Source organism: Mobula birostris, chromosome 23, assembly GCF_030028105.1.
Source record: "Mobula birostris isolate sMobBir1 chromosome 23, sMobBir1.hap1, whole genome shotgun sequence".
NCBI classification, from domain to species: Eukaryota; Metazoa; Chordata; class Chondrichthyes; order Myliobatiformes; family Myliobatidae; genus Mobula; species Mobula birostris.
In genome coordinates, this window is record NC_092392.1 from 11,101,589 (window position 1) to 11,173,677 (window position 72,089).

Below are 72,089 nucleotides of genomic sequence, written 5' to 3' on the forward strand. Positions count from 1 at the left end.
ATAATTTTGCAGACACAACCAAACACTGACGTTCATTTTGTACAGCTGTTGAAATCTTTTGTTGACAGAATGTAACAGGTATTCTAACAAATCAATGTCATTGCTGGCAACCCTCATGGATTGTTATCCTTGTATGACGTGCCCTCCAATCACTCCAGTAAAGGTGTTCCAAAAGTTGAAGAACTCTTTTCGATTATTTATTAGCAACTAGCAAACATACAATCTTGAAGTGATGAAAATTAAGCATAACTTTGCATACTAAGTGTAAATTCAGTGGTCAATGACAGATACATTCATTGCCCCCCAGCTCCCAACTCCCCGGAACAAAGCATGAATAAATAGCTTATTCCCTTCAATTTTACCACAGCCTCACTCATGATGACTAGTTACCATAACATTCATAACAAATGTGAAACACAGAATACAGTGGAGATAGAAAACAGATGCATGAATTGAATTGAATTTATTACTTACATCCTTCAAATGCATGAGGAGTAAAAATCTGTATGTTACATCTCTGTTCAAATGTGCAATGTGCAATAATAGTAATTTGTAATAAATATTATGTACAACAGGACAGTCAATATCACATAGAAATACAGTTGTGTCAGCATGAATTAAGCAGCCTGATGGCCTGGTGGAAGAAGCTGTCCTGGAGCCTGTTGGTCCTGGCTTTTATGCTGCGGTACCGTTTCCCGGATGGGGAACAGTTTGTGGTTGGGGTGACTCGGGTCCCCAATAATCCTTCGGGCCCTCTTTACACACCTGTCTTTGTAAATGTGAGATAGTGGGAAGTTCACAACTACAGATGCGCTGGGCTGTCTGCACCACTCTCTGCAGAGTTCTGCAATTGAGGGAAGTACAGTTCCCATTCCAGGCAGTGATGCAGCCAGTCAGGATGCTCTCAATTGTGCCCCTGTTGAAAGTTCTTAGAATTTGTGGGGGGGTGGGGGGACATATCAAACCTATTCAACCGTCTGAAGTGAAAGAGGTGCTGTTGTGCTTTTATCACCACACAGCTGGCGCGTACAGACCACGTGAGATCCTCAGTGATGTTTATGCTGACAATTTAAAGCTGTTTACCCTCTCAACCCCAGATCCATTTATGTCTATAGGGGTTAGCCTGTCTTCATTCCTCCTGTAGACCACAACCAGCTCCTTTGTTTTTGCGACATTGAGGGAGAGGTTGTTTTCTTGACACCACTGTGTCAGGGTGATGGCTTCCTCTTTGAGATTAGGCCAATCAATGTAGTGTCGTCAGCAAATTTAATTAGCAGATTAGAGCTGTGGGTGGTGACACAGTCACGGGTATAAAGAGAGTAAAGGAGGGGGCTTAGTACACAGCCCTGAGGGGCACCTGTATTGAGGGGCAGAGGTGAGGGAGTCCACTCTTACCACCTGCCAGCGATCTGACAGAAAATTCCAGGATCCAGCTACGGAAGGCAGGGTGAAGGCTGAGGTTTCTGAGCTTCTTGTCGAGCTTGGAGGGAATTATGGTATTGAATGCTGAACTGTTATCCAAGAACAATATTCTCAGATAAGCTTCCTTCTTCTCCAGATGTGTAAGGACGGTGTGTAGAGCTGTGGCTACTGTGTCATCTATTGATCAGTTGTGTCAGTACGCGAATTGTAGGGGGTGCAGTGTGGGTGGTAGCAGGCTGCAGATGTAGCCCTTGACCAGCCTCTCAAAGCATTTGCTTATTATTGACGTGAGTGTGATAGGACACCAGTCATTCAGACATGGTACCTTGGTCTTTTTAGGTACACGAACAATGGTGGATATTTTGAAGGAAGCGGGCACTCTACACTGGGAGAGGGAGAAATTAAAAATGTCTGTAAACACACCTGCCAGTTGTGCTGTGCACATCCTGGGCACGCGCCCTGGGATGCCGTCCAGTTCCGCAGCCTTGCGACTGTCCACTCGTTGGAAACACCTGCATACTTCAGCCTCAGAGATGACCAAGCTGCCAGTCGCATCATCTGCAGGTCTCCTCAGGATTTAGCTTGTCTGGGAGAAAGGAATCGTTTAGCTTTGCATTCTGCGATGGTGTGCAGACCTTGCCATAAGCTGCATGTGTTGTTGGTGGAAAGTTGAGTCTGAATCTTGTCTCTGTATTGTTGTTTCGCTGCCTTGATGACTTTGCGCAGATCGTAGCTGCATTTCTTGAGTTTATGTTGGTTACCGGCAAGGTAAGCTCTGTGTCACACGGTAAGTGCTGCTCAGATGGAACTATTGATCCAGGATTTCTGATTCAGGAAGACCCTGACCAAATTTCTGGGGGACAACATCCTATATGCACTTCCGGATGAAACTCGTGACCCTTTCCATGAACTCGGAGACATCCTCTTTATAGAAGATATTCTAGTCAACATCACCAAAGAAGTCCTGCAGCAAGGGGGCCGATTGGTCGGACCGACAGTGGGTGGTTTTAACTATAGCCACTTCTTGTTCCAGCTTCTGCTTGTACTTTAGCACCAAACAGAGGGCACAGGAGCACTTCATAAGCTCCGACATTCAGTTTCCGAGACTTGAATGAATCCAATAAAAGAAATCCATCACTTCAAGTTCAAAGTAAATTTATTATCAAAGTATATATATGTCACCATATACAACCCTGGGGTTCATTTTCTTGTGGACATATTCAAAAAAACACAATAACAATAAGAATCAATGAAAGTCCGCATCAACAGAGCGGATAACCAGTATGCAATAGACACCAGACTGTGCAAATAGATAGATGTATTTTCAGCTGTTTCTTTATGAAAATGATCAGCCAAATTATTTACAGTATGTCTTCAGACTCATCAGCTACAGTACTGTGCAAAAGTCTTAAGCAAATATAGATAGTGCCTAAGGCTTTTGCACTAAACTGTACTTGTCAACACGGAGCAGGAGCAAAGGATGTTGGGAATGGTGAATATGACACACTGCTGGAGGAGTGTGGGACACGTGGCAGAGAAGGAGTGCCAGGGGTGGGGCTGGCAGGTGGCGCGGATGCAGACATGCCCAGCCCTGAGTCCCCAGGCAAGGTCATTTGATTCCAAACAATTGGTTTATTGATCATTACAGAACGTCTCTCTGCTGCTTCCTGCTCCCTCCCCCTTCCCTTCCCCTTTTCCCAACCATGATTCCCCTCTCCCTGTCCCCTTCCTACTTTCAATGCACAATAGAGACCCGTATCAGAACCAGGTTTATCATCACTCACATATATCATGAAGTCTTTTTTTTATTGCAGCAGCAGTACAGTGCAATACATAAAATTACTACAGTACTGTGCTAAAATCTTAAGCACTCTAGCTATTCACAGTATATTAAGACCTTTGGACAGTGCTGTATGCAAGTACAACACTTCCCGTCTATAAATGCACATGTTCCCCCCTTATCTGCTAAGGTCTAATACAATACAATTTTGAAGAACCACCTTAAGCATGGCAACCATTTCTGTTGTCGAAAGGTGCAACAACATTTTTAATCTCTATTATACTTCTTGCAACACCATAAAATGGGAGTAAAATTGATGCAAAATTATCTCCTTTTGAAATGTCTCATTTACTTCTATACTCAGGATGTAAAGGTAAGGTGTGTGTACGTCTCGTGGCAGGAAAAGACACCCTAAATAATGAGATCCTAACCAATTATATGTAAAAGAGGTGTAGGCTCCATTTCTGCACAGAAAGTACGTATTGTTCCATGAACTTAGAACATTTCATATTACTTGACAGGAGCTTTGTTGAATTGCAATATTTTTCTGAGCACCAATAACATTTTCAGAATATTACCATTTAGGATAACATAGAGTGTAATTGCACAAATGGCAACAAAAAAATAATGAGCAAAATACACAAAAGATAAAACACAAAATCAAAAGAGTCGAGGCATATTCAGTTCAGCTCAGTGTTCATTATCTGCAGGCCACCACAAATCAAAATCACCCAAAATAGCAAGAAAAAAAAGGAGAGAAAACAAGAAAACACATCATAACATGAAATACAGTCCAGTTCACCAACCACAGAACTTCTGGCCCATCCTCAGTCAGGAGAGGGGGAGAGAGGGAGGGGGGGAGGGAGAGAGAATGAGAGAATTCAGACCAGACACCATCCTCCAGGAGCTGCGAGCGAGAAACTGGTAGATGGCACTGAACATCCGCATTCGCCTCAATATTTTCAATCTTCCTTGATGCTTTAATGGCACAATTGGCGAGAAATGGAGTCAATCATGAGCTCATGCCCCATCTCCAAGTTTTGAGGCCTCGAGGCTCACCTCTCAGAACCCTCTTGTTGATAGCGAAGTGCCAGATCCCTCAACTGGCTCAAAAAACACACCATCATACTGTAGATCACAGGCTCCAACTGTAGCAAAGCCACATTTGAAAGAAAAATATGTGAAAGTAGTTATTTTATGGATCATGTCAAGGATGTTGCCCATGTAGCATTGTTCTCTGGTGCCATCTGATTATATTTACATAAAAGATCCGGTTTAATACTATATGAGGGGGGCAGGGTCATTGTATATTTATAAATACAAGAAATTCTGCCGATGCTGGAAATCCAAAGCAACACACTGGAGAAACTCGGTAGATCAGACAGCATCAATGGAAATTAATAAACAATGAATCACAGATATAATGTCAACATCACCTTTGCTAGAATGTTTAATGAAGAGGGTATATGTTTGATCTTGATCTGCAGATATGTCTAGCATTGGTGAATATGTTGAAGTGTGTGGTTTATTATTTCATTGCTGTCATCCTCTCTTGAGTCACTAGAGGCCACTGTAGAGTCCATGTCATGTCCATCCTGGAATTCTCCGGAGTCTGGATGGTGTCGCTAACTCAGACAGTCCAATGTAGGCTGTAATTCTCCGCAGCTCAGATAGTGTCACTGACTCGGACAGTCCAATATAGGCTGTAATTCTCTGGAGTTCATATGTGGCACAGTATAGGGAGACTGTTCGATGTGAGCTGTAATCCCTTGGGTGAGGCTTCAGAAGCAGGTGTTTTCCTGGGTAGAGGACCAGTAGAGTGTCACTACCAGGACTGCCCAAGTGAATTCACAGCTACATTTTTTTGGTTTGTTTTTGAGCACCGAACAATGCACATCCATTGAATTAAAAACACAAGAAAAACATGCATATGACGGAATTCCTGAGCAACGTATGCAAGCACAAGTTCCTCCAGTATTTTGTGCATATGACTTTGATTGAATTACCTTCTTGTTCTTTCACTCATTTACTTAATGCAAAGATTTGCTCTTTAGACTTTTTACTATCTCTATCATGCTGCTTTTGCAGTTAATCGCAAGTTTCAGGTTTCTTTCCATTAGTAAAACTTTACTCATCCTGTTAACTGTCAATCACTCCCACATTATATCAAACTGACCATGCGGTCTTATCTCTAATCAGCAGCAGCCATTTTCCTGACGAAGACTTTTGGCCCAAAACATCGACTATACCTCTTCCTATAGATGCTGCCTGGCCTGCTGCGTTCACCAGCAATTTTTTGTGTGTGTTGCTTGAAATTCCAGCATCTGCAGATTTCCTCGTGTTTCTGTTTCTTAACAGGTCTTCTTTTTCTTAAAAAAACCTAACTTTTTTTGGTATTTTTCATCTGGACTTTTACATTAACTTTATCAAACTTAAATGTTTTCTTCAGGTAAGAGTTCTTAGCAGGTTTCACAACTTTAGCTATTGTTTGATTCTATCTTAATTTGTACCTACTTTTTATTACTTTGACTGCAATCTCAAAATTTTAACAGTTTGAAACAAATTTTAACAGGAACTCAATTTATGTTTTTTTCCATCCTCTGCTATCATGTACAGTATTTGTCATGGTCCGGTCCGTGAAGTCCACATTCTGGTTCACGGTCCGGTCTGTGGACACAGGACTCCGGGTCTTCCAGCTGCCCTTTGTTTTGGTTGGGTTAATCATAGGCACCTGACTCCCATCTTGGGGCTTGGAGTATAAGTAGCCTTGGGGTCGAGTGTGGGCTGCTGGTTTTTCTTGACAAGATCCCCTGGGAGCAACTTGCTGGTGGAAGACTAGAGCGGCCATGTGCCATCTTTAGGCCGTGTTGGAGAACCATCGCTTCATGGATCCTTGCTGTTGGTAGTCGGAGCTGTCTTTGCAGTATGGATTCGGCCATTTCCCGGGCCAGCTGAGTGGCCTTCAGCCACTCTGAGCTAGGTAGGGATCCGGCTGTTTCCGTAGCCAGCCAAGGTTGCTGGCCATAACTGTGACTCAGAGCAACCCCGATGCAGAGGTGGAACTGTCTGTCGTTCTTTGGTGTTTGTCTCTTCTAGTCCTCGCCTCCGTAGGGTAAGTCAGGCCATTCTGCTGTTGCCCTGCAGGAAGATCTGTCTTGTCTTGTCCTTGCCTCCGTGGGGTAAGTCAGGCTGTTCTGCCATTGCCCTGAGGGGGGACCGGGGACCTGTCTTGTCTTGTCTTTGCCTCCATTGGGTAAGTCTGACCGTTTTGCTGTTACCTGACGGATGGTCCTGTCCCACTTTGGTGTGGAGATAAAGTTGAGTCCCGGCTTGTCTAAGGATAAGTCCTGGCTCTGTGCCTATGTACTGTCCAGTCTCATGTTAGTGTTGTGTTAAAGATGAGTCCTGGCTTTTCGAAGGATAAGTACCAGCTCTATGTTGATGTACAGTTCCCAGTCTGTCTCCGAGCTCCAGCCTCAGGACCCCAGCTTCGTCCTGTCCTGTGGCCATGTCATGTCCTTGCCTTGCCTAGTTCTGGGGTCTGAGCCTGAGGCAAGACCCAGGTCCTGGGTCCCTGTCCAGTCTCTGGCTCGGAGTCCAAGCCCAGCATAGTTCCTTGTCCGGGTTCCCTGTTTCTTGTCTATGTCCTAGCCCAGGTTCTGCATTCTAGTCCTGTCCCTAGTAACACACATCAAAGTTGCTGGTGAACGCAGCAGGCCAGGCAGCATCTCTAGGAAGAGGTGCAGTCGACGTTTCAGGCCGAGACCCTTCGTCAGGACTAACTGAAGGAAGAGTGAGTAAGGGATTTGAAAGTTGGAGGGGGAGGGGGAGATCCAAAATGATAGGAGAAGACAGGAGGGGGAGGGATGGAGCCAAGAGCTGGACAGGTGATTGGCAAAAGGGGATACGAGAGGATCATGGGACAGGAGGTCCGGGAAGAAAGACGGGGGGGGGGGACCCAGAGGATGGGCAAGAGGTATATTCAGAGGGACAGAGGGAGAAAAAGAAGAGTGAGAGAAAGAATGTGTGCATAAAAATAAGTAACAGATGGGGTACGAGGGGGAGGTGGGGCCTAGCGGAAGTTAGAGAAGTCGATGTTCATGCCATCAGGTTGGAGGCTACCCAGACGGAATATAAGGTGTTGTTCCTCCAACCTGAGTGTGGCTTCATCTTTACAGTAGAGGAGGCTGTGGATAGACATGTCAGAATGGGAATGGGATGTGGAATTAAAACGTGTGGCCACTGGGAGATCCTGCTTTCTCTGGCTGACAGAGCGTAGATGTTCAGCAAAGCGGTCTCCCAGTCTGTGTCGGGTCTCGCCAATATATAAAAGGCCACATCGGGAGCACCGGACGCAGTATATCACCCCAGTCGACTCACAGGTGAAGTGTTGCCTCACCTGGAAGGACTGTTTGGGGCCCTGAATGGTGGTAAGGGAGGAAGTGTAAGGGCATGTGTAGCACTTGTTCCGCTTACACTGATAAGTGCCAGGAGGGAGAACAGTGGGGAGGGATGGGGGGGACGAATGGACAAGGGAGTTGTGTAGGGAGCGATCCCTGCGGAATGCAGAGAGAGGGGGGGAGGGAAAGATGTGCTTAGTGGTGGGATCCCGTTGGAGGTGGCGGAAGTTACGGAGAATAATATGCTGGACCCGGAGGCTGGTGGGGTGGTAGGTGAGGACCAGAAGAACCCTATTCCTAGTGGGGTGGCGGGAGGATGGAGTGAGAGCAGATGTACGTGAAATGGGGGAGATGCGTTTAAGAGCAGAGTTGATAGTGGAGGAAGGGAAGCCCCTTTCTTTAAAAAATGAAGACATCTCCCTCGTCCTAGAATGAAAAGCCTCATCCTGAGAGCAGATGTGGCGGAGATGGAGGAATTGCGAGAAGGGGATGGCGTTTTTGCAAGAGACAGGGTGAGAAGAGGAATAGTCCGGATAGCTGTGAGTGTCAGTAGGCTTATAGTAGACATCAGTGGATAAGCTGTCTCCAGAGACAGAGACAGAAAGATCCAGAAAGGGGAGAGAGGTGTCGGAAATGGACCAGGTAAACTTGAGGGCAGGGTGAAAGTTGGAGGCAAAGTTAATAAAGTCAACGAGTTCCTAGTACTTCAGTGTCTGTGTTACGCATTTGGGTCTGTTCCCAGCGCCCCTCTTGTGACAGTATTTAGTTTTCCCATGAACCCCACCGGCTCACACAAATTTATCCATGCTATACCACTTGTACAAATGTATTTTTTGATGTTCTACCAGCTTGCGTATTTTGTTAGTGCTCTATTGACTTGCACACGGCACTACTGGCTTGCATTTATTTTTTTTTAGAAATCTGTTTTTAAAAATAGCAACGCAGCAGTACTCAATCCTGATTTACATCCAATGATGAAACAGCCAATACCATTTATTCTCAGATAAGTTGGCACACAAAAGGAAGTTCTTATACCTTTTGTTGTGCATTAATAGTTCTCTCATCTTGGGGTGTTCTGAGCTCCAAATCCTGCTGACTATATCACCTGATTGATTTTCGTGTTTAAACCCAAAGTTCTTTGACTTCTAAAAGTCAGGAATGAAGCATAAAACTTGTTGCTTCATGATCGCTTTATTCAAAGTTGATAGGACCGGAATGGAATAATGACAGGGGTCTAATACTTGAAGAAGAAAAAGAAACTAAAAGATGGCACTTAACATGAAAAAGCTACTTTTATACTTTTATAAGAAAAATTCTATTCAAATCTAAAGATAATAATAATCCAATTAGAAAGTCCTTAGCCAATACTGCAGTAAAAATCAGCCAATGGGAAAACACTTTTTCACTTAATAAAATACAAAGAAAATTCCAGAATTATACTTTGTACAACCACTCGAGGCATATTAAGCTGTTATGCATACAAAGGCTACTTAAATACAAGCAGATAACTAATTGTTAAACTGCAAAGAAAATGACAACTAAAATTAAATAGTTGAATCTGACGGACTTTTGGGCCCTGCGCACTCGAATCAAAGATAGTACATTCTGAAGCTCACAGATTTCTGGGTAAGAAGAGTGCCATTGAAAGTGTTAAAAGCGTTACCTCTCCTCTGCCAAATGCCGCCAATCCAGTCAATATTTTCCATGAGAACTCAGTAGCCAGGTTAACACAGCAAGCTCCCACAACCAATATACTTAATATCAACAGGCACTGTGTGTGTCAACTGTCAAAGTCAACCTTTTTCTCTCTGTCAATCAGCTTCCAAATGTTGCCACTGTGTCATTCAATGCCACGCAGCCCGCTCTGCTTCCCTGCTCCTCATATGTTCTCATCCCTATCACTGTCCAGAGCCCCAAACTCTGCCCTGTGCTGACCCCACTCCGTTTCTGACTCTGCTCAATCGAACATCCAATTGCACCAGAATGGTTCTCCATTCTGCTTTCAGGACAGTGGTGTATTGTAACAACCCAGCTTTGTGAAACACAGACTTTTAGAAGCGGTGAAAATGACCTTTAATGTTGAAGTGAACATGGGATAAGGAGATTAACTACCAATGTCATTCTTCATTCTTCCTGTGTCCAGTTCTGGTCATCTCACTATAGGAAGGATGTGGAAGCATTGGAAAGGGTACAGAGGAGATTTACCAGGATGCTGCCTGGTTTAGAGAGTATGCATTATGATCAGAGATTAAGGGAGCTAGGGCTTTACTCTTTGGAGAGATGGAGGATGAAAGGAGACATGATAGAGGTATACAAGATAATAAGAGGAATAGATAGAGTGGATAGCCAGTGCCTCTTCCCCAGGGCACCACTTCTCAATACAAGAGGACATGGCTTTAAGGTAAGGGGTGGGAATTTCAAGGGGGATATTAGAGGAAGGTTTTTTACTCAGAGAGCGGTTCGTGCATGGAATGCACTGCCTGAGTCAGTGGTGGAGGCAGGTACACTAGTGAAGTTTAAGAGACTACTAGACAGGTATATGGAGGAATTTAAGGTGGGGGGGTTATATGGGAGGCAGTGTTTGAGGGTCGGCACAACATTGTGGGCCGAAGGGCCTGTAATGTGCTGTACTATTCTATGTTCCTCAGCCCAGAGATTTGAGGGACAAAATACATGTCAGATATAAGTGCAGTCAGCGTGTCGTCTTCTTCACTCTGCAGAAAGTCATGCAGCAAATTCAAGAGAAACAACTTCTCTCACAGAGTGGTTACTGTTTGAAACTCATCACCACAAGGAAAGTGAGAGAGGAGCAGCAGGGATGGATTTAAAATGACTGTTGTGGAACAGAAATACTGGCAGGGGCCAGCTGGGCTGTGTTGACTTGCTAATGTACACTGGGTGTGTTGTACACTAGGTACCTGAGACAGAATTTAACATAGAACTGATTTAATTGTCATAGATCCAGAATACTAAACTCCTGTCCCCATAAAGGTGGACATTATCGGAAGAAAATCCTCCCATGCCCAGTGACCAGGGTGCAGAAACGAACAGCAGAGTTCAACAACAAGTCACTTTTGAACTAGCCTCTGTTGAGCAACTGTGATGGATAAATATCCAGCAGGCAGCTAATTTAAACTACTTCCCCAGTGTGAACTCGGTAGTGTGCCACAAGGGTGGATGACTGAGTGAATCTCTTCCCACATTCAGAGCAGGTGAATGGTCTCTCCCCAGTGTGAACTCGGTAGTGCACCACTAGAGTGGATGACTGAGTAAATCTCTTCCCACATTCAGAGCAGGTAAATGGTTTCTCCCCAGTGTGAATTCGCTTATGTACCTTCAGTTGAAATGACCGAGTGAATCCCTTCCCGCAATCTGAACAGGTGAACGGCCTCTCCCCAGTGTGAACTGACTGGTGTGCATGCAGGGTGCATAACTGGGTGAATCCCTTCCCACACATGGAACAGGTGAACGGCCTCTCCCCGGTGTGAACTCGCTGGTGTCTCTGTAGGTTAGACAACACAGTGAACCCCTTCCCGCATTCTGAGCAGGTGAACGGCCTTTCCCCAGTGTGAACTCGCTGATGTTCCTTCAGCTGAGACGCCCGAGTGAATCCTTTCTCACACACAGAACAGGAGAACGGCCTCTCCCCGGTATGAACTCGTCGGTGTGCCAGGAGGCCAGATGACCGAGCGAATTCTTTTCCACAATCCGAGCAGGTGAATGGCCTCTCCCCAGTGTGAACTTGCTGATGTACCTTCAGATGAGATGACCGAGTGAATCCCTTCCCACAGTCTGAGCAGGTGAACGGCCTCTCCCCAGTGTGAATTCGTTGGTGTACCAATAGTGCAGATGACCGAGTGAATCCCTTCCCACAATCTAAGCAGGTGAACGGCCTCTCCCCAGTGTGAATTCGTTGGTGTACCAATAGTGCAGATGACCGAGTGAATCCCTTCCCACAATCTAAGCAGGTGAATGGCCTCTCCCCAGTGTGAACTGGCTGGTGTGATAGCAGGTCAGAAGACCAAGTAAATCCTCTCCCACAGTCTGAGCAGGTGAATGGCCCCTCCCCGGTGTGAACTGACTGGTACACATGTAGGGCACATAACTGAGTGAACCCCTTCCCACACATGCAACAGATGAATGGCCTCTCCCCGGTGTGAACTTGCAGGTGTGTCTGTAGGTTAGATAACACAGTGAATCCCTTCCCACATTCTGAGCAGGTGAATGGCCTCTCATCACTGTGAACTTGCCGATGTTCCTTCAGTTCAGGTGACTGAGGAAATCTCTTCCCACAATCTGAGCAGGTGAATGGCATCTCCTCCATTTGAACTCGAGGGTGTTCCTGCAGGTGAGATGAGCGACTGAATCCTTTCCCACAGTTCTCTATCTGGCAATTCATCAAATCAGATGTAGAACATAGTGAATCCCTTGCACAATCAATGCAGTTGAAGAACTGATCTCCAGTGCATAAATCTGGTGTGTTTCAGCACTACGATTCCAGTGGATTTCACTGAGTTACAACAGAAATCTTCATTTCAGACACAAAGCACGTTTCTAGCTGGGATGAGATACTACTTCATCTCCAAATATCAACAATAGATTAGTGTCACAAAGGAACTACCTGGTCAATCTTTAAATATCTGGGTGGAGCCATCACAACTGATGTGTTGTTGTGTCTGAGACTCCTGTTCACAAATTCTTTGCCATTTCTAATCCCTAAAAAAAATTACAAAAGACATCAATGGGTGAAGGACGGCACTCTGTGCTGAGCTCTGACATCACACTGCTACAGTGAGGTTCACCACAAGTTGGAGGGACAACTTCTCATCTTCTAACTGGGCATGGTTCAGGCATCTGGAATGACCATTAAATTCTCTGACAATCTTCCTGTCGGTATAAGATTTGGCAATTTCTGCCTGTCTTCAGTCTATGACAGCTCAGTTTGACTCTCTCCATTAGTATTATTCAATGTTCCCTCTAAGCTGCACTGGTGCACAGCCACGCAGAAACCAAAATGCTTTCACATAGATAGCCTTCGTTGCCGCACAGCTGGAATTTTCTTTTATACAATATTAATTTAAAGTGCCGCACAGTTTTCATGCCGTAAATATGTCCTGCTCAGACCAATGGTCTGCACAGCTGTAAAAAAAAAAAGAGGGAACACTGATATCATTTCAAGCTCTGGTCACGTCCCATAGTGCTACAAAGAGCATATATTACAAAGCTGTTCCCTGAAGACTTTCCAATTATTCTGACCCCTTCCCTTCTCAGTTCACCCCTCCCCCCCCAGATATTGAAGGTGGTGAACTGATCGATGGTAATGAAGGGGAGGGTAGTAGTTTTTCTCATTGGAATGTGGCATTTTCTTGTTGTGAAAGCTACAGGTCATTTGTTACCCAGAACTAAGGTATCGATATCATTATGTACCAGGAGAGAATGGTACAAAACATGTTATCACAAGCAGAAAGATCCAAAACAAGAGGAGGTAGAACAAAGGTGATTTTCTCAAGAACTAAAGCTGATTGAAGGATTTTGTTCTTTTTTCTCTCAAAGTTACTAATCCTTGGATTTAGATCCCGCCGGATCTCGGCAATATTTGAGAGATCCATCAGCTCCCATTCCATCCGCCTTTTCTCATCAGCAGAAAGCTCGCCGAAAGGGGAAAAGGCCGGGACTATGCAAGACCACGGTCCCGCAGACCCGGAGAGCTCCCATGCCGATGAAACCCCGGCTCCTACCTGCAGCCGATCTGCCGGAGCCTTTTGTCCACTGAGCGCATGTGCAGTATTCGGGAAGATCGGCGACCCTGACGCCTGCGCATTTCAACGATAGGTCAGCGACAGCGACTTCTGCAGCACGGAGGTTTCTGGGTATGTAAGATACCATTATAGGAGGCTGCAAGCATCCTTTCCATGCCATATGCCTCGAAAACATCAATGTTTTATATAGAAACTCAGCGGCTACTTCAACGCAGCAAGCTTCCACAAACAAAACAATATCAACAAGCATTCTGAAGTGTCAAATGTCAAAAGTCCAGTCTACTTACAAATGCAGATATAAAACACGACAGATTCTGTAGATCCTGCAAATACAGAGAAACACACACAAATTGCTGGGGGAACTCAGCAGGTCTGGTTGCATTTAAGCAGAGATAAACAGTCTCTCCAAAGATGCTGCCTGACCCGCTGAGTTCCCCCAGCAATTTGCAGAATAAATGTTTTCCAGTCAGTTTCCAGTTGTTGCTGATTATTTATTTGTAGCACATCCTCCTGGTCTGATTCCCCCCTTCTCCTTCCCGTAAACTCTACCTTCCAACTCTTTCTAGAGTCCCAAAGCCCTGATTGATGCTGGCCCTGCTTTGGTTTCTGACCCTGCTCCACTGAAGATTTATCCACCATTCTGTTTTCATACTTTAAAGGAGAGTGCAGCAGCTGAGCTGTGTGAGGCACAGCCATTCAAGATCAATGAAAATGACCCAAAACGTTCTAAAGAGAAGGGAAGGAGGAATTCAACCACCCATGAAATTCTGTCTTAGCTCAGAGTTCTGAGGAGTAAGGAATGTATGGGAGAAAACCACAGTGATCTCATTGTCTTATTCAATCTGCAGAAAGTCATGCAGAAAATTCAAGTGAAAGCTCTTCACCCACAGTGGTCACCTGTAGTCACTTGTTATCATAGGGAGAGCAAGAAATCAGCAGGGTTAGATTTAAAAATACTGATCGGGAACAAAATCACAAGCAGAGAGCAGTTGTACTGACCAAATTCTTTACTGTACTGTACATGCGACAGAGACTGTAAGCACCTGGGACACAGGATTTGAAATGGAACTGATTTATTTGTCACTGATCCACAAAATTAAACACCAGTCTAATTTAAGGCTAACATCAGCAGATCAAACCCCTCCAAAGCTTAGTGACCAGGGTTCAGTCCTAAGTGCGAGGAGCAGCCATAATAAGACCGTAAGACACAGGAGCAGCTTATGCCATGCAGCCCATTGAGTCAGGCTGATTCTGGATCCCACTCAACCCCATACACCTGCCTTGTCGCCATATCCTTTGATGCCCTGACCAATCATGAAGCATCAACTTCCCCCTTAAATATACCCACAAACTTGGACTCCACCTCAGTCCAAGTCCATGGCAGAGCATTCCACAGATTCACTACTCTCTGGCTAAAAAAAATTCCCCCTTACCTCCGTTCTAAAAGGCTGTCCTTCAATTTTGAGGCTGTGCCCTCTAGTTCTGGATACCCCTACCATAGGAAACATCCACTCTATATCTATCTTATTCAGTCCTTTCAACATTTAGTATCCTCTGTATTCTTCAAAATTCCAGTGAGTACAGGCCCAAAGCTGCCAAACGCTCCTCATATGTTAACCCCTTCATTCTCGGAATCATCCCTGTGAACCTCCTCTGGACTCTCTCCAATGATAACATCTTTTCTGAGATATGGAGCCCAAAACTGTTGACAATACTGCAAGTGCAGCTTGACTAGAGTCTTATAAAGGCTCAGTATTATCTCCTTGGTTTTATATTCTATTTCCCTTGAAATAAATGCCAACATTGCTTTGCCTTCTTTATCACAGACTCAACCTGTAAATTAACCTTCTGGGAGTCTTGCACAAGGACTCCTAAGTCCTTATGCAAAACATCCTCTCCACATCTCTGCTATCTAATCCTTTCAATCAGATTTCAATCAGATTCCACCCTCCCCCCCCCCCCCCCCAACGCAGCTGTACCGAACATGTTCTTACCTTAGAAGTTACCTAGGGTTACCCATAGCCCTCTATTTTTCTGAGCTCCGTGTACCTGTCCAGGAATCTCTTAAAAGACCCTATTGTATCTGCCTCCACCACTGTCGCCAGGAGCCCATTCCACGCACTCACCATTCTCTGCGTAAAAAAACTTACCCCTGACATCTCCTCTGTACCTAATTCCAAGCACCTTAAAATTGTGCCTTCTCATGCTAGCCATTTCAGCCCTGGGAAAAAGTCTCTCATTATCCACACGATCAATGCCTCTTATCATCTTATATACCTCTATCAGGTCACCTTTCATCCTCCGTCACTCCAAAGAAAAAAAGCCAAGTTCACTCAACCTATTCTCATAAGGCACGGTCCCCAATCCAGGCAATATCCTTGTAAGTCTCCTCTGCACCCTTTCTATGGTTTCCACATCCTTCCTGTAGTGAGACGACCAGAACTGAGCACAATACTCCAAGTGGGGTCTGACCAGTGTCCTAATTAGCTGCAACATTACCTCTTGGCTCCTAAACTCAATCCCACGATTGATGAAGGCCAATACACCACATGCTTTCTTAACCACAGAGTCAACCTGCGCAGCAACTTTGAGTGTCCTATGGACTCAGACCTCAAGATCCCTATGATCCTCCACACTGCCAAGAGTCTTGCCATTAATACTATATTCTGTCATCATATTTGACCTACCAAAATGAACCACCTCACACTTAAATGGGTTGGACTCCATCTGCCACTTCTCAGCCCAGTTTTGCATCCTATCAATGTCCCACTGTAACCTCTGACAGCCCTCCACACTATCCACAACACCTCCAACCTTTGTGTCATTTCCAGATTTACTAACCCATTCCCCCACTTCCTCATCCAGATCATTTTATAAAAACACCAAGAGTAGGGGTTCCCGAACAGATCCCTGAGGCACATTGCTGGTCACTGACCTCCATGCAGAATATGACCCATCTACAACCACTCTTTGCCTTCTGTGGGCAGGCCAGTCCCCTTGAATCCCATGTATCCTTACTTTCTCAATACGCCTTGCATGGGGTATCTTGTCAAATGCCTTGCTGAAATCCATTTACACTACATCTATGGCTCTACCTTCATCAATGTGTTCAGTCACACCCTCAAAAAATTCAATCAGGCTCATAAGGCACGACCTGCCTTTCACAAAGCCATGCCTCTCAGGATCTTCGCCATCAATTTACCAACCACTGAAGTAAGACTCCCTTGTCTATAATTTCCTGGGCTATCTCTACTCCCTTTCTTGAATAATGGAACAACATCTGCAACCCTCCAATCCTCCAGAACCTCTCCTGTTCCCATTGATGATGCAAAGTTCATCGCCAGAGGCTCAGCAATTTCTTCCATTGCCTGGGGTACATCTTGTCCATTCCTGGTGACTTATCCAACTTGATGCTTTCCAAAAGCTCCAGCACATCCTCTTTCTTACTAACTACATGCTCAAGCGTTTCAGTCCGCTGTAAGTCATCCCTACAATAGCCAAAATCATTTTCTGTAGTGAATACTGAAGCAAAGTACTCATTAAGTACCTCTGCTATCTCCTCTGGTTCCATATACACTTTTCCACTGTCACACTTGATTGGTCCTATTCTCTCAATTCTTATCCTCTTGCTCTTCACATACTTGTAGAATGCCTTGGGGTTTTTCTTAATCCTGTCCGCCAAGGCCTTCTCATGGCCACTTCTGGCTCTCCTAATTTCTTTCTTAAGCTCCTTCCTGTTAGCCTTATAATCTTCTAGATCTCAATGATTACTTAGTTTATTGAACCTTTCATAAGCTCTTCTTTTCTTCTGGACTAGAGTTACAACAACCTTTGTATACTCACTCTCACGTGGCACAGGCAGGAATCCTGAGATGGTTCTGCTTCTCAACTTCCTTCCTATCTCCCTGTAGCCTGTTTTCAGGACCTTCTCCCTTTTCCTGCCTATGTCGTTGGTACCAATATGTACCACGACCTCTCGCTGTTCTCCTTCCCACTTCAGGAAATTGCGTGCTTCTTTCCTTCGTCCACAGAATTGCCTGTCTGACCCCCTAACTATAGAGTCCTCTATCACAGCTGCCATCCTCTTCCTTTCCTACTTTTCTGAGCCACAGGGCCAGACCCTGTGCCAAAGTCGCAGCCACTGTTGCTTCCCACAGGCAGGCTATGGCCCCCAACAATACTCAAGCAGGAGTACTTATTGTCAAGGGGTACAGCCACAGGGGTGCTCTCTAGCATCTGACTCCTGCCCTTCCTTCTCCTGACTGTTACCCACTTATCTGTTTCCCCATGCCCCAGTGTGACTACCTGCCTGTAGCTCCTCTCTATCACCTCCTACTTTCTCTGACCAGACAAAGGTCATTGAGCTGCATCTCCAATTCCCTAATGTGGTCGCTAAGGAGCTGCAGCTCAACACACCTGGTGCAGATGTGGCTGTCCGGGAGGCAGTGGATGTCATTTACTTGGATTTTAGGAAGGCATTTGATTATGTGCCACATATGAGGCTGCTTAACAAGATAAAATTCTATGGCATTACAGGAAAGATGCAGGCATGGATAGAGGAATGGCTGACAGGCAGGAGGCAATGAGTGGAAATAAAAGGAGCCTTTTCTGGTCGGATGCCAGTGACTAGTGGTGTTCCTCAATGGTCAGTATTGGGACCACTACTCTTCACATTGTTTGTCAATGACTTGGATAATGGAATTGATGGCTTTGTGGCAAAGTTTGCAGATGATACAAAAATAGGTGGAGGGGTAGGTAGTGGTGATGAAGCAATGTGATTTTCAGCAAGGCTTAGACAAATTGGAAGAATGGGCAAAAAAGTGTCAGATGGAATACAGTGTTGGGAAATGAATGACAATGTGTTTTGGTAAAAGAAACAATAGTGCAGACTATATCCAAATGGGGAGGAGGTTCAAACATCAGAGATGAAGAGGGACTTAGGAGTCTTCATGCAAGACTCCTAGAAGGTTAATATACAGGTTCAGATGTTGGCACTTATTTCAAGGGAAATAGAATATAAAATCAAGGACATAATGCTCAGCCTTTATAAGACACTAGTCAGGCCGCACTTGGAATATTGTCAACAGTTTGGACTCCATATCTCAGAAAGAATTGAAGAGAGCCCAGAGGAGATTCACGGGGATGATTCTTGGAATGAAGGGGTTAACATATAAGGAGCATTTGGCAGCTTTGGGCCTGTACTCACTGGAATTTACAAGAATGTGAGGGCTGGGCGGGGATCTCATTGAAACCTACCAGATGTTGAAAGGACAAGATAGCGTAGATGTGGAGAGAATGTTTCCTGTGGTGGGGGTATCCAGAGCTAGTCTCCAAATTGAGGGGCGATTTTTTCAAATGAAGGTAAGGAGGAATTTTTTTAGCCAGAGAGTAGGAATCTGTGCAATGGTCTGGCACAGACTGCAGTGGAGCCAACTCTATGGGTACCAATGACATAGAAAGGAACAGCAATGAGATCCTGAAGAGGGAATTTAAAGAGCAAGGCAGAAACCTGAGAAGCAGGACCTCCAGGGTAGTAATTTCTGGATTGCTACCAGTGCCACATGCCAGTGAGGGTAGAAACAGGATGATTTGGCAGATAAATGCGTGGCTGAGAAGCTGGCGCGGGGAGCAGGGCTTCAGATTCTTGGACCATTGGGATCTCTTCTGGGGGAGGAATGACCTGTACGAAAGAGATGGATTGCACCTGAACCCAAGGGGGACCAATATTCTCGTGGACAGGCTTGTTAGAGTTGTTGGGGAGGGTTTAGACTAATTTAGCAGTGGGATGGGAACCAGAGTGATGGAACTCAAGATAGGACGGATGGTTAAAAAAGAAAAGATATTGTACAGGCAGACTGTCAGGAAGGGCAGGCAGATGATAGGACAAAATTGCAGCCAGCAGGGTGAGTATCAGTGAATTAGGGATACAGAATCAAAGAGATTAGCAAATACAATACTCAAAAGAGTTATATCTCAGTGCAAGGAGTATAAAAAATAAGGTGGATGATCTTGTTGCACTTTTACAGATTGTCGGGTATGATGTTGTGGCTGGAGGATGGTTGTAGTTGGGAGCTGATTGTCCAAGGTTACACATTGTATTGAACAGATAGGAAGGTTGGCAAAGGGGATAGCATGGCTCTGGCAGTAAAGAATGGCATCAAACCATTAGGAAAGATGTGACATAGGATCGGAAGTTGTTGAATCCTTGTGGAAACTGCAAAGGTAAAAGGGCTCTGATGACAGTTATATGCAGGCCTCCCAACAGTAGCTGGAATGCGGGCTACGGATTACAACGGGAAATAGAAAAGGTGTGTCAAAAGGGTAATGTTATGATAGTCATGAGAGATGTTAACATGCAGATCAATTGGGAAAATTAGGTTGGTAATAGATCTCAAGAGACTGAATTTGTTGAATGCCTATGAGACGGCTTTTTATAGCAGTTTGTCATTGAGCCTACCATGTGATCAGCTACACTGGATTGGGTGTTATGTAATGAACCGGAGATGATAAGGTGCTTAAGATAAGAGAACCCTTTGGAGAAAGAGGTCACAATATGATTGAGTTCAACTTGAAATTTGATAGAGAGAAAGTAAAGTCTGACATAGCAGTATTTCAGTGGAGTTTCCTCTTCACTGATCCTCCTTCGATCTCCCTGGGCTTCGTTGAATCATGGCCCCACTCCCGGTCGAGTCCTATGACCTCTTCTCTCCGGGGTCTTCTCCCTCTATCTCCTGCCGAACAAAAGACCTAGCTCACTCCGGTGTCAGGCACACAATATTAAAACATACTCCCTTCATTGGACGGCTCACATTCCAAAGCACCCGTTATCTCTAACCGTACCTGTTTTTACAGAAAGATCATTATGTTAGCGGTGAAAGCTTCCCCAGGGAGTTACACAGAGACATGGAGAAATTCCTTTATCCAGAGCATGGTGAATTTGTGGAATTTGTTGCCACAGGCAGCTGGGGAGGCCAGGTCGTTGGGAGTATTTAAGGCTGAGATTGATAGGTTCTTGATTGGCCATAGCATAAAAGGTTACGGGGAGTGGGGCTGAGGAAGGGGAAAAAAGGATCAGCCATGATTGAATGGCAGAGCAGATTCAATGGGCCAAATGGCCTAATTCTGCTCTGATTTCTGAAGGTCTTATCGTCTGTTCTGCACTCAGTGGCCGCTTTATTAGATATACCTCTATACCTGCTCATTAATACAAATATCTAATCAGCCAATCATGTGGCAGCAACTCAATGCATAAAAGCAGGCAGACATGATCAAAAGGTTCAGTTGTTGTTCAGACCAAATATCAGAATGGGGAAGAAATTAGATCTCAGTGACTTTGATGGTGGAATGGTTGTCGATGGTTTGATTATCTCGGAAATTGATGATCTTGTATTTTCACACACAACTGATTTTCGAGTTGACAGAGAATGGTGTGATTTACAAAAAATATTCTGTGAGCAAAAATGCCTTGTTAATGAGAGATGTCAGAGGAGAATGGCTAGACAGCTTCAAGTTGATCGGAAGGTGACAGTAACTCAAATAGACAGACATTATTACAGTGGTGTACAGAATAGCATCTCTGAACACACATCAAACCTTGAAGAGGGTGGGCTACAGCAGCAGATGACTGCACCGGGTTCCACTCCTGAACCTAATAAAGTGGCCACTGACTATATGCTTGTTCTACATTCCTAAAACTCAAAGGGAATTAGGATGGCCAAAGGGGAACATGAAACACCATGAAGAGCATTAAGGAAAATACAATGGTACTTTATACATAAATTTGAAATAGGATGGCTGTTATGGAAAACGTAAGACCTCTCAAGAATAAACAAGGGGATCTCTACCTGAAGCCAAAGTATATGGTTGAGATACTAAATGAGTATTTTGCATCAGTCTTCACCAAGCAGAAAGACTTGAAGGGAGTGAGAGCAACTTGGAGAATGCTGATTCTCTAAAGAATGTTGAGTTCATGGAGGTGGTGTTAGGTCTTTACCTTCAGGATAGAGACATCAAATACTAAATGGCACAGGTTCAAGTTAACAGGAGATGGGCAAGGCAAGTTTTTGTTTTACACAGGGAGTATTAGGTGCATGGAATGCACAACCAGGCATGGAGGTGGATGCTGACATGATAGTATTTTTTCTGAGACATTTGGACAGGCAGACAAACATAGGACTGTGGTACTGTTAGCTTCACATCTGTCGTTTGCAGCATGCTAGAATCTGTGATCTATGAAGACAGAACAAGTCATTTGGAGAAGCTTAATGTCATCAAACCAATCAAGATTCTTTAGATTTGTTGAGTCACACTGCATGGAAATGGGTCTTCTGGCCCATTTGGTCTATGCCAAAGCACCCACCTAAGTTGCCTTCATATTGCTCAAAGCCTTTCCTATGCACATTCCTGTCCAATAGCTTTACAATGTTTTTAATGTACCTGCCTCAACCACTTCCTCTGGCAGCTGGTTCATTTCCTGATCACACAGTGGGGGAGAAAATAGCCCATCAGGTTCTTGTTCGGTCTGCACCCTCTCACCATCTTGTTCCCTCTAGTTCCTGAATCCACATCCCCGTTAAAAAGACTCTGTACATTTACCATATCCATGACCTTCACTATTTTATACCTGTCTATTACATTGCCCCATTGTCCTAGATTCCAAGGAAAACAGACCTAGCCTGCTCAACCTCTATTCATAACAGTCATTTGAGTTCCTGACAGCATCCTTGTAAATCTTCATTGCATTATTTCCAGATTAATGCCATCTTTCCTGTAGCAGGGTAACCAAAACTAAAAAAGAATATTTCAATATGGCCTCAACAGCATCCCAACTTGTACATTCAGTGTACTGACTGATGAAGGCCAGTGTGCCAAAAAATTACTTCATCATCATGTTTACCTGTGCCCTGGTTTGACATCTGTCAGTAGGTTTGGTGAAAGGCAACTCATGTTTGACCAAGATGTCAAAGATTTTCCTAAATTGTTGGAAGGGAACCTGTAAATGTGGTGGACTTAGATTTTCAGAGGACATTTGACAGGGTGCCATATGAAAGACTGTTGCACTATCCCAGAACTCACATGACTGGGGGAAATGAGTTAATAAGGGTTGAAGACTGGTCATCATATAGATAATAGAGACTGAATAAACAGGTCAGTTTCACACTCAGAGCAGACCAGGGATCCGTTCTGTGTCATTAACTAGTTACCATTGAAATTAAATGCTGGAGGAGGGGTCAGCGTGTGAGGGATCCAAGTCTGTCATTAACAGAAAAAAGATGGGGGATGGGGCCAGGGTGTTGGGACATTTGGTCTCTACAACCAGATTTAGAGAGTTTTGGTGACGGGAAGAACACTCGGTAAATGGAGTTTAATGTAGTAAATAGTGATGGTGTGTATAGTGTAGGGGGAATCAAAAGGCAGACGATTATTTTTATGGAGAGAAACTGCACATGAGTGAAATACAGAGGGATTTTTTTCTCTGGGGTGAAAGAGGCTGAGGGGAGACACAATAGTTTTAAAACTGAGAAGTATAGATTTTGAGTCCTCTCTTATTGTCATTTAGAAATGCATACACGCATTAAGAAATGACACAATGTTTCTCCAGAGTGATATCACAGAAAATCAGGACAAACCAAAGACTAACACTGACAGCACCACATAATTATAACATATAGTTACAGCAGTGCAAAACAATACCATAATTTGATGAAGAACAAACCAAGGGCACAGTAAATGAAGTCTCAAAGGTCCCCGAGGTGATTGACTCCCGAGTCCCCGATAGCAGCAGCCAAAGGGAGAAACTCCCTGCCATAAACCTCCAGGCACCATCAACTTGCCGATGCCCTTGAAGCAGCTGACCTCAGCCGACACTGAGTCTGTCCGTCCGAAAACTTCGAGCCTCCGACCAGCCCCTCCGATACATCCTCTGCTGAGCGCCTTCGACCTCGCCCCGGCCACTGAAACAAGCAAAGCCAAGGATTCAGGGCCTTCTGCTCTGGAGATTCCAGTTACCACACAGTAGCAGCGGCAGCGAAGCAGACATTTCAGAAGTTTCTCCAGATGTTCCTCCGTACTCTCACATCTGTCTCCATCAAATCAGAATTGTGCACGGTCCCCTACTTGACAGATTACAGATATCATTCACCGGAGAGGCCGCGCGCGCTGCCGTCACGCCGCTATCTTCTCCTCCTCCCAAGGCAAGGTAGACAGGATAATTTTTCCAGAGTGAAAATGTCAAATACAAGAAGGCATCAGTTTAAGATGACGGGGGTGAGAATTTAAAGATTGTGGGCTGAACAAGTAATAGTTTAGTTTTATTTACAGAGTGGTGGGGCTTGGTATGGGCCGCCATGAGGAATGGTGGGAGCAGGTATGATAAGGAGCTTTTAGACAGGAAATGGAAGGATAGGAATCACATGCAGACAGAAGAGATTCAGTTTCATTTGGCATTGTGTTCTACGCAGACATCGTGGGAAGAAGGGCCTGTTCCTGTGCTGTACTCTTCTACGTTCTGGGTGAGCAAGCGACAGGAATCTCTTTAGTCGGGGGCATAGTAAGGTGTATCTGTGGGAACGAGTAGGGTCTTTCAGAGCGTTGGAGAACAGAGACTAAGGGGTATGTTAAACTGCACTCCATCAGTCAGTGGGAGCACGAGAAGTAGTGGCAATTTTACTTAGGTAATGGCTGAAGATTTTAAAAAGCAGTTTTCAGAGATGAACTGTGCCCATTCAGTGAATGGGATTCATTAGAAAGGGCAAATAAAAACCAAGCAGGGAAAGTGGAGCAGCTATTGGAAGATCTGCCATTGTGTGAGTGGGCCAGTGTAGGAGTGGCTTGTGTTCATCGGGCTTGGGCGAGGTACCGGGTAAGTTTCTTTTCCTTCTTCTTTATTCTTCATTCTTCATCTGTCAGGGCACAGTTAGTGCAGTGAGAATGGCTCTAGGGGCTGTGCGCTGCTTGGTGTGTAAGATGTGGGAATTCTGGAAGACCTCTCGCCTCCCAGATAACCACATCTGCACGAGGTGCACTGAGCTGCAGCTCCTCAGAGAATGTGCTGCGAAACTGGAGCTACAGCTCAACAACGTTCAGCTCATATGGGTGACTGAGAAAGTGATAGACAGGATCTAAAGGGAGGTAGTCTCCAAAGGTTGCAAGAGGCAGATACATGGGTGATTGTCAGAACAGGGAAAGGAAATGGCGGTAAGTGCAGAGTACCCCCGTGGCCATTTCCTTCAGTAATGAGTATACCACTCTGGATACTATGGAGCGAGCCAACCCACTAGAGGAAGCAGCACTGACCGTGTCTCTGGCACAGAGTCTGGTGCAGTAGCTCAGAAGAGAGGTGAAGCGGACTACAGTGGTGAAAGGAGATTCCATAGTCATCCACTGGTAGAGTAGCAATGACAGAAGTTTCCTCGAGCAATTTGGAAGCACAGGATAGATACAGTACATCTCAAGGAAGTAGTAGTATTCTAAAGGCAGGATGATGCAGACATGGCCGTCAAGAGAAGTCAAAACCAACATTAAAGCCAAAGACAGGGCAAAAATTAATGGGAAATTAGAGCATTAAGAAGCTTATAAAAACCAACATAAAAGCTTATAAAAGTCATAAAGAAGGAAAAATGGAATATGAAGGTAAGCTAGCCAATAATATTAGAAACATTAGAAACACAGAACATAGAAAACCTACAGCACAATACAGGCCCTTCGGCCCACAAAGCTGTGCTGAGCATGTCCTTACCTTAGAAAATACCTAGGTTTACCCAGAGCCCTCCACTTTTCTAAGCTCCATGTACCTATCCAGGAGCCTCTTAAAAGACACTATCGTATCAGCCTCCACCACCGTTGCCGGCAGCCCATTCCACGCACTCACCACTCTCTGAGTAAAAAAGTTACCCCTGACACCTCCTCTGTACCTACGTTCGAGCACCTTAAAACTGTGCCCTCCCATGCTAGCCATTTCAGCCCTGGGAAAAAGCCTCTGACTATCCACATGATCAATGCCTCTTATCATTTTTACACCTCTATCAAGTCACCTCTCATCCTCGGTTGCTCCGAGGAGAAAAGTCCGTGTTCACTCAACCTATTCTCATAAGGCATTCTCCCCAATCCAGGCAACATCCCTGTAAATCTCCTCTGCACCCTTTCTATAGTTTCCACATCCTTCCTGTAGTGAGGCGACCAGAACTGAGCACAGTACTCCAAGTGGGGTCTGATCAGGGTCCTATATAGCTGCAATATTACCTCTCAGCTCCTAAACTCAATCCCACAATTGATGAAGGCCAATGCACCATATGCCTTCTTAACCACAGAATCAACCTCCGCAGAAGCTTTCAGTGTCCTATGAACTCGGGCCCCCAGATCCCTCTGAACTTTGACTCTGCCAAGAGTATCACCATTAATACTATATTCTGCCATCATATTTGACCTACCAAAATGAACCACCTCACACATCTGGGTTGAACGCCATCTGTCACTTCTCAGCCTAGTTTTGCATCCTATCAATATCCTGCTGTAACCTCTGACAGCCCTCCACACTATCCACAACACCCCCAACCTTTGTGTCATCAGCAAATTTACTGACCCATCCCTCCAGGTCACTTTGGATACTGTTGATGGGGACGACCTACCAGGGACAAGTTGCAGTGTTTGCATCTCTGGTACTGAGATGGGACCCTCAACTCAGAAGGGAAGGAGGGAAAAGAGGACAGCAGTAGTGATAGGGGATTTGATAGTTAGGGGGACAGATAAGAGGTTCTGTGGAAGAGATCGAGAATCCTGAATGGTCTGTTGCCTCCTGGTGCCAAGGTCCGCGATATCTCAGATCGAGTTTTTGGTATTCTCAAGAGGGAGGGTGAGTAGCCAGATGTCGTGGTCCATGTAGGGACCAATTACATGGGTAGGAGGAGTGAGGAGGTCCTGAAAGGTGAGTTTAGGGAGTTAGGCTCCAAGTTAAAGGACAGGACCTCTAGGATAGCAATCTCAGGATTGCTACTAGTGCCACGTGCAGGAGGGTTTAGAAATAGTAAGATAGTGCAGATCAACACGTGTCTGAAGACATGGTGCAGGAGGGACGGCTTCAGTTTTTAGATAATTGGGCAGTTTTCCAGGGAAGGTGGGACCTGTTTTGGTGGAATGGTCTACATCTGAACTGGAGGGGTACAAATATTCTTGCAGGTAGGTTTACTAGAGAGGCTCCGGTGGATTTAAACTAGATACGAGGGGGGAGGGGAACCAGAGTGTAGGAACATATGCAGGGAAGAAGGAAGAAAAAGAAAATAGTAAAGCTGTTTGCACCGTTCGTGATAAACAGAGAGTAAGAGGTGGAAAATTTCTTAAATGCACCTAATTTAATGTTAGGAGCATTATAAGAAAGGTGGATGAGCTTAAAGCATGGATTGATACCTGGAAGTATGATGTGATAGCTATTAGTGAAACATGGTTACAGGAGGGGTGTGATTGGCAACTAAATATTCCTGGATTTTATTGCTTCAGGTGTGATAGAATTGGAGGGACAAGACGGGGAGGTGTTGCATTGCTTGTCAGAGAAAATATCACAGCAGTGCTCTGGCAGGATAGATTAGAGGGCTCATCCAGGGAGGCTATTTGGGTGGAATTGAGGAATGGGAAAGGTGTAGTAACTCTTATGGGTGTGTATTATAGACTACAAAATGGGGAATGAGAATTGGAGGAGCAAATTTGTAAGGAGATAGCAGATATTTGTAGTAAGCACAAGGCTGTGATTGTGGGAGATTTTAATTTTCCACACATAGATGGGGAAGCCCATACTGTAAAAGGGCTGGATGGTTTGGAGTTTGTAAAATGTGTGCAGGATAGTTTTTTGCAGCAATACATAGAGGTACCAACTAGAGAAGGGGCAGTGTTGGATCTCCTGTTAGGGAATGAGAGAGGTCAGGTGATGGAGGTTTGTGTTGGGGATCAGTTCAGGTCCAGTGATCACAATGCTATTAGTTTCAATATAATTATGGAGAAGGATAGGTCTGGATCCAGGGCTGAGATTTTTGATTGGAGAAAGGCTAACTTTGAGGAGATTTGAAAGGATTTAGGAGAAGTGGATTGGGACAATTTGTTTTATGGGAAGAATGTAATAGAGAAATGGAGGTCATTTAAAGGTGACATTTTGGGAGTACAGAATTTTATGTTCCTGTTAGGTTGAAAGGAAAGGTTAAAAGTTTGAGAGAGCCATGGTTTTCAAGGGATATTGGAAACTTGGTTCGGAAAAAGAGAGATAGCTACAATAAATATAGGCAGCATGGAGTAAATGAGGTCCTCGAGGAATATAAAGAATGTAAAAAGAATCTTAAGAAAGAAATTAGAAAAGCTAAAAGAAGATATGAGGTTGCTTTGGCAAGTAAGGTGAAAATAAATCCCAAGGGTTTCTACCGGTATCTTAATAGCAAAAGGATAGTGAGGGATAAAATTGGTCTCTTAGAGAATCAGAGTGGACAGCTATGTCTGGAGCCAAAAGAGATGGGGGAGATTCTGAACAATTTCTTTTCTTCGGTTTCACTAAGGAGAAGGATATTGTATTGGGTAAGATAAGGGAAACAGGTAGAGAAGTTATGGAAACTATGATGATTAAAGAAGAGGAAATACTGGAACTTTTAAGGAATATATAGAAGTGGATAAGTCTCCGGGTCCAGACAAGATATTCCCTTGGACCTTGAGGGAAGTTAGTGTGGAAATAGCAGGGGCTCTGACAGAAATATTTCAAATGTCATTAGAAACAGGGATGCTGCTGGAGGACTGGCGTATTGCTCATGTTGTTCCATTGTTTAAAAAGGGTTTTAAGAGTAAACCTAGCAATTATCGGCCTGTGCGTTTGACATCAGTGGCGGGTAAATTGATGGAAAGTATTCTTAGGGATAGTATATATAATTATCTGGATAGACAGGATCTGACTAGGAACAGTCAACATAGATTTGTGCGTGGAAGGTCATGTTTGACAAATCTTATTGAATTTTTTGAAGATGTTACTAGGAAAGTTGGCGAGGGTAAATCAGTGGATGTTGTCCATATGGCTTCAGTAAGGCCTTTGATAAGGTCCCACACGGAAGGTTGGTTAGGAAGGTTCAATCATTAGGTATTAATATTGAAGTCGTAAAATGGATCGAGCAGTGTCTGGATGGGAGACGCCAGAGAGTGTTGGTGGATTACTGTTTGTCAGATTGGAGGACGGTGTGTAGCGGTGGGCTTCAAGGATCTGTACTGGGCCCAATGTTATTTGTCATATACATTAATGATCTGGATGATGGGGTGGTAAATTGGATGAGTAAGTATGCAGATGATACTAAGATAGGTGGAGTTGTGGATAATGAAGTAGGTTTTCAAAGCTTGCAGAGAGATTTAGGCCGGTTAGAAGAGTGGGCTGAAAGATGGCAGATGGAGTTTAATGCTGATAAATGTGAGGTGCTACATTTTGGTAGGACTAATCAAAATAGGACATACATTGTAAATGGTAGAGCATTGAAGAATGCTGTAGAACAGAGGGATCTAGGAATAATGGTGCATAGTTCCCTGAAGGTGGAATCTCATGTGGATAGGGTGGTGAAGAAAGCTTTTGGTATGCTGGCCTTTATAAATCAGAGCATTGAGTATAGGAGTTGGGATGTAATGTTAAAATTGTACAAGGCATTGGTAAGGCCAAATTTGGAGTATTGTGTACAGTTCTGGTCACTGAATTATAGGAAAGATGTCAACAAAATAGAGAGTACAGAGGAGATTGACGAGAATGTTATCTGGGTTTCATCACCTAAGTTACAGAGAAAGGTTGAACAAGTTGGGTCTTTATTCTTTGGAATGTAGAAGGTTGAGGGGGGCTTGATAGAGGTATTGAAAATTACTAGGGGGATAGATAGAGTTGACGTGGATAGGTTTTTTCCCTTGAGAGAGGGGAAATTCAAACGAGGACATGAGTTGAGAGTTAAAGGGCAAAAGTTTAGAGGTAACATGAGGGGGAATTTCTTTACTCAGAGAGTGGTAGCCATGTGGAACAAACTTCCAGCAGAAATGGTTGGGGTAGGTTCGATGTTGTAGTTTAAAGTTAAATTGGACAGCTATATGGATAGGAAAGGAATGAAGGGTTATGGGCTGAGTGCAGTTCGGTGGGACTAGGTGAGAGTAAGAGTTTGGAACAGACTAGAAGGGCCGAGATGGACTGTTTCCGTGCTGTAATTGTTATATAGTTATATTTTAAAAAATCACGAAGAGTAGAGGTCCAAAAACAGATCCCTGAGGGTACCAAAGATTAAAGAGGATACCAAAAGTTTCTTCAGATATATAAAGTGTAAAAGAAAGGGGAAAGTAGATACTGGACCGTTGGAAAGGAAGTAATGGGGGACAGGGAAATGGTGGACGAACTGAAAAAGTATTTTGCATCTGTCTTCACGGTGGGGCCACAGTGAAGAAACTGAGGATGCATTAGTAAATTGCAAATATCAGTCCACTCTTCAAGAAGGGAGAGAGGCAGAAGAAAAGAAATTACAGGCCAGTTAGTCTGACCTCAGTTGTGGGAATATATGAGAGTTGATTTTTAATAATGTGGTTTCAGGGTATTTGGAGGCACATGACAAAAAAGGCCAAAGTCAGCATGGTTTCCTTAAGGGTATACCTTGCCTGACAAATCTTTTGGAATTCTTTGAAGGCATGACAGACAGGATAGACAAAGGAGAATTGGTCGATGTTGTGTACTTGGATTTTCGGAAGGTCTTTGACAAAACACCATACATGAAGCTGCTTCACAAATTAAGAGCCCATGGTATTACAGGAAAGATACTAGCATAGACAGAGCACTAACAACAGGAATTCTGCAGATGCTGGATATTCAAGCAACACACATCAAAGTTGCTGGTGAACACAGCAGGCCAGGCAGCATCTCTAGGAAGAGGTACAGTCGATGTTTCAGGCCGAGACCCTTCATCAGGACTAACGAAGGGTCTCGGCCTGAAACGTCGACTGTACCTCTTCCTAGAGATGCTGCCTGGCCTACTGTGTTCACCAGCAACTTTGATGTGTGTAGACAGAGCACTGGCTGATTGGCAGGAGGCAAAGCATGGGACTAAAGAAATCTTTTCTGCTTGGCTGCCGATACCCATTGGTGTTGTACAGTGGTCTTTGTTGGGACCAATTCTTTGTACATTATACGTCAAAGTGATTAGGATGAAGGAATTAATGGCTGTGTGGCCATGTTTGCAGATTATAAGTGGAGGGGCAGGCTGCGTTGAGGACACAGAAAGGCTACAGAAGGACTGAAACAGATTAGGAGAATGGACAAAGAAGTGGCAGATGGAATACCGAGTCGGGAAGTGTATGGTCATGCATTTTGATAGGAGAAATAAAAGTGTAGATTAATTTCTAAATGGAGAGGAAATTCAAAAATCTGAGGTGCAAAGGGACTTGGCAATACTCGTGCAGGATTCTGTAAATGTTAATTTGCTGGTTGAGGAAAGCAATTGCAATGTTAGCATTCATTTTGAGTGGTTTAGAATATAAAACTAAGGATGTAATGTTAAGGTTATGTAAAGTGCTGGTGAGGCCTCATTTGGAGTATTGTGAGCAATTTTGGGATTTTGGGCCCCTTATCTAAGAAAGGATGTGCTGACATTGGAGAGGGTTCAAAGGAGGTTCACGAATATGATTCCAGGATTGAAAGACTTAACATATGAGGACCATTTGATAGCTCTGGGCCTGTACTCACTGGAATTCAGAACAATGGTGGGCTGGGGGAGCGGATTTCAATGAAACCTACCCAACATTGAAAGGTCTCGATAGTGTAGATATGGAGAGGATGTTTCCTACGGTGGGCAAGTCTAAGACCAGAGACCACAGCCTCAGAATAGAGGAAAGTCCATTTAGAACACAGAAAAGGAGGAATTTCTTTGGCCAGAGAGTGGTGAATTTGTGGAATTTGTTGCCACAGACAGCTGTGAAGGACATCATTGTGTATATCCCAGACTAGAAATATCTAATATCGGAGGTAATGCATTGAAAGTGGGCGGGGGTAAGTCCAAAGGGGATGTGAGGGTTAAGTTTTTTAACACTTACATTCTTTTGCAATGTGTTGCCTGGTATGTGGTAAAGGCAAATACATTACAGGCTTTTAAGAGATACTTAGACAGGAAGATGGAGAGATACAGCCATTGTGTAGGTAGGAGGGGTTCATTTTTGTTTTTTTTAAAAGTTATTTTTTAGCTAGTTGGGAACATCCTTGTAGCCAGAAAGGCCTGTTCCAGTGGTGTACTATACTACATTCTATATACTGAAGGCAGCAGTTGATAGATTCTTAATTAGTCAGGGCATGAAGGAATACAGGGAGAAGGCAGGAAATTGGGGCTGTAAGGAAAATGGATTAGCCATGATGAAATGGTGGAGTAGACTCAATGGTCCAAATGGCCTAATTCTGCCCCTATACCTTTTGCTCTTAAGGTCTTATGGAATGGCCCGTGAATCCTGATTGTTCTGAAAAACCTCCACTGGATGATCCAGAAGTCAATGAGATCGCTATAAAGAATGTCATGCAGATTGAAGAGCAGTTGGATGCAGTAACACATATTATCTGTTACTTCCTGCCTTGGACCCATTTGAGGAAGACAGTGGCTTAGGTTCTTAGGTTTCAGAACCTTTTCTTATTTCTTAGTTGGAAGAGGAAGCAATTCAATATTGCTTGCTGTCAGTCTGACTTGGATGAAGAACAACAAGGGTATGCTTTGCAGAGAGATGAAGAAGGCTAAAGGTCAGATTGGCTGAGATTGTCTCTCAGTGGAGAAGCTCGGAAAGGCTGAATTGGAGACTGTTGGTTTTCGCCAAAGAAAGAAACTTTCAGATGAATTCTCAAGTCTGCAAAGGGGAAAAAGTGTGAAAAGGTACAGTTATATTTTCAAGCTTAATCCAATACTTGAAGATGGTTTCCTGAGAGTTGCTGAGTGGCTTAGTAGGGTAACCATGCCCGAAGAATCCAAACATCCTGTTGTACTGGCATCTTCATAAAGAATGGTATCAAAAGAAAGACATGACATTGTGGAAGATGTTGAATCCTTGTGGGTTGAGTTAAGAAACTACAAGGGTAAAAGGACCCTGATGGCAGTATACACAGGCCTCCCAACAGTAGCTGGGATGTGAACCACAGATTACAATGGGAAATAAAGAAGGTGTGTCAAAAGAGCGATGCTATGATGGTCATGGGAGACTTTAACATGCAGGTCGATTGGGAAAATCAGATTGGTAATGGATCTCAAGAGTGAGTTTTTTGAATGCTTACAAGATGCTTTTTAGAGCAGTTTGCCATTGACTCTACTAGGGGATCAGCTATACTGGATTGGGTGTTATGTAATGAACCAGAGGTGATTAGAGAGCTTAAGGTAAATTAACACTTATGATTGAGTTCAATTGAAATTAGATAGGGAGAAAGTAAAGTCTGATGTAGCAGTGTTTCAGTGGAGTAAAGGAAGTTATAGTGGTATGGAAGAGGAGTTGGTCAAAGTAAATTGGGAGAAGAAGCTGGCAGGGATTACAGCAGAGCAGCAATAGCATGCGTTTCAGGGGAAAATGAGGAAGGTGCAGAATAGAAACAAAGAAATACTCAAATGGCAAAATAGTACAACTGGGTTGACAAGGGCAGTCAAAGCCATTGTAAAAGCAAAAAGAGGACATACAAAAAAGCAAAAATTAGCAGGAAAATAGAGGATTGGGAAGCTTTTAAAAACCTACAGAGAGCAACTAAAAGAATCATTAGGAGGGAAAAGATGAAATATGAAAACAAGCTAGTAAACAATCTAAGTGGATAGTAAAAGCTTTTTCTCGTATGTAAAAAATAAAAGCAAGATGAGAGTGGATATAGGAGTGCTAGAAAATGACTGGAGAAATAATAATAGGGAATAAGGATTTGGCAGATGAACTAAATGAGTATTTTGCATCAATTTTCACTGTGGAGGACACTAGCAGCGTGCCAGAAGTTGAAAGGTGTGAGGGAAAAGAAGCGAATGCAGTTACTATTACATAGGAGAAGGTGCTCAAAAAGCCGAAAGACCTGAGGATACATAAGATACCTGGACCAGATGAAATGCAAACTAATGTTCTGAAAGAGGTAGTGGTAGAGATTGTGGATGCATTAGTAATGATCTTTCAAAAAATCATTGGATTCTGGCATGATACCTGAGGACCGGAAAATTGCAAATACCACTCCACTCTTTAAGAAAGGAGGCAGGCTGCAGAAAGTAAATTATAGACCAGCTAGACTGACCTCAGTGGTTGGGAAGATGTTGGAGTAATTTGTTATGGATGAGGTGATGGGAATACTTGGTGACACAGGACAAGATAATCCTGCCTGATGAGCCTAGTGGAATTCTTTGAAGAGATTACAAGTAGGATAGATAGAGGGGATGCAGTGGATCTTCTATATTTAGACTTTCAGAAGGCCTCTGGCAAGGTGCCACGTGAGGCTGCTTACCAAGTTAAGAGCCCATGGTATTACAGGAAAATTACTGGCATTGTTAGGGCACTGGCTGATTGGTAGGAGGCAGCGAGTGGGAGTAGAAGGATCCTTTCTGGCTGGCTGCCACTGAATAGTGGTGTTCCACAGGGGTTACTGTTGGGACCGCTTTTTATGCTGTATATCAATTATCTAGATGATGGAATAGATGACTTTGTTGTCAAGTTTGCTGATGATACGAAGCTTGGTGGAGGGTCAGGTAGTGTTGAGGAAACAGGTAGGATGCAGGACAGAAAGATTAGGAGAATGGGCAAGAAAGTGGCAAATAAAATACAATGTTGGAAAATGCATGGTCATGCTCTTTTGTAGTAGAAATAAATGTGCAGAATATTTTCTGAATGGGGAAAAAATCCAAAAATCTGACATGAAAAAGAACGTGGGCGTCCTTGTGCAGAACACCCTAAAGGTAAACATGCAGGTAGTATCAGTGGTGAGGAAGGCAAATGCAATGTTAGCATTCATTTCCAGGAGTCCAGAATACAAGAGCAGGGATGTGATGCTAAGGTTTTATAAGGCACAGGTTGATAATGAAAGTTCTCAAATCTACTATGAAGGTGCAGAATCATGACAAGAGGGTCTTCACACAATTTTTCGTAAAGTAGTGGCTATTATCAATGGTCGTTGATTACTAAAAAATCATCTGATCCCAATGATTTGAAGCATTAACACCCAATCATCTGAAGACCTCACAACCATTACCACCAGGAGAGTTCCAAAAAGATGTTTTGTCTATCATAGATGAAATCAAGTCCAATAAATATCAAACTTGTGTAAGGGATTTCTTCTTCTATGTTACTGCGTATGTTAATTAAAAAGGCTTCTTTGTTATGTTAAATGCTGATAAAGTCTCTAGCTAGCACTTTGCTTGGGTTATAATATAGATAACAGAGCGAATGAACCAATGGGTGTCTATGTTATTCTTTCCTGGGCTGATATGCTGTCCCATATGGTTGGGAACCAGGGGGTTTTGGCGGGGAGTTGGAGGAGAGACCGTGAGGACGACGGACGAACGGGGAAAACTCAAGTCGATCACTTTGGGTGGTCCCGAGCTGCGAGTCGAAGGGGTACGGGTGGTCCCGAAGAGGTCCCGAGCTCCAACGTGTGCAGGAAGAAATTGAACTTTAAGTCTGGCGCCTTTTCCATTCCTTTTTTTTGTATTGAACTTCTATTAATCTCATAGATTTAGTAATATCTATAAAGTGTAATTGGTAAAACGTACATTGAGTGCTGGCTGATGATTGATGTTTAAAGTCAACCGACATCACCGGAAGACAAGGTGGGCAGCGGACGGGGTTTCCCCGAGATAAATACGAGCCAATATAGCTGAGCGTTACATTCGTGATGGCAGACGCCCGGGTTTGTATTTTCGGTAAAGCTGTATAAGTCGCCACGTTAAGTAGTGCGAAGATGGATCGAGATAAGATTGTAAACTGGTGTGAGTTAGAGGACGTACCGGTGAATCGTGCGTGTTAAGTGGGGTGGATTTCCGCATTTCGGGAGATGTACTAGTGCGAGGGTTGGGTTTGATCAAAGGTATAGGGCAGGTAGAACTGGTAGCTAGAAGGTGTGGTAAAGAAGTGGAATCCAGCTGGGTGTTGGTTTGGACGAGTGCTGACGTCATGACGTTGGAACTGCCAGTGACGGTCGGCGTCCCGGGGGAGGGGGGTCCGTGGGGCCTCCACACCCTCCCGGAGGAAGAGAGTGAGGAGATACCGGAGGAGGAGCTAGATAAGACCCCAGGGGAGGTGCCAGTAGCAGTGGTGGAGGGTCAGAGTGGGAAGGCTTGGCCAGGCCCCGCCCCCAGCTAGGGGTGAGACCCCCGAGTTAGCAGCCGCCATAACCTCCCTGGTGAGAAGGGCCCCGCCTGAAGCTGAGAATTTTCTCAAGAGCCACGCCTACCCCGGAAGGGGAGGACGAATATGAGGCATGGATTGAGAATACGTCCCAGTTGTTAGAGGCGTGGCCAGGTTCGCATGAGGAAAAGAGACAGCGATTGGTGGAAAGTTTGAGGGGAAGGGGCGGCAGTTGTAGTCCGGGAGCTGAAGCCGGAATGGCCCTCGGCTTCCCTGGCGGAGTATCTGGCAGCTTTGATGGAAGCGTTTGGAATGTCAGGAGACCCCTGGGAACTTATAGCGGAGTTTCACCACATGGGGCAGGGTAGAGGGGAAAAGCTCTCAGAATACATTTTTCGGCTGCAGAGAATGCTTACTGGGTTGTGGTGCCGAGGGGTAGTGGTGAGGTTGAGGATGAGTCAGATATTTAGTGGTTCCCTGGAGGAGGACAAGGTGGCTTGGAGTCTCCGGCAGTCCTATAAAAGGAGCCCCCCTCCATCATTCGGGCAGCTGATTACAGAAGTGTGAGAGGAGAAGAGCGCTTTGGGTCGGAAAAGGGGCTCGGGCCACCGGGGATGGTCCTCAGCGGATCAGGAGGTGGTGGCTGGGTTGAGAACCGAGAAACCCAAGGGGTCCCCGGGGGACGGGACCCCCTCCCGCTTGAGGGGATGGTCAGGGAGAGTACCCCCTTCGGGGGACGGCCCGCACCGTGGTCCGGGAGTGGGGGGCGTCCCGGGAGGAGAGGGGCGGCGGGTAGAGTGTGCGATAACTGTGGGGAAGCGGGTCACTTTCGGAGGGATTGTGAGAGACAAGGTGCCCCGCGGAGGGAAAGCCCCCGGGCCACTAAGAAGGGAGAGGTGTCGGGAAACTTAGGAGAGACTCATTGAGGGAACCGACTGAAGTCTCAGGAGGAACACGTTCCCAGAAATCAGCCATGGGACCCCCGAAAGCCCAAACCCTTATTCCGGATGGACTGGTGGGACCCCGTTCCACCGTGTCCCTACCGATAGAGGGAATCTTTGCAAAAGCCATCCTTGACACAGGATCGCAGTTTACCTTATTGTACCGGTCGTTCTACAACAAATATCTAAAGCATTTGCCAGTAACCTCGTTTAAAGTACTGGAGATTTGGGGCATTTGATGATGATTACCTGTACGATGGGTACCTGTCAGTGAGGCTGGAATTCTCGGAGGGCGATGTGGGAGTGTCGGAAGCCCTTGAGACGCTGGTGTTGATCTGTCCGGACCCGGTGGAAACAGGTGGAGCTGCCCTTCTGGTGGGGACTAACTCCCCTCTGGTGCGATGGCTCCTGGGAGCCTGTAAGGAGAAGGCGGGGGAGAACTTTCTGGAGACCCCTTCGGTACACCCAGTGTTTCGAGCGGTGTTCGAAGTAGTGGGTGACCCCCAGGGGCTGGATCCTGACTTCAAACGAGGGACGGTGCGGTGTACTCAGGCGAGGCCTAAAGTGATATGGCCAGGGGAAGTGGCACTAGTGATGGGGACCCCCAGATTCCCCGGAGTACCGGCGGGCGAGGCCCTGCTAGTAGACGCCCCAGAAGACCTTGAAGGGGAGTCCCGGTTCCCGGCTGGGGTGCTGGTGAGACCTGAATTGCAGAGGCTCTCAGCTGTACAGGCACGCCAGATGGGGGTGATTGTAAGGAACACAACGGAGAGGGAGATCACCTTTAAGCGCGGGATGCCCCTTGCGCACTTGTTCCCGGTGACGGTGATGTCTAGAGCCCCCGTGAGGCCCACTGGAGGAAAACTATTGGAGAACAGGGGGCGGCTGACCGAGGAGGCCTTTAATTTTAAAGACTCCCCTGTACCGCCGGCGTATAAGAGCAGGCTGGTGGAGAAGATGCTGAAGTTAGGGGATGTCTTTTCTCAGGGCGAGTTTGATGTGGGATGTTCCAAGAGCACTCGTCACACTATCCGGGTGACAAATGACACCCCGTTTAGAGAAAGGTCGGGGCGGTTGGCCCCAGCAGATGTGGAAGATGTGCGGCAGTTGAAGGATGCAGGGATTATCGCGGAGTCCCGGAGCCCCTATGCGTCCCCCATAGTAGTGGCTAGGAAGAAAAATGGGAAGGTACGCATGTGCGTGGACTATTGGACCCTGAACCGGCGCACTGTCCCCGCCCAGTATACGGTCTCGCGGGTTGAAGACGCGTTGGCCAGTCTGAGTGGTGCGCAGTGGTTTAGTGCCTTGGATTTGCGGAGTGGGTATTACCAGATTCCGATGAGTGAGGCCGATAAAGAGAAGACGGCCTTTATCTGCCCCCTGGGATTTTTTCAGTTCGAACGAATGCCCTAAGGCATATCGGGGGCCCCCAGCCACCTTCCAGCGGCTCATGGAGAGGGCGGTGGGGGATATGAACCTGCGCGAGATGTTGGTGTATCCGGATGATCTGATAGTGTTTGGATGTACTTTGGAGGAACATGAGGAGCGGCTGCTGAAGGTGTCGAGTCGGCTGAAGGAGGAAGGATTGAAACTTTCCCTGGATAAATGCCAGTTCTGTAAGCCGTCGGTCGGCTATGTCGGGCACATAATCTCGCGAAATGGAGCAGCTATTGATCCGGCGAAAATAGACGCGGTGACCACCTGGCCGAGATCCCAGAAGGTGAGCGCCCTGCGCTCGTTTTTGGGGATCTGTAGGTATTACCGGCGATTCGTGAAAGGATACGCTAAAATGAGTCACCCATTGAACCAGCTGTTGTGTGGCTATCCACCTGTGGGGAAGAAAAGGAAGGGAGACCAAGGGCCGGAGGCAGGAGGATACTTGAACCCGGGAGAGCCTTTTGGATCGAGGTGGGATGCTCAATGTGAGGAGGCGTTGCAATCTCTGAAAAGGGCGCTGACACAGGCCCCAGTGTTGGCTTTTGCCGATCCCCGGAAGCCGTATGTGCTGCACACTGATACCAGTTGAGAGAGTCTGGGGGCTGCCCTGTACCAGGAACAGGGGAACGGATTGAGGCCGGTGGCGTTTGTCAGCCGAAGCTTATCGCCATCTGAGCGAAACTATCCCACTCACAAGTTGGAGTTCCTGGCGCTGAAATGGGCGGTGGTGGAAAAGTTGAGCGACGATCTATACGGGGCCAAGTTTGAGGTGAGAACGGATAACAACCCTCTCACTTATATCCTGACCTCGGCAAAACTGGACGCTACTGGGCATATCGGTGGTTGCCGGCCTTGTCTGCCTATGAGTTCAGCCTGAAGTACCGGCCGGGGAGTCGGAACATCGATGCAGATGCTTTATCTCGTTGGGCGCATGAGGGGTCGGGCACGGATGAGGAGTGGGAGAGTGCCCCTGCCCCGGGAGTGAAGGCCATGTGTCAAGTTGGGAGCGACTGGGAAGCAAGAGCCCCGATGGGGCAGTGGATCAATTGGGGGCTGATGATGACGCGCTACCCACTGTGTACTGTAATTTGACTGCTCTGAAGAACAGGCAGTTGCCGGAGTTGAGCCCCCAGGAAGTGGGGGCGGCTCAGCGGGATGACCCGAGCATTGGCACTATCTGGTACACAGTTAGAAAGGGGAATATGGCTCAGATGGAGAAGGCGAAGCACGCCTCAGTGCCCCTACTACTGAAGGAGTGGCCTCGGTTGAAGCTGAAGAACCAAGTCTTGTACCGGGTCACGTCGCCCCCGGATCAACCCCGGGGCTGGCAGCTAGTCATCGGAAGACTGTGCTCCAGGCACTACATGATGATTCCTGGCACTTGGGGGCGGAAAAGACCTGTGGATTACTTAAGGACTGGTTTTACTGGCCCCGGATGAGGGGGGAGGTTGAAGAATTCTGTAAGTTGTTGTTACAGTCGTTGCATCAGGAGGAAGACCCTGCCTGCGCAGGCGGCTCCTTTGTCCTACTTGCAGAGTGCGGGACCCATGGACGCGGTGTGTATGGATTTCCTGTCGATTGAGCCCGACACCAGCAACACCGCGAATGTCTTAGTCATCACGGTTCACTACACTAGATACGCGCAGGCATTTCCCACTAAGGACCAGAAGGCGACTACAGTGGCGAAGGTGTTATGGGAGAAGTACTTTGTTCATTATGGCCTCCCCCGGTGGATCCATAGTGATGTGGAACGGGACTTCGAGGGCAGGTTTATCCATGAACTACTGGGTATGCTTGGGGTCGAGAAATCCAGGACCACACCCTATCACCCGCAGGGTGATCCTCAGCCCGAGAGGTTTAACCGGACCCTGCTGGACATGCTCGGCACTTTGGAGATCGGACAGAAGAGCAAGTGGAGTCAGCACGTCGGGCATTTGGTTCACTGTTACAATTGTACCCGCAATGACGCTACGGGGTACTCGCTTTATTATCTGATGTTCGGACGGGAAGTGGGGTTGCCCATTGACCTGTGTTTTGGGACTGAAGCGGGTGAATTATCTTCGAAGCCATATCTGAAGTATGTGTCCGATATGAAAAGAGAGAGTTGAAAAGGGCGTACGAGTTGGCTGTGGCGGCGGCCACCAAGCAGAATCAGAGGAATAAGAGGAGGTATGATCAGAAAGTAAAGTTCGCCCAACTATTGCCGGGAGACCGGGTCCTTATCCGGAATTTAAAACTACCTGGTAAGCACAAGTTGGCGGATCGCTGGGCGGCCACCCCCTATGTAGTAGAAAGCCAGATGCTGAATCTACCTCTTTACCGGGTGATATCAGAGGATGGGAAGGGGCCTGTCAAGGTACTCAATCGGAACCACCTGTTGCCTCTGGGTCGAGAGGTGCAGGTAGACCAAGAGCCCGAATGGGAGCTTACGCCTAGTACGAGGACTCTGCGAGGGAAGAGCCCGCTGCGAAAGAGACGGGGCCGGTCCCCACCCCGGAAAGGGATATGTCATCGGACGACGATGATTCGGACGTGTGGCACCTGTTTCCGTTCACTAATTCCCCGGTACCGGAAGAAAATGCTCCTGGCCCTTCCCCCACTGAGTTAGGTCAGAGGAGGGAGGGTGTTGAGGAGCCGCCTGAGATACAGCCGGCATTGGGGGAAGAGAGGGTGGAACCAGAACCCGAGGCAGAGGGCTCACAGGTGCCGAGGGGTCCCAGTGAGGGTGAGGGCCGACAGGTAGGCCCGGGGTGACTGAGCCAGAAGAGTCAGTAGAGGAGGTACAGAGGTCTCAGAGAAGTTGGCACCCCCAGAGAGGTTAACCTATACAGCGGCGGGAGAACAGGGTGTGATCTCCAGTGCTCTGGGAAGTTATGTCACTGTTTATGCACCTGGGCTGGGTTTTGTGTTTTGCGAGGAACAGTGGTGAACTCTGTTAATGTCATGAGGGCATGGCTTTTATTTGGTGGGGAGAGAGTGTAAGGGGTTTCTTCTTTTATGTTACTGCGCGTATGTTAATTAAAACGGCTTCTTTGTTATGTTAAATGCTGATAAGGTCTCTAGCTAGCACTTTGCTTGGGTTATAATATAGATAACAGAGCGAATGAACCAATGGGTGTCTATGTTATTCTTTCTTGGGGTGATATGCTGTCCCATATGGCTGGGAACCAGGGGCGTTTTGGCGGGGAGTTGGAGGAGAGACCGTGAAGATGACGGACGTGCGGGGAAAGCTCAGGTCGATCACTCCGGGCAGTCCCGAGCTGCGAGTCGAAGGGGTCCGAGTGGTCCCGAGCTCCAACGTGTGCATGAAGAAATTGAACGTTGATAAGTCTGGCGCCTTTTCCATTCCTTTTTTTGTATTGAACTTATATTAATCTCATAGATTTAAGAATATCTATAAAGTGTAATTGGTAAAACGTACATTGTGTGCGGCTGATGATTGATGTTTGAAGCTGAATCAGGTGGCATTTGTACAGCAACCGACGTAACCGGGAGACAAGGCGGATGGGGTTTCCCCTAGAGAAATACGAGCCAATATAGCTGAGTGTTACACTTGTTTTGGAAATGGTGGGTCAAGGAGTATTTACTCCAGCAATCGGAACATCAAGAGAATCAGAGTCAGAATCCAGTTTATTATCACCGGCATGTGTCACGAAATTTGTTAACTTAACAAATGAATACTTCAAGGGATATCTTTACTCAGAGAGTGGTAGCTGTGTGGAACGAGCTTCCAGCAGAAGTGGTTGAGGCAGATTCGATATTGTCATTTAAAGTTAAATTGGATAGCTATATGAACAGGAAAGGAATGGAGGGTTATGGACTGAGTGCAGGTCGGTGGGACTAGGTGAGAGTAACTTTCAGCACGGACTAGAAGGGCCGAGATGGCCTGTTTCTGTGCTGTAATTGTTATATGGTTAACAGCAGCGGTTCAATTCAATACATAATATAGAAGAAAATAAATAGATAAATAAACCAATTACAGTATATAGTATGTATATTGAATAGATTAAAAAGTGTAAAAACAGAAATAATGTATATTAAAAAAGTGAAGTAGTGTTCACGGGTTCAAAGCCCATTTAGGAATCGGATGGCAGAGAGAAAGCAGCTTTCCGGAATCGCTGAGAGTGTGCCTTCAGAAGTTGAAGGAGTAACACTAAGTAACACACCTGGGGTTCTTCCTATAGCTGTACTTGCACTGGGAACCCAGTATTTTGGCATAACCTGAATAACGTAGTTACGGCCACCATGCCCCACTTCTTAATGTACATACTTCAGAATGAGATCTGCGATATAAAACTAAATGACATTGGAGCATTTTCTGTACCTCCTACCTGATGGCATAGTCAAGTATAAGATACAATTTCCTCCCAGAAGAAATTGTGCTTATGGTTGATGGCACAGTGCCTCAAAACTCATGGGACATGGATAGAATCATTCAAGTTTTCCCAGACAGAAAAGGATTTGTGACAGGTATGCATCAAGACCAAGACCAGCTATTTGGATCAGCCAAAGCGGAACACACACCAATCCTCATAGAAGGATCAGAAGTGGAGAGAGTGAGCAGTTTCAAGTTTCTGGGTGCCAAGTTCTCTGAGGACCTAACCTGGTTCCAACATATCAATGCAGTTATAAAGAAGGCAAGACAGCGACTATACTTGATTAAGAGTTTGAAGAGATTTGGCATGTCAATAAATACACTCATAAGCTTCTATAGATGTACTGCGGAGAACATTCTGACAGGCTGCATCACTGTCTGGTATGGGGAGGCTACTGCACAGGACCGAAAGAAGCCACAGAGGGTTGTAAATTTAGGCAGCTCCATCTTGGGCACTAGCCTACAAAGTATCCGGGACATCTTCAAGGAGCAGTGTGTCAGAAAGGCAGCGTTCACTATTAAGGACCTCCAGCACCCTGGGCATGCTCTTTTCTCACTGTTACCATCATACAGGAGATACAGAAGCCTGAAGATACACGGTCAGCGATTCAGGAACAGCTTCTTCCCCTCTGCCATCTGATTCCTAGAGAGATTGCAGAGGCATTAACAATGATCTTTCAAGAATCGATGGACTCTACCATTGTACCAGATGACTGGAAAATTGCAAATGTTACTCCGCTATTTAAGAAGAGTGGGAGGCAGCAGAAACTATAGACCTGTTAGCCTGACATCAGTGGTTGGAAGTTGTTGGAATCGATCGTTAGGGATGAGATTACTGAGTACCTGGAGGCACATGACAAGATAGGCCAAAGCCAGCATGGCTTCCTGAAAGGAAAATCCTGCCTGACCAGCCCACTGCAATTTTTTGAGGAAATTACAAGCAGGGTGGACAAAGGAGATGCAGTAGATGTAGTGTACTTGGATTTTCAGAAGGCTTTTGACAAGATGCCGCACATGAGGCTGCTTAGCAAGATAAGATCCCATGGAATTACAGGGGCCTTATTAGCATGTGTGGAGCATTGGCTGATCGGCAGAAAACAGAGAGTGGGAATAAAGGGATCCAATTCTGGCTGGCTGCCGGTTACCAGTGGAGTCCACAGGAGACGGTGTTGGGACCGCTGCTTTTTACAATATATGTCAATGATTTTAACTATGGGATTAATGGATTTGCCAATGATACAAAGGTAGGTGGAGGAGAGGTAGTGTTGAGGAAACAGGGAGCCTGCAGAGAGACTTAGATAGTTCAGGAAAATGGGCAAAGAAGTAGCAAATGAAATACAATGTTGGAAAGTGTATGGTCATGCACTTTGGTGGAAGGAATAGACTGGCACACCATTATTTAGACAGGGAGAGAATTCAAAATGCAGAGGGACTTGGAAGTCCTTGTGCAGGATACCCGAAAGGTTAACCTCCAGGTTGAGTCAGTGGTGAAGAAGGTAAATGCAATTTTGGCATTCATTTCTAGAAATACAGAATATAAGAGCAGGGATGTGATGTTGAGGCTCTATGAGGCACTTGTGAGATCACACTTGGAGTATTGTGTGCAGTTTTAGGCTCCTTATTTTAGAAAGGATATACTGACATTGGAGAGGGTTCAGAGAAGATTCACAAGAATTATTCCAGGAATGAAAGGGTTACTGTATGAGGAATGTCTGGCGGCTCTTGGGCTGTATTCCATGGAGTTCAAGAGAATGAAGGGGGATCTCATAGAAACTTTCCAAATATTAAAGACCTGAACAGATTAGATATGGCAAAGTTATTTCCCATGGTAGGGGAGTCCAGGACAAGAGGGCACGACTTCAGGATTGAAGGACGTCCATTTAGAACAGAGATATTACTTTAGTCACAGGGTGGTAAATCTGTAGGATCTGTTGCCACAAGCTGCTGTGGAGGCCAAATCTTTGGGTGTATTTAAGGCAGAGATAGACAGGTTCTTGATTAGCCAGGGCATCAAAGTGTATGGGGAGAAGGCAGGGCTGTGGGAAGAATTGGATCAGCCCATGATTGAATGGCGGAGCAGAATTGACGGGCTGAATACCCTACTTCTGCTCCTATATCTTATGGTCTTACGACAAAAGCAAAGAGTTTGGTTATGTATTCATGCTTTGTCGGGGCAGTTAGAGTTAGAGACCTCCGGGTGTGATTTAGAAATATAGAAACAGAGAAAACCTACAGCACAATACAGGCCCTTTGGCCCACAAAGCTGTGCTGAACATGTCCATACCTTAGAAAAATAGGGGGCCATGGGTAAGCCTAGTAATTTCTAAGTTCCATGTACCTATCCAAATGGCTCTTAAAAGACCCCATTGTATCCACCTCCATCACCATTGCCGGCAGCCCATTCCATGCACTCACCACTCTCTGAGTAAAAAACGTACCCCTGACATCTCCTCTGTACCTACTCCCCAGCACCTTAAACCTGTGTCCTTTTGTGGTAACCATTTCAGCCCTGGGAAAAAGCCTCTGACTATCTACAAGATCAATGCCTGTCATCATCTTATACACCTCTATCAGGTCACTCCAAGGAGAAAAGGCCGAGTTCACTCAACCTGTTTTCATAAGGCATGCTCCCCAATCCAGGCAACATCCTTCCTTGTAAATCTCCTCTGCACCCTTTCTATGGTTTCCACATCCTTCCTGCAGGGAGGTGACCAGAACTGAGCAGCGTTCTCCAAGTGGGGTCTGACCAGGGTCCTATATAGCTGCAACATTAACTCTCGGCTCCTAAATTCAATTCCATGATTAATGAAGGCCAAAAAACCATATGCCTTCTTAACCACAGAGTCAAACTATGCAGCTGCTTTGAGCATCCTATGGACTCGGACCCCAAGATCCCTCTGATCCTCCACACTGCCAAGTCTTACCATTAATGCTATATTCTGCCATCATATTTGACCAACCAAAATGAACCACTTTACACTTATCTGGGTTGAACTCTATTTGCCACTTCTCAGCCCAGTTTTGCATCCTATCAATGTCCCACTGTAACCTCTGACAGCCCTCCACACTATCCACAACACCTCCAACCTTTGTGTCATCTTTATAAAAATCACGAAGAGTAAGGGTCCCAGAACAGATCCCTGAGGCACACCACTGGTGACTGACCTCCATGCAGAATATGAACCGTCTACAACCACTCTTTGCCTTCTGTGGGCAAGCCAGTTCTGGATCCACAAAGCAACGTCCCCTTGGATCCCATGCCTCCTTACTTCCTCAATAAGCCTTGCATGGGGTACCTTATCAAGTGTCCTGCTGAAATCCATAACACTACATCTACTGCTCTTCCTTTATCAATGTGTTTATTCACATATAACCATATAACAATTACAGCACGGAAACAAGCCATCTCGGCCCTTCTAGTCCGTGCCGAACTCTTACTCTCACCTAGTCCCACCGACCTGCACTCAGCCCGTAACCCTCCATTCCTTTCCTGTCCATATAGCTATCCAATTTAACTTTAAATGACAACATCGAACCTGCCTCAACCACTTCTGCTGGAAGCTTGTTCCACACAGCTACCACTCTCTGAGTAAAGAAGTTCCCCCACGTGTTACCCCTAAACTTTTGCCCCTTAACTCTCAACTCATGTCCTCTTATTTGAATCTCCCCTACTCTCAATGGAAAAAGCCTATCCACGTCAACTCTATCTATCCCCCTCATAATTTTAAATACCTCTATCAAGTCCCCCCTCAACCTTCTACGCTCCAAAGAATAAAGAGCCCAGTTGTTCAACCTTTCTCTGTACCTTAGGTGATGAAACCGAGGTAACATTCTCGTAAATCTTCTGTGTACTCTCTCTATTTTGTTGACATCTTTCCTTTAATTCATTGACCAGAACTGTACACAATACTCCAAATTTGGCCTTACCAATGTCTTGTGCAATTTCAACATTACATTCCAACTCCTATACTCAATGCTCTGATTTATAAAGGCCAGCATACCAAGAGTTTTCTTCACCACCCTATCCACATGAGATTCCACCTTCAGGGAACTATGCACCATTATTCCTAGATCCGTCTGTTCTACCGCATTCTTCAATGCCCTACCATTTACCACGTATGTCCTATTTTGATTAGTCCTACCAAAATGTAGCACCTCACATTTATCAGCATTAAACTCCATCTGCCATCTTTCAGCCCACTCCTCTAACTGGCCTAAATCTCTCTGCAAGCTTTGAAAACCTACTTCATTATCCACAACTCCACCTATCTTAGTATCATCTGCATACTTACTAATCCAATTTACCACCCCATCATCCAGATCATTAATGTATATGACAAACAACATTGGACCCAGTACAGATCCCTGAGGCACATCACTAGTCACTGGCCTCCAATTTGACAAACCGTTATCCACCACTACTCTCTGGCGTCTCCCATCCAGCCACTGCTGAATCTATTTTACTACTTCAATATTCTGCCGTCAAAGAATTCAATTAGGCTCATAAGGTACGACTTGCCCTTGACAAAGCTATGCTGACAATTCCTAATCATATTATTCCTCTCCAAATGTTTATAAATCCTGCCTCTCGGGATCTTCTCCATCAACTTACCAACCACTGAAGTAAGACTCACTGGTCTACAATTTCCTGGGCTATCTCTACTCCCTTTCTTGAATAAAGGAACAACATCCACAAGCCTCTGGAACCTCTCCCATCTCCATTGATGAATCAAAGATCATCGCCAGAGGCTCAGCAATCTCCTCCCTTGCCTCCCACAGTAGCCTGGGGTACATCTCATCTGGTCTCGGCAACTTATGCAACTTGATGCCTTCCAAAAGCTCCAGCACATCATCTTTCTTAATATCTACATGATCAAGCTTTTCACTCTGCTGCAAGTCTGCACTACAATCACCAAGATCCTTTTCCCTAGTGAATACTGAAGTATTCATTTAGTACCTCTGCTATTTCCTCCTGTTCCATACACACTTTCCCACTGTCACACTTGATAGATCCTATTCTTTCATGTCTTATCCTCTTGTTCTTCACATACTTCTGGAATGCTTTGGGGTTTTCCTTAATCCTGCCCGCCAAGGCCTTCTCATGGCCCCTTCTGGCTCTCCTAATTTCCTTTTTAAGCTCCTTCCTGTTAGCCTTATAATCTTTTAGATCTCTAACATTACATAGCTCTCTGAACCTTTTGTAAGCTTTTCTTTTCTTCTTGACTAGATTTATTACAGCCTTTGTACACCACGGTTCCTGTACCCTACCATAATTTCCGTCTCATTGGAACGTATCTATGCAGAACTCCACACAAATATCCCCTGAACATTTGCCACATTTCTTCCGTACTTTTCCCTGAGAACATCTGTTCCCAATTTAAGCTTCCAAGTTCCTGCCTGATAGCCTCATAATTCCCCTTACTCCAATTAAACGCTTTTCTAACTTGTCTGTTCCTATCTCTCTCCAAAGCTATTGTAAAGGAGATAAAATTATGATCACTATCTCCAAAATGCTCTCCCACTGAGAGATCTGACACCTGACCAGGTTCATTTCCCATTACCAGATCAAGTACAGCCTCTCCTCTTGTAGGCTTATCTACATATTGTGTCAAGAAACCTTCCTGAACACACCTAACAAACTCCAACCCATCTAAACCCCTTGCTCTAGGGAGATGCCAATCAATATTTGGGAAATTAAAATCTCCCATCACGACAACTCTGCTATTATTACAACTTTCCAGGATCTGCTTCCCTATCTGCTCCTCGATATTCCTGTTACTATTGGGCAACCTATAAAAAACACCCAGTAAAGTTATTGACCCCTTCCTATTCCTAACCTCCACCCACAGAGACTCCGTAGACAATCTCTCCATGACGTCCACCTTTTCTGCAGCCGTGACACTATCTCTGATCAATAGTGCCATGCCCCCACCTCTTTTACTCCCTCCCTGTCCTTTCTGAAACATCTGAAACCCAACAATTGACGTAACCATTCCTGTCCCTGAGCCCATCCAACTCTCTGTAATGGCCACATCATAGCTCCAAGTACTGATCTACGCTCTAAGCTCATCCACTTTGTTCACAATACTCCTTGCATTAAAATAGACATGTCTCAAACCATCCGTCTGAGCGCGTCCCTTCTCTATCCCCTGCCTATCCTCCCTCACACACTGTCTCTAAGTTTTCTCTATTTGTGAACCAACCACCTCTTCCTCAGTCTCTTCAGTTCGGTTCCCACCCCCCAACAATTCTAGTTTAAATTTTCCCCAGTAGCCTCAACAAACCTCCCCGCCAGGATATTGGTCCCCATGGGATTCAAGTGCAATCCGTCCTTTTTGTACAGGTCACACCTGCCCCAAAAGAGGTCCCAATGATCCAGAAATCTGAATCCCTGCCCCCTGCTCTAATCCCTCAGCCACGCATTTATCCTCCACCTCATTCTATTCCTATACTCACTGTTGCGTGGCACAGGCACTAATCCCGAGATTACTACCTTTGTGGTCCTGCTTCTCAGTTTCCTTCCTAACTCCCTGTAGTCTTTTTTCAGGACCTCTTCCCTTTTCCTACCTATGTCATTGGTACCAATATGTACCACAACCTCTGGCTGTTCTCCCTCCCACTGCAGGATATCTTGGACACCATCTGAAACATCCCAGACCGTGGAACCCGGGAGGCAAACTACCATCCGAGTTTCTTTCCTGCATCCACAGAATCACCTGTCTGAACCCCTAACTATAGAGTCCCCTATCACTACTGCCTTCCTCTTCCTTTCGCTACCCTTCTGAGCCACAGGGCCGGACTCTATGCCAGAGGCATGGCCACTGTTGTTTCCCCCAGGTAGGCTGTCCCTCCCCAACAGTACTCAAACAGGAGTACTTATTGTCAAGAGGTACAGCCACAGGGATACTCTCTTGTACCTGACTCTTCCCCTTCCCTCTCCTGATTGTTACCCACTTGTCTGTCTCCCGTGGCCCCCGGTGTGACCACCTGCTTATGTAACTCCTTTCTATCACCTTGCTCTCCCTGACCAGGCGAAAGTCATCGAGCTGCATCTCGAGTTCCCTAATGCAGTCCCTTAGGAGCTGCAGTTCAACACACCCGGTGCAGATATGGCCGTCCGGGACTCTGGAATACTCCAGGACCTCTCACATCTTAAACCGAGCACAGAAAACCGGCCTGACACACATACTTCCTTTCTGCAATTAACACAGATAAACCTACCTTGCCTCGTTACCACATGAGCCCGTTGAGCCAAAGCCCTCTCACTCTGCTACCTCTCACTCCGCTGCCTGCTACGAACACTGCCCGCTGGATATGGCGGTCTTCTTTTTAAACTTTTCCCACTCTACAGGCTGACGTCATGCGCCTGCCCATTCTTGCCTCTCTTTTACCCCGAGTAGTAAAATGCCTTCGCTCCGGAAATCCTTAATATTTCACTCGCAGCCTTTTTGCTCCGAATCAAAAACTGCTGAAGATTCCTTTCCTTTTTTAACTTTTCCCGCTCTACTGGCTGACGTCACTCCCCTGCACAATCTTGCCTCTCTTTTACCCTGAGTAGTAAAACGCCTTTGCTCTGGAAATCCTTAGCCGTTCCACTCGCAGCCTTCTTGCTTCTTCTTTTTGTTTAATGTCACTAGCTTTAGCTTCATTAGTTTTATCACTTCAAGATTGTTTGTTAGTTATTTATAAAGGATCCAATTCATTTCAGTGGAAAAGAATACACTTTTCCATTGATGCTGCCTGACCTGCTGAGTTCCTCAAGCATTTTGTATGTTGCTTGGATTTCTAGCATCTGCAGATTTTCTCTTGTATCGAATACATTTTTTTGACCTTGAACATGATTATTGTTGGATTCTATGGCAGACCTGTCAACCAGGAATAACATACCCCTCCTTCCCCTGCCTTGTCTATCATGTGTTGGTTTGAGTAGCTGCTACAGTCATCTTTAAAGTTTGAAACACTTTCAGTTGTTCTCCACAGGGTTGTCAAGAGCACTTGCTGTCCTTGAGCAGATTGTTGATTCTGCTATCATCAGTCCCATGTGCCTTCACTTCCTTGGTCTTTATTGGAGCAAGCTGTGACATAGCTGTCAATCTTATTGTTTCATCTCTGTCATCCTTACTGAGTCGCAGGGGCCACTGTAGAGTCCATGTCATATCCACCCTGGAGTTCAGATGTTGTTGCTATCTTGGAGAACTGTCCGATACTTGGTCCATTTCTGACAGCTCCCTTCCCTTTCTCAATCTCTGGAGACAGTCTATCTACTGACATCTTTTATAAACCTACTGACTCTCACAGCCATCTGAACTATACCTCTTCCCACCCTGTCACTTGTAAAAATGCCATCCCCTTCTCTCAGTTCCTCTGTCTCTGCTGCACCTGCTATTCAGGATGAGGCTTTTCATTCCAGAACTACTGAGATGTCCTTCTTCAAGCAAAGGGGCTTCCCTTACTCCACCATCAATACTGCTTTCACTCACATCTCTTCCATTTCGCACGTCTGCCCTCACCCCATCCTCCCGCCATCACACCAGGGATAGCGTTCCTCTTGTCCTCACCTATCACCCCACCAGCCGACATGTCCAACACATAATCCTCCGTAACTTCTGCTATCTTCAACAGGTTCCCACCAAGCACATTCCCCCCCCCCAACTTTCCACAGGGATTATTCCCTACATGACTCCCTTGTCCACATGTCTCTCCCCACTGATACTTATCCTTACACCTCCTCCCTCACTACCGTCCAGGGCAGCAAACAGTCCTTCCAGTTGAGGCAACACTTGGTCGGTGGGTCTATTGGGGTCACCTACTGTATCTGGTGCTTCTGGTGTGGCGTCCTGTATATCAGTGAGACCCGACGTGAATAGGAAGACCACTTCACCGAGCACCTTCACTCGATCCACTTCGAAATGCTGGCTCTCTTGGTGGTCACCCATTTCAATATTACTTACCATTCCCATTACAACATGTCATTCCATGGCCTCTTTTACTGCTGCAAGGAGGGCACACTCAGGTTAAGGAGCAACAACTTATATTCCAACTGGGTAGCTGCCAACCTGATGGCATGAACATCAATTTCTTGAACTTTCGGTAATTGCCCCCTTCTCCTTCATCATTCCCATTCCACAAGACCATAAGGTAGAAGAGCAGAATTAAGCCATTTGGCTCATTGAGTCTACTCTGCCATTTTATCATGGCTGATCTATTCTCTCTCCTCCATCCCTTTATTTCTTTCACCAATCAACTTCCCAGCTCTTTACATCGCCTCTCCCCTGCCCAGTTTCACCTACCACCTTGTACTTCTTCCTCTCCTCTCCTCACCTTGTTACCTCTGACTTCTCTGCTTTCTTTCCAGTCCTGATGAAGGGTCTCAGCCCAAAATGTTAACTATTTATTCTTTTCCGTAGATGCTGCCTGGCCTGCTGCATTCCTCCAGCATCTTGTGTGTGTTGCTTTGGATTTGCAGCATCTGCAGATTTTCTCATGTTTATAATTCTCAGGAATTCGGATGGTGTCGCTGTCTCCACGACCGTTTGATGTAATTCTCCAGAGTTGGCATGGTGGAGCTGAATAGGGAGTCTGTTAAGGTGGAGCTTGAGATGTAGTGCTTCTGTGGGTGGAACATCAGCAGTGGTGACCCAGCAGTGTCACCAGCAGAACTGCCCACTGGAAGTCACCCCTGTGTTTTCTGACATTGTTTCAGTTTGTTTCTGAGCTCCGAGCAAAGTACATTGAGTAAATTAAAGACAAAAGAAATTCTGTGAGTGTTAGAAATGCCAAATAACACACACAAACACAAGTTCCTCCAACATCTTGTATGTGTGACTTCGACTGAATTACCGTCTTGTTCTTTCACTTGTTCAGTTGAAGCGAAGATTTACACTTTAGACTTTTTTTTACTGTCTCTATCTTGCTGTTTTTGTAGTTTATTCCATTTCTTTAGAGTTAGGGCTAGAGTCAAGGTAAGGAAGACGTACAAGATGGTAGATATAACTGGGAGAGGGGGAGGAGGTGACATTAAACTCTAACCCTAACCTTTCTCACCTCGGAAACTCTTTCAATTGCTCACACATTCAATCCAAGTGACCACCTGGTCTTATATCGAACCCACAGAAGCCATCACCTGGGTCTTATCGCAGACTTTCACAATATCTTCTATGAGCCATGTTTCAGTAGCTTCAACATAGATGGTATATTTCAAAAATCTTAACAAAATTGAGGGATTTTGGTGTTTGAATCTGAGGTTCTTTTAGAAGTCAAGAATGAGGCATAAAACTCGTTGCTTCATGATCATTTTATTCAAAGTTGATCGAACAGGAACAGAACAGTGACAGGGGTCTACTACTTGGAGAAAGAAACTAAAGACATAAAACAGCTACTTCTATACCCATAGATTAAAAAAAAATCATTCAGTTCTATAGATAATTAGAAAGTACTTAGCCAATACTGCAGCAAAAATTAATCAATGAGAAAGCACTTAATTAATGCAGTTCAAAGAAATCACCAGAATAATACATTGTACAGCCATTAGAGGCTTGTGCACCACAAGCTTGGATGACTGAGTAATTCCTTCCCACATTCAGAGCAGGTAAATGCCTAGTGAATTCACTGATGTACCTTCAATTGAGACGACAAACTGAATCCCTTCCCACAATCAGAGTAGCAAGATGGCCTTTCCACAGTGCAAGCTGACTATGTGCCAATAGGTCAGTGGATTAAGTGAATTCCTTCCCAAAGTCTGAGCAGGTGAATGGCCTCATCCCAGTGTGAACTCACTGATGTATGACTTGAGTGACTACCTTTGCACAATCTGAGCAGATGAACAACTTCTCCCCAGTGCGAACTTACTGATGTACTTTCACATGAGATGACTGAATGAATCCCTCCCCATAGTCTGAGCAGGTGAACAGCCTCTCCATACTGTGAACTGACTGGTGTGTCTGTAGGTCAGATGACCAAGTAAATCCCATTCTTCATTCTGAGTAGGTGAATAGCTTCTCCTCATTGATGCACCTTCCGTTGAGATGACCGAGTGCATCCCTTCCCTCAGTCTGAGAGTGTGAATGTTTAATCGCCAGTGTGAACTCTCTGGTGTACCTTCAGAAGAGATAACTGGGTAAATCCTTCCCCACAGTCTGAGCAGGTGAACGGTTTCTCCCCAGTGTGAACTGACTGGTGTGTCTGTAGGCCGGATGACCGAGTGAATCCCTTCCCACACACAGAACAGGTGAATGGCCTCTCCCCAGTGTGAACTCGCTGATGTGCCAGTAGGTCATATGACCGAGTAAATCCTTTCCCACAATTGGAGCAGGTGAATGGCCTCTCTTCAGTGTGAACTCGCTGATGTATTTTCAGGTCAGATGACTGAGTGAATCCTTTCCCACACACAGAACAGGTGAATGGCCTCTCCCCAGTGTGAACTCGCAGGTGTGACAGTAGGTCAGATGATCGAGTAAATCCTTTCCCACAATCTGAGCAGGTGAAAGGCCTCTCACCGGTGTGAAATCGCTGATGTACCTTCAGATCAGATGACCGAGTGAATCCCTTCCCACAGTCTGAGCAGGTGAATGGCCTCTCCCCAGTGTGAACTGACTGGTGTGCCTTCAGATAAGATGACCGAGTGAATCCCTTCCCACAGTCTGAGCAGGTGAATGGCCTCTCCCCAGTGTGAACTGACTGGTGTGTCTGTAGGCTGGATGCCCGAGTAAACCCCTTCCCACACACAGAACAGGTGAATGGCCTCTCCTCAGTGTGAACTCGTTGGTGTCTCTGTAGGTTGGAAGAGTGAGTGAATCCCTTCCCACAATCTGAGCAGGTGAACGGTCTCTCACCAGTGTGAACGCGTTGGTGTGCCAGTAGATCAGCCGACTGAGTGAATCCCTTCCCACAATCCGAACAGGTGAACGGTTTCTCCCCAGTGTGAACTCGCTGATGTACCTTCACGTGAGATGACTGAGTGAATCCCTTCCCACAGTCTGAGCAGGTGAACGGCTTCTCCCCAGTGTGATCGCGTTGGTGTACCTTCAGATGAGATGACTGAGTAAATCCCTTCCCACAGTCAGAACAGGTGAATGGTCTCTCTCCAGTGTGAACGCGCTGGTGTACCTTCAGATGAGATGACTGAGTGAATCCCTTCCCACAGTCTGAGCAGGTGAATGGCCTCTCTCCAGTGTGAATGGGCTGGTGTTTCTGCACGTCGGATGACTGAGTGAATCCCATCCCGCTATCTGAACAGGTAAACAGGGTCTCACCAGTGTGAACATGCTGGTGAGCCAGTAGGTCAACTGACTGAGTGAACCTCTTCCCACACACAGAACAGGTGAACAGCCTCTCCTCCATGTGAACTCGAGGGTGTGTCTGTAGGTGAGTGAGTGAATCCCTACTCACAGTTCTCTATCAATTCAGAAAGTCAAATGTAAGATGTAGTGAATCCCTTGCACAATCAATGCAGTTGAAGAACTGATCTCCAGTGAATAAATCTGGTGTGTTCTCAGTACTCCTGTTCCAATGGATTTCACTGAGTTACAACAGAAATCTTCATTTCAGACACAAAGCAAGTTTCTAGCTGGAATGAGATACTTCATCTCCTATGATCAACAATGAATATTTTGGTGTTGGAAAGGAAATATGGGGTCACTCCTTAAATATCTGTGTTGACACAGCAGAACTGATGTGTTGTTGTGTCTGAGATTCCTGTTCACATATATGCCATTTCTAATCCCTAAAAAAAATTACAAAAGACATCAATGGGTGAAGGACGGCACTCTGTGCTGAGCTCTGACATCACACTGCTACAGTGAGATTCACCACAAGTTGGAGGGACAACTTCTCATCTTCTAACTGGGTACGGTTCAGGCATCTGGAATGACCATCAAATTCTCCGACAATCTTCCTGCCTGTATCAGATTTGCCCATTTCTGCCTGTTTTTAACCTTTGACTTGACTCAGTTTGACTCTCGCCATTAGTATTATCCACAGTTCCCTACAAAGTTAGGTCTTATACAGTAGGGCACTGAGGAGTGTGGTGGAACAAAGGAATCGTGGAAATCAGGTCCATAATTCATTGAAAGTGGCAACACAGGCAGTAAGGGTCATAAAGAAAGCTTTTGGCACATTGGCCTTCATAAATCAATGTGTTGCGTACAGGAGATGGGATGTTATGTCAAAGTTGTTTAAGACATTGGTGAGGCCTAATTTGGAATATTGTTGCAGTTTTGGTCACTTACCTACATGAAAGATATAAATAAGGTTAAAAGACTACAGAGAAAATTTACAAGGATGTGGCTGGGTCTGAAGGACATAGATACAAGGAAAAATTGAATATGTTAGGACTTTATTCCTTCAAATGTAGAAGATTGAGAAGAGATGTGATCAAGGTATACAATATTATGAGGAGTATAGATGGGGTAATAGGGTAAACTCCACGGCAGTTGAGTGGACTATAATTAGAGGTCATAGGTTCGGGGCGAAAGCTGTTAAGGGTAACAGGAGGGGAAACTTCTTCTCTCAGAGGGTTGCGAGAGTGTGGAACGAGCTGCCAGCATAAGTGGTGCATGCAAACTTGATTTCAATGTTTAAGAGAAGTTTGTGTAGGTACATGGATGGTGAGGGTATGGATGGCTATGGTCCTGGCGCAGGTTGATGGGGAATAGGCAGTTTAAATATTTTGGCATGGACTAAATGGGCCGAGTGGCCTGTTTCGGTGCTGTACTTTTTTATGACTAAATAAATGGAAAAGTTCCTGTGGGAGGGGTTTTGAAGGGTATAAAAGGCACCTTGGTACAAGGGGAGAGAGTTTTGTCCTTGGCTAGGTCATTGCTGGTGACTGGTGATAAGACAGGGAACAGAACGTCAAAGAGTCAGAATATGCGAATCGAAGTTAGATACAGAGAAAGAGAGGAAAGGCTGTGTAGAAGCATTCTGCAGATCAGCTCATTTACAGGATAAGTATTAGTTTGACTTCAGTACTGGTACTACTCAGTGCTGTAGAGATTTGATTTTACCTTTCTATTGCACTTACCCTCCATCGACTCTTTCAAAACCAGGCTCAAAACTTACTTTTATTCACTAGCGTTTGAATCCTCCTGATGTGGCTGATTTTTGGCTGGTGTCTAGGCCCTTGTGTTGTTTCTTTTGTTCCTATAAACTGTTTGCCTTGTTGGCTATGTCTGTGTTTTTTGTATTTTTGATTTTAGCTATCTGTACAGCATTTTGGTCAACGTGGGTTGTTTTTAAATGGGCTATATAAATAAATTTGACTTGAGTTCTAATAGAGTGTTTTCTTGTGGCTTTAAACACGCGTGTCGTCCCCTTTTGTTTGTGAGTATATATGAAATACACTGAGATGAACCAGGAAAGAACACATGAGCAATTTTAAAATAATTTTCGTCTGAGAGATCCATCAGCTCCCACTCCCCCCGCCTTCGCTCATCAGCCGAAAGCCCCTCGGGGCCCAGGGAACGGATCGTGGGGCTGATGGAACGGGCCTGTGCGGGACCGCGGTGTGTCCGGAGCTCACCACAATGGTCCCTCAGACCGTGTGCGAACGAAAGCCCTGCCCGGTACCCCGCTCCTACCTGCCGCCAAGCCTCCGGAATCTTTCGTCCACTGAGCGCACGCGCCATTTCCGGAATTGTCTGCGACCCTTACGCCTGCGCATTTGATCGCAGGGTCACTGACGGCGAATTCTGTTGCGCGGAGGTTTCTGGGTAAGCAGGGTGCCATTGTAAGAATATCTCAGCATCTCTCCCACGCCACGTGATAAGAAAACAATTTTTTGTAGCCTGGGAAAAATACACACGTAGGACAATAAATACTTTTTCGGGTCTTTAATTCCTTTATCTGTTTTAGATCCACAATATTAAACTTCAGTCCCATTATATAGAAACAAAGAAACATAGAAATCTACAGGGCATTACAGGCCCTTCGGCCCACAACGTTGTGCCGACCATGTAACCTATTCTAAAAACTGCCTAGAATTTCCCTAGTGCATAGACCTCTATTTATGTAAGCTCATGTACCTATCTAAGAGTCTCTTAAAAGATCCTACAGTATCCTTCTTTATCCATTTACCTCCCTCGGTGTTCACCTCTCTACGCCCGAATTCTGCACTCTGGGTGAAACCACCTGCTCAAAAGTAGTATCTATCAATTGTTCTGCCTCCAGGGTGATCCTTAGTTCATTCAACTTCAGCTCCTTAATGCGGTCTTTCAGGAGCTGGAGTTGGCTGCACATCAGGGAGACTATCAGGTTCCATGAATTCCCACATCCATTGATCGTGTGGATAGTGAGAGGCTTTTTCCCAGGGCTGAAATGGTTAGCACGAGAGGGCACAATTTTAAAGTGCTTGGAAGTAGGTACAGAGGAGATATCAGGGGTAAGATTTTTATGCAGAGCATGGTGAGTACATGGAATGGGCTTTTGGCAACAGTGGTGGAGGTGGATATGGTAGGATCTTTTAAGAGACTTCTGGGTAGGTACATGGAGCTTAGAAACATATAGGGCTATGGGTAACCCTACGTAATTTCTAAGGTAGGGACATGTTTGGCACAGCTTTGTGGGCCGATGGGCCTGCATTGTGCTGTAGGTATTCTATGTTTCTATGCTTCTATCCTATGGGAGGAACATTCCACTGCCATATCTGACATCCTGCCTGCACTGAGAGGCCACACCTGGAATACTGTGCATGGTGTTGATTCTTGAAAAAATAGAAATGATAAGAGTAACATTGGAGGTTAGGAAGATCAGCGGCTTTCTGCTTCTTGATCTCATCACTCGAGATTCAGTGTCTGGCAACCCTGCCACGTTGATCTGGCCAACTCCTTCAATAACCAGTTCCAGCACTTGCACTTATTGAAACTTCCTCCTCCTTACACATGTCAGCTGGTTTGTGGGCGGAGTGGCCAGGGTTAGGCGGGGTGTGGCCCAGGTAGTAGGGGTGTCCAGGCCTTTCAATGTTAGGATGAGGGTTAAGGGTAAAGTTGGGGGATGTATATGTGGGGCTGGGGGAGATTAGAGTTAGGGTTAGGATGCAATTATGTGGGCAGTGGGAAAGTCATCCCTCTTGTATTTCTTGATCTTGTCACTCGAGATTCGGTGTCACGCAACCCTGCCATTTTGATCTGGCCCACGTCTTCATTAACCAGGTTCAACTCTTGCCTATATTGAATCTGCCTCCTCCTTACACATGTCAGCTGGTTTGTGGGGGGAGTGTCCAGGGTTTGCCAGGATGTAGTTAGAGTACGTTGGGGTGTGTGAGCTCTTGGATGCTAGGAATACAACTAAAGTTAAGGTTGATGGATGTATATGTGCACTGGGACACATCAACAGTAACATGACTAGGTGCTAGATTATGAGGATGCTCAGTCCTCGTTTATTGTTATTTAGTAATGCATGCATTAAGAAATGATACAATGTTCCTCCAGTATATCACAGAAACACAAGACAGACCAAGACTAAAACTGACAAAAAACACATAATTATAACATATAGTTACAACAGTGCAAAGCAATACCATAATTTGATAAAGAGCAGACCATGGGCACGGTAAAAAAAAGTCTCGAAGTCCCGAAAGCTCCATCATCTCATGCAGACGGTAGAAGGAAGAAAAACTCTCCCTGCCATGAACCTCCAGTGCTGCAAACTTGCCGATGCAGCACCCTGGAAGCACCAGACCACAGCCGCCTCTGAGTCCATCCAAAAACTTCGAACCTCCGACCAGCCCTCCGATACCGAGCACTGAGCACCATCTCTGCAGTTTCAGGGCAGCAGTTTCAGTGGTCGAGTTTTGGGTGTGGATTCCCAGGGCAGGAGTTTCAGGGCAGGAGATTCAGAGCAGGAGATTCAGAGCAGGAGATTCGGGGCAGGAGATTCATGGCAGGAGATTCAAGCAATGGAGATTCAGGGCAGGAGTCTCAAGGCAGGAGTCTCAGGGCAGGAGTCTCAGGGCAGGAGTTTCAGGGCAGCGGTTTCAGAGCAGGAGCTTCAGGGCAGGAGTATCAGGGCAGGAGATTCAGGGGTCGAGTTTCCGGTGTGGATTCCCAGGGCAGGAGTTTCAGGGGTCGAGTTTCAGGGCAGGAGATTCAGGGCAGCAGTTTCAGGGCAAGAGTTTCAGGGCAGCAGTTTCAGTGGTTGAGTTTCAGGAGTGGATTCCCAGGGAAGGGGTTTCAGGGGTCGAGTTTCAGGGCAGGAAATCAGGGGTCTAGATTCAGGGCAGGAGTTTCATGGCAGGAGTTTCAGTGCAGGACATTCAGGGCAGGACATTCAGCGCAGGACATTCAGCGCAGGAAACTCCGGGCAGGAAACTCCAGGCAGGATATTCAGGGCAGGACATGCAGGACAGGACATTCAGGGCAGGACATTCAGGGCAGGAGTCTCAGGGCAAGAGTTTCAGGGCAGGAGTCTCAGGGCAGGAGTTTAGCGCAGGAGTTTCAGGGCAGGAGTTTCTGCGCAGGAGTCTCAAGGCAGGAGTTTCAGGGCAGGAGTCTCAGTGCAGGAGTTTAGGGCAGGAGTTTCAGGGCAGGAGTTTCTGCGCAGGAATTTCAAGGCAGGGGATTCAGGGCAGGAGTTTCAGGACAGGAGATTCAGTGCAGGACTTTCAGGGCAGGAGATTCAGGGCAGGAGTCTCAGGGCTGGCGTTTCAGGGCAGGAGCTTCAGGGATCAAGATTCAGTGCAAGAGTTTCTAGGCAGGAGATTGACGGCAGCAGTTTCAGGACAGTTGCTTCAGTGTAAGAGAATCAGGAATCGAGTTTCAGGGCAGTAGGTTAAGGGGTCGAGATTCTGGGCAGGAGTTTCAAGGCAGCAGTTTCAGGGCAGGAATTTCAAGGCAGGAGATTCAGGGCAGGAGTTTCAGTGTATTTTTTCAGGGCTGGAGTTTCAGGGATGGAGTTTCAGGGCTGGAGTTTCAGGGCTGGAGTTTCAGGGATGGAGTTTCAGGGCAGGAATTTCAGGGCAGGAATTTGCATTTACATACAGCATCTTTAGTCCTGCATTCCCTGCCTTATGAATTTTCTGTCTGTGGTACAACTTAATTCTTTGCTCATTGGCTTGTTCTTTCTTACATTCATATCACATGTTATGTCTCCCCTCTCGCTGTGAAATGGGAACATCTCTTTTTCCCTTATTAGAGAGAATGAGAGACAGCCTGTGGTATGTCGAAGTACCAGGTGAATGAGTAGTCTTTGGAGTACTGCAGGACTGTGTCTTTATTGATGCTTTGTTGCATACTTGAGTGCTCGGTGGGTGCTGCTGATGCTTTTTTTGCTGGTGGGGTATGGGGGATCATTGCTTTGCCGCTGCTTACATGTGGGAGGGGGAGCTGGTGGGGGCTTTGGTGCAAAAAACAAACAGAAAAAACATCCAGTGAGCAGCAGTTCTGTGAGCGTACATGCCTTGTTAATGAGAAAGGTCAGAGGAGAATGGCCAGACTGGTTCAAGCTGACAGGAAAGCGACAGTAACTCAAGTGACCATGTGTTACAACAGTTGTGTGCAGAAGAGTATCTCTGAATAGACAACACATCGAACCTTGAAGTGGATGGGCTACAGCAGCAGAAGACCACAAGCCTATACTCAGCAAATGCTTTAAATAGTTACCTAATATAGTGGCCACGGAATGTATATCAATTTAGATTAGATTAGATTATGAGGACACACAGTCCTCTTTTATTGTCATTTAGTAATGCATGCATTAAGAAATGATACAATGTTTCTTCAGAATGATATCACAGAAACACAAGACAAACCGACTGAAAAACTGACAAAAACCACATAATTATAACATATAGTTACAACAGTGCAAAGCAATGCCGTAATTTGATCAAGAACAGACCATGGGCATGGTAGAAAGTCTCAAAGTCTCTTGAAAGTCCCATCATCTCACGCAGACGGTAAACCTCCAGCGCTGCAAACTTGCCGATGCAGCATCCCGGAAGCATCCGACCACAGTCCGACTCCAAGTCTGTCCGAAAACTCCGAGCCTCCGACCAACTCTCTGACACCAAGCACCGATCACCATCTCTGCCGAGCGCTTCGACCCCGGCCCCAGCAACAGGCGATAGGCAAAGCCAAGGATTTGGAGCCTTCCCCTCCGGAGATTCTCGATCGCACAGTAGCAGCGGCAGCGAAGCAAGCATTTCAGAAGTTTCTCCAGGTGTTCCTCAGTGCTTCTCACGGCTGTCTCCATCAAATCAGGATTGTGCATGGCCCCTAGTTAACACATACGATATCATTCAGAACGGCCGCGTGTGCTTCGTCGCGCTGCCATCTTCTCCTCCCTCCATGAATAATCAATCTATCTCAAAATCTTAACATTCAAACTAAATACACCTGAGAAGTCATATTTCACAAATATGTGGAGTTCTTTGAGGAGATAAACAAGAGGGTAGATGAGGGTAAGGTAGTAGATGATGTCTATATGGAATTTAGCAAGACTTTTGACATGGTCCTTTATGGCAGGCTGATCAGGATAAATAACTAGCATGGGATTGGGGCGATGGTGGATTGGATTCATAATTGGCTTCAATGTAGGAGGAAGAGTGTGATTGTTGAGGCTTATTTCATAGTCCAGAAGCCAATGTCTACTGGCGTGTTGTGGGGGAGGGGGTCGGGGTTAGTGCTGGGACCAAATAGTTTGTAATCTATCTAAGCAATTTGGATGTGAATGTACAAGGCAGGTGGTTAGGAAATTTGGGTATGATACCAAAGTAGGTAGTGTGGTAGAAAGCTATGGAAAATTACATGAAGATCTTGATCAGTGAGGTATGTGGGCTGTGAACTGGCCAATGGCTTTCAGTCCAAATAAATGTGAGATATTGCATTTTGAGAGATCAAACAAAGGTAGGACTTTTACAGTGAATGTTAGGTCACTGTGGAGTGTTACAGTATAGGGACACCAAGGAGTGCAAATGCATGGTTTGCTGAAAACAGCTTCACAGGAAGATTGGGTGGGAAAGAAGGCATTTGGCATGTTGGTTTTCATCAGTCAGGGCAATGAGTCCAGGAGCTGGGAATTTATGTTGCAGTTATACTGTAGAAGAGATTGATGAGGCTGTACTGTGTTCAGTTTTGGCAACCCTGTTGTAGGAAAGAGGTTATTAAACTAGAACAAGTACATAGAAGATTTACCAGGATGTTGCCTGAAGTAGGGGCTTGAGTTACAAGGAGAGGTTGTGTCAACGAGTTCTTAGGGTGTAATGTTTTACAGTGGCAGATTGATGTTCAATTCTTGCCACTGCCAATGTCACTTGTTACTTAGTTAAACAGTACTTTTTCATTTTTATACATTTTTAGTGACTCCCATGAAAATTTGGTTAATTGGGCAGCTGCTTAATTGAGCCAAAATATCTGGTCCCGATGTGAACCAATTAACCAGAATCCACAGTACAACACTTTGCACTGAGATGAATTGAAAGCCATTTGATGATGGTTGTCCCACTTACTGAGGTAATCAAGATCCTCCTGTAATTTGTGACAACCTTCTTTGCTGATCTTCACTCTCATCTCTGAGACATGAGGTTATGTGTTCAAGTCAAACGACAGAAACCAGAATACCAAAAACAATGGTGTCAATTCAGTCTGGAGCCAAAAGGATCCTGTATGCCAGGAGTTGCTGTGATTTCAGATCCTCTCAGCTGGTTGTAAGCTTCCCAGCTACGACTCTCCACAGTTGCAGAATTTTGATAATTTTGTCTGCATTCAGTATTCTCCCACTTTCTGGTTCCATGGGTGAAATTTCTGATGTCCATGTGTTCACATACTCCTTTAACCTCTGTGCAACTTCAGCAAGCAACTAACCTTTCATTTTCCGCAGAGCGACTACGATAATGAGTGTACGACCTACTTCGGAGCCTCTTTCTCTGAGTAAAGTTATATTCTTTCATTTATTCACTGCAGCATTCAGTGTTTGCACTTCCAGCACTGTCTTCACCTCAGGAAAGCAACATCTCCTCACCAAGTCAGACTCCAGGAATTCACTTGCCTTGTTCCACTCCCCAAGCTACACAGAAAGCCTGTTCTCTTTGAATGCCATTCTCTTTCTCTTCCTGTGAAGATAGCACAGCCGTTTTCAAACCCACCTCTGTCTTCACTTTGCTCTCAGTGGGTCCCAGCTGCTGTTCAATCACACTACTTGCACATTTACCTTGAAATCTGTTGGTGGAACTAAAGCAATTTCTATTGTCTGTGGTTCTGCTTTTCTCCATCCCATGAGTCTCTACCTTACCACTTCCCCTCTTTCTCTTTAATTAGTCTGTTTTTTTTGCACTCAGTAATGGTCCCTTTAATAAAACTGATCAGGAGGAAAAGGAAGATGCTGTTCACCCTTATACCAGGAAATCTGCTGATGCAGAAATTTTGCATTCAACCTTAGGTTGACTTGGCTCCCCCTGCTGGTTACCTGATGGTAAGGGAGCACCGCAACAAAAAGTAAATGAACACAGTGAAGTGCAGGACTCAGCATAATGCACTAATTTCTCTTTTTTTAATTCTCTTCAAGTATCAACCTCTCTACTTCTCTTTCTCACTGTCCCTTCATCCCTTGATGCTTATTTCCCTGTCTTGTTCTCTCCCACTCTCGTCTCTCAGTTGTTATTTCTCTCTGTCTCTCAGTTAACCTGTCTTGTCTGGAACTGCAGACAGCCCTGTGAGCGAAGCCCTCTTGTTTTACTGAGATCAAAAACAAGGGAATGATGATGGCGAGAGTAGGACCATGCAGGAAATTTATGTCTGGAGTCATGGGATTTTGGCAAAGTACTAAACGAGTACTTTTCATCCATTTTGTCAGAGGAGTAGGACAGGGATTAGAGAGATCAGTGTGGGGTGTTCTGATATTTTGGGACATTTTAAGATCAAGACAAAGGTGAATCCACTATCAAAGATCCTCATCAGCCAGGTCATACTCTTTTCTTGCTGTTGTCATCAGGTAGAATGTACAAGTGCCTCAGGACTTATTCAACAACAGTTACTACCCCTCAACCATCAGCCTCTTGAGGAAGAGAGGATAACTGCACTCATCAATTGAGATGCTCCCACATCCAATAATCTCACTCTAAGGACTCTTTATCTTGTTATTTCATGCTCTCATTTATTTATTGCTGTTTATTTACATTAGCATTTGTGCAGTTTGGTGTCTTCAATGTGCTTGCTCTTTCATTGATCCTGTTTACAGTTACTATTCGATAGGTTTGCTGAGTCTGCCTGCAGGAAAAAGAATCTCGGGGTTGTATGTGGTGACATGTTGTGACATATTCTGATAATAGTTTTTACTTTGAACTTTGAATCTCTTGGAGATCATTAAAGTGTATCAATCACCAAGGTCTGGTGGGATCCTTATGGGAACTTGTGTGCTATTGGAGAGGATTCTGGGGGCAGGATTTAATCACACATGGAAGAACATGGGTTAAATTAGGACAGTCACCAAGCTGGAGTAAATTATTTGAGGAAAATGAATAAATAGGGAATGGAGGGATATGAATTGATTGAAACAATTATTTTTATCTGGCATTATGCTGAGCAGCTGTACTGGTCTGAGTTATAATCCTCCTCTAGACACCCCCTGCTGGTTAACTGCTGATAAACCAGCACAACTCAATAAACTGCACCTCTCACCTTTGGCTTAAAATTCGCTTAACTGGAGTACGGAATTCACAACCACTCATGAAACATGAACATAACTGTTACATACTCACAGGAGTCCGAAAATACAGGGGTAGCTTGGGTTTACTTTAAGCTAGGCACAACTGTATCAAGTGGTAGTGTGATGATGTATGGAATTAATGTATTTTTTATATATATGTAAACATACTAAATTATATAAATGAAGAAGAAAGCTTAATCAACCAATATATGTACAAGATTACTAAACATTATTGAAATATCAAATACACACTCCTCCTTCCAGTTATAAACTCCAACTCAATAGAATACAACTCAACTATTTTCCACAGTATACTATAGTATAATTTAGTATACCATAATATATAATATAATATAATAATATAGTATAATATAGTATACTATACTATATATTATACACAGTATACTGCATAACACAACCATTAGTTACAGACATCCACGGCATAGTAAATGTTAAATTGTCCTATTCAGACTTAAAGATTCAATAACCGTGGAGGATACTGTGGAATAACATCTTTCCTAAAAAGGGGGGAAAATCACTCTTCTTGGCAGGTGGAACTTGTGACTGTAAAAACAATATCAATTTCTGGAGCCTCCTCCATGGTGGTTTCATGAGTTGATGCTGAGAGTGCAAGAAGTGGTTCTGAGAGCTCTGTACAACTTTCTTCTCCTTTTCTCTCTCTGGATCTACTTCAATCCCTTCCATTTTAATTCTCACATACCTTCCCTTTCTCATTCACATTCTTTCTCTCCATCTTTACCCTCCTTCTAGTTTGTCAGCTTGTTCATTGAGTTCACTGGAGTATTCTCTTATTAATCCTTCTATTGCTAACTTTACAATTTGATCTCTCCTTTTGGCTTCCACGTCCACAACATCATCTGATGAACCCTGTTTTTGTGTCCCTGTGTCTCCTTTCTTTTTGGCCTTCCATTCATCCAACTGGTGTTTAGTCTTTTCATCTATTTTTACAAGCAGCTTTTTGTCTCCCCTTGAAGTTCATGTAATAATCTTAATGCAAGCAGAGTAGATTTTGGTTCTTTAAACTTACAAAAACAAATGCTTGCAACTTTCCTGAAGCTCCTTGAACTCTCTTCCAGGTTAAAACCAAGCAACACTTCACAAGTAACTGCCTGATTAACATATCTGAGGCTTTGTCAGATATGTTCCCTACAAAAACTGTTGTAGTCAGACCACTGCTTTCATCATTTTAATGCTTGCACTGAGTAGCACGGTCCTTCCTTGATCCAATATACTTTTCAACCAGAAGCACAGAGGATGGCACCAACACCCGTTTGTCCTCTATTGGGCAGTGGTTCATGGTGTTCAGCAAGAAGAACGTTGTGGCATCATGTACTACCCTTCTTGCGGTAGGCTTCAGTGCAGAGAATGCAGAGTGCAAATAGTGAATTGATCTCCAATCAATTTATAGTTGTCTCAGCCAACCACATCCCATAATGCTGGTCCTCCTGTTTTTACTATAGACAAGCTCAATGTGACTTGTTGGTTGTTGTATTTTACGGTTTACAGATATCATCCCAACAGGAGTTATCTTTTCTCCAGAATCGGTTCTAAGTTGGTGTCTGAAGGCATCAGTTGGTATCTTTAAAAGGCTGTTCAAACTTATTTTTTGGAATGATTGAAACGGCTGAGCTAGTGTCTAATTCCATTTTAATTACTTCACCATTCAGTTCCGGTGTAAACCATATTGCTTGTCTATCAATAATTTTAACACTATAAATTTCGAAGCTTCACAGTCCAGTATCACTTTCATTGTTATCTGATTTTTCATCAACAACATGCAGATTAATGATCTTTCTGAAACTGCAGCTTGACATTCTAGCTTTTTCTCTTCCAAGTGGATTTAATTTTGTCTGTCTGACATGATCTTTGTATCTGATTTACTTTGTTGTATATTCTGGATGTTCTGGGGAAGAGGACCAACAATATCCACACTGACATGGTCAAACCGTCACTCAGGGCATTTAAAAGGTGCCAGTGGTGTATGAACATAAAGTTAACTTTTGCTCGCTTGCATTCCACACTGTTTGCAGTCCAATCACGCACATCTTTTCTTATGCTGTGCCTCACAAACTCTAGTGCAACCAGTTTCTGTGAGGCTTCCGGCCCCGATGTGAGAAGCCACGTGTTACCAGGTTCAGATATGGCCCAAGTGCAGAGTGAGACACACTGAACCAGGTCAATAGTTCACAAACTTTAATGTGAACAGTGTTAAAGGGAAAATAAATAATAAACACTAGGCCAAATAGGGCCGTTAACTAAAACTCTCAAATGGGAAACGAAGCCTACACTGCAGCTGAAAGGAAAATCTAAACATTAAACAAATACCACTAGTCTTCAGAGTCTGTTGACTCAAAAGTCCAATTTCTTAGGGAAGACCGACAGCAAACGAGCAGCGAAGCATTGCTGTGCTCTGTCCACGTCTCGACAAACACTACGATGACAAGTATGGAGTTAAACATTCGTGATTGAAAATTATTAGCTGACACGTGCAAATTCACAAGCAAAATTGTCATATCTACTGTGCTGCCGAATCCGTGGTTGTGACAGGGCTCCCCTCTCTAGTCGCAGACCTTGAGGCACCACAGACCTGTGTCCGCTGGAAGTCCTGGATCAGCAACTTGTTCAAGATGTCTGTTTCTGGGATCCAGGTACATTCATGTGGACTATACCCTTCCCAGTCCACAAGGTAGTGGATCTTACCACGTACTTGGTGAGATGCCAGGAGGCATAGACAATGGAACTATCTACCAGGCGGGGAGTAGGAGTGACTGGGGCCAAGGGAGAGGTAGTAACTGGTTTGAGCTGGGAAACATGGAATACTGGGTGGATCTTCAGTGTTGCTGGTAGACGCAATCTTGTTGACAGCCTTTTCCACTACAAATGGTCCCATGTAGCGCAGTGCTGGTTTCTGGCTCTTGACTCTCAGGGGAAGATCCCTTGATGCCAACCAGAACTCCTCTCCTGGCTTGAATGGCCTTACCTGTCGACAGAGCTGATCCAGCCTGCTGGGGATGCTATTTCTGGGTGCACATTGAGGGGAGTATCTAGATAATAGTGATCATAACATCAATATTGAATTGAGAAAGGCTTGTAAGGGAAAGTCAAAAAGGAAATGTACTCATGGAAGTGGAGTTCAATGGTTGATGTTCAGAATGAGTTCTGTACATGTTATTTACCGAAGGATATAATGGAAACTATTGGGATCTTTGATGTTCTTTATTGCTGATAGTCGCACCTTATTCCAGACTATTTACTTCTCTGCTGCCGTGATGGGTTCAAACGTTGTTCCTTGGACCATTAGTCCAGGACTCTAGTGACTCCTGGACCCTCACTCCAATTCCACTCCACTCTGCAGTCTGCCAGCTCACTCCTCTCACGTCTCCTCTCTTTATCTCTCGCCGACAAAAGACCCCAAATACCTTCCCTCAGACACACAAGAAAAAAACAACACACCTCTCATTGGATGGCATACATTCCAAAGCCTCAGTTATCTCTAGTCATAACCCAAACACTGCTGCTACAGAGAAACCATTACATTTGGAGTGAAACCTTACAGAGAAACCATTACATTAGCATTGGAACCTTACAGAGCGTTACAGAAGGAGGATAGATAAAGGATTTTCTGAAGGCCTTTGAGATGGTGCCACACATGAGGCTCTTAACAGGCTACGAGCCAATGGTATTACAGGAAATATTCTAGCATGGCTAAAGCAGTGGCTGATTGGCAGGAGACAAAGAGTGGGAATAAAGAGAGCCTTTTCTGGTTGGCAGCCATTGTCTAGTAGCATGCCACAGGGGTCTATGTTGGGACCAATTATTTTTACATTATATGTCAATGATTTGGATGATTGAATTGATGTTGTTATCAAAATCTAGTTTTACAGGTAAAGTCATCAACAGAGCACGCAAAGCTGTTCCAAGTTCCTGCTCAGATAGATCAGCTTTGACTGGTGTGCGCCACTTTTAAATAAATCACCCGTTATTTCAAACACCAAGTCTGTGTAGTTCGAAGCATACTGAGGGGAAGTGGGAGGTTGTACGCTTTGACAGGAGAAATAGAAAAATGGAATGCTTTACATGTTGAGAGATCAGTAAATGTTAATCAAGTCAAGTCTAATCTATTGTCATTTTACTATACACATGTATACCATGAAACAAAATTTTTCTCTGGACCAGGGTGTAAAGCACGGTAGTACATATAACATACATACCACACACAATAATTTAGAAAAATAAGAATTAAATCTACAAACAAATTACACATAGATGAACAGAGTAAAGTGCATAAATTAAATATTGTAGGGTGCAGTACAAATTATCCGCTGACACTTCGAATGCGATGCAGCAGGGATTTTCAGAAGTCTAATGGCCTGAGGGAAGAAGCTATTTCCAATCCTGAACATTCTTGTCTTTATGCATCAGATGGTAGAAAGTCAAAGAGGGTGCTGGATGGATGGGTGGGATCATTACTAATACTAAGGGCCCTGCTTATGCAGCGCACCTGGTAAATGTCCCCGTTGGATGGTAGGGAGACCCCTATGATTCTGTCAGCCATTCTCACAGTCCTTTGTAGGGGCTTCCAGTTTGATTTTCTGCTCCTCCCATACCAGATGAAGATGGAGCATGTCAGGACTCTCTCTAAAATTCAGTTAAGTTGGGGAGAGAGGGACCCTCACTTACCTCAATCTCCTCAGGAAGCGTCTCTTATTCATGGAGGAGATTCTGAGGACCAAGTGAGGCCATCCGTGATGTGAACTCTCAGGAACTTGGTGCACTTAGTTCTCTCTACGGACGTGACATGTATATGCAGACAGCTATGGCTCATCTGCACCATCTGAAGCCCACAATCATTTCCTTGGTCTTTTCTACATTCAAACTTAGGTTGTTATTCTCACACTAGTTCACCAGTCGCTTCACTTACTCTCCGTACTCCGACTCATCACCGTTGTCAATAAGGCCAGCCACTGTGCTGTCATCCACAAGCTTGATGACGTAATGTGTGAAGAGATCCTGACATCTTGGTTCTCCAGATGCAGAAACTTAATCTGCATTTGGAACAAGCAATTATGATGTCAAATTACATGTTGCCTGTTACTGTAAGGACTTTGGAGAACAAAAGCAAGTCTGATCTTGGGTTGGAGGAGAAATACCTCATATTCTGTCTGTGTTCCCCTCAGGCCAATGTCAAGCAGGCTTTAGGTGATCTGAGTAATGGGATCAACATGCACGAAACAGCGCACCCTAACGCCTTCACCATTGTTTTGGGAGATCTTAACCAGGCCAGTCTGAAAAAATCACTAAGCAACTACCATCAACCGATCACTTGCAATACCAGAGGAAAGAACGCACTGGACCATTGTTACATCACCATCAAAAATGCCTACCGTGCTATTCCATGCTCTCACATCGGGAAGTCTGATCACCTAGCTGAAATTTTACTCCTTGAGTATAGGCAGAGACTGAAGACTGCAGCACCAGTAGTAAGGATCAAGAAGGTTTGGACAAGGGAAGCACAGGAGCACCTACAGGACTGCTTTGAATCAGTGGACTGGACTGTATTCAGGGATTCATCTTTGAACCTGGATGACTATGCTACAGTTGTTACCGACTTCATTAAAACCCTTGTGGATGAGTGTGTGCTCTCAAAGACTTACTGTACATTCCCAAACCAAAAGCCATGGATGAACTAGGAGGTATGTCATCTGCTGAGGGCTAGATCTGTGGCATTCAAGTCTGGCAACCCTGGCCTGTACCAGAAAACCAGGTATGATTTGTGGAGGGCCACTTCAAGGGTGAAGAGACAATTTCGAATGAGGTTGGAGGCAACATTGGATGCACAGCAACTCTAGAAGGGTCTGAAAGACATTACTTCCTACAAAGTGAAACCCGATAGCATGAACTCCGTCTCAAAGGCTGATGTTAGACTGTCTTTAAAGAGGGTGAACCCTCGCAAGGCGGAAGGTTCCAGGAGGCAGAGAGGGCTGAGTGGGATGGGTAACATAGACCAAAAAGTCATGGAGAGGCTGATGCTTGAAAACACCAGAAAGGGGGTGCTGGAGGGTCCCAGTTGAGGAGTTGCTCAGTCTATCGTGTGAGAGAGATCAGGAGACAGAGAGAGAGAGAGAGAGAGAGAGAGAGAGAGAGAGACATAAACACAGAGACAGAGACAGTCAGATAGAGAGAGAAAAATGGTACATCTGGAGGCATACTGTGGAATATGGGAGGTTGTGCTGTTTGCTGGGACAATCCGCAAAATAGAATATTTCATATGGTGAGAAACTGTGTCATACGGGTGACACAGCATTTGACAGAGTGCAGCATCAAGGAGACCCGATGATTCTGAGAGAGGCTTCATCAAGGAGAGAATGCTTCAATGGTTGAATTCATTCCCCCACAAAGTCTCAAAGTCCCAGCCCAAGCCATCACTGCAGGAGTTCCTTAGGTCGGTGTCACACATACAACCATCATCTGCTGCTTCACCAGTGGTCTTCTGTCCATCAGAATGCTGGAAGTGGGGACTTTCCCTGGTGACTACACAATGTTCAGTTCACAACTCTTCAGAAAATAAAGTCGTCCATCCAGCAAAATCACATTGAATAGAGTCGTTGAATCCTGGAGTCATCCAGCCTATCGTTGCTTTGCTGCTGCTTCTGCGCGGGAGGGGGGAGCTGGTGGGGGCTTTGGGGTTCTAACATTTAACTGTCATTTATTCTTTGGGTCACTCCTCTGTTTTCGTGGATGTTTGCAAAGAAAAAGAATTTCAGGATGTATATTGTATATATTTCTCTGACATTAACTGTACCTTTGAATCTTTGAACATATTACATCATAGTCATAGTCATAGTCATGGTCATACTTTATTGATCCCGAGGGATATTGGTTTTCGTTACAGTTGCAGCATAAATAATCAAATAGTAATAAAACCATAAATAATTAAATAGTAATATGTAAATTATGCCAGGAAATGACCCAGAAATCTGAATCCCTGCCACCTGCACCAATTCTTCAGCCACACATTTATATACC

At 45.1% G+C, this 72,089-nt stretch overlaps 1 protein-coding gene across 1 annotated transcript; it reads right to left on the reverse strand.

The window, feature by feature from the left end:
• Positions 1-10,732: 10,732 nt before the first annotated feature.
• On the reverse strand, positions 10,733-57,055 carry LOC140186981 (uncharacterized). The gene is made up of 3 exons (XM_072241846.1): positions 56,987-57,055; positions 53,496-55,131; positions 10,733-11,683 (listed from the first exon to the last, which is right to left on the reverse strand). Exons 2-3 carry the CDS (start codon positions 54,747-54,749, stop codon positions 10,733-10,735), a joined length of 2,205 nt encoding a protein of 734 aa, XP_072097947.1. The 5' UTR covers positions 54,750-55,131; positions 56,987-57,055.
• Between the last annotated feature and the right edge of the window lie 15,034 nt (positions 57,056-72,089).

Bases quoted from the DNA above. Each gene is read 5' to 3' on its own strand.
- LOC140186981 (XM_072241846.1), bottom strand. From the start codon at position 54,749: ATGGAGGAGAGGCTGTTCACCTGTTCTGTGTGTGGGAAGAGGTTCACT. The intron at 11,684-53,495 runs GTTCACACTGGC...CATGTGTACCAG, and splicing joins TTCTGAAGGTACACCAGAGA to TCAGTTCACACCGGGGAGGG.